Here is a 70,507-nt window from a genome sequence, read left to right as displayed (position 1 = left end):
TGCTAGCATAGTAGCACCACTTAGCAAACACAAAAAAAGGCATGAATTAGATCAATTTTTTTAAACCGAATTAGACCTAGGTTCAATTGAGGCTATGTTTATTATACATATTAAAAAAATCAAAATCCAACAAAAAAAAACTTAATTAAAAACCAACCTAATTTTAATCGAATAAGATGATGTCAACACCGTTTAGTATAAGGGAAAACTCTTGATTAATACCCTATACTTTGGGCTTAGTGCCACTTTGGTCCCCAAATTTGAAAATACGATAATTCAGTATCCAAGCTTTTAAAGCATGACAATTTAATATATATCGTTAACTAGTTGTTAATCAGTCATTAAGTGGCATTTGAAAAAGACATAATTACCCTTCAAGTGTTAGTTTTTTAAAAGGCACAATTGCCCTTCAAGCTTAACTAAAAGTTAAATTACACTTGAGCCCAACGTTGGTAAGTTCGAACCAAACTGGGAGGGTCCGTACAGGGTGAGATGAATATTCGACAAAGGGACGTACAAGCTCGAGACGTTGGAAGGGAGACAGGTACCCCACGCCTAGAATGTCAACAATTTGAAAATATACTACTTGTGAGCTCGGGAACAAAACATCCGCCAAAATTTCCTAAGTCCAGAAGTCTAGCGAACTAGTTAGGCCGCAAGTCAGCTAAATGATACAATGGATAGTGGACTACGAGTCGCTCCCGAAGCCCAATGGCTTCCTAAGCATATGGGCAACACAGGCGAACTCAGTTTATGTCACGTCGGCTCACATTTACTTCGAGTTATTCCTTACTGTGTCTAGCTTGTCAGCTTGGCACCTCGGGGTAACCTGTACTTGGAAAAATTTTGCAAGTCCATGTTATTGTACACGAAGTGACAAAAAGTGTATTTCATTACTTCCCAGAAAAAAGATGTTTCTTACATTCAAAAAAAAAAAGGAGAGAAAGAAAGAGAAGCTAAGCCTACTGAACCAAGCTCAGAGGCTCGATCTACACTGTGTTTACGAGGAGGTCCAAGAAAAGAGGCAGGAAATCTTCATAAGGGCTCCTCGCCCCCACCTTCAATGCTTTCGGGGTCCCCAATTGGCTCAACCGTCACAACTTCATCAGCTGCAACAACCTCATCAGCCTCCACGGTCTCGTCAACTGTGGTGTTTGAGTCTTTCTCCACTGCTCCCTCGTTGAGCTCCTCGTCGGAGTCTGGCTCTTTGGTAGCTTCCAACACCATCCCGGTGGTGGTCTCGACAGAGGTGATGGCTCCGAGGTCAAGCTCGAGAAACTTACACTTGGTCACCCAGCAGTAGAGCTTGAAACCTTTTTGGAAGGCATCAATACTGAGCTCCTCCTTCATCTTATAATACTCCGGTGAGGCCTGATGAGCTTTGACAACAACAGCCTCAGCATCCTTAATGCCTTGAAGAAGAGCGATCTCGCGTTCAGTAGAAGTAGCCTTTTAACTCCTCGATCTCCTTCTCCAGTTGTCTGATTCGCTCCCTTTGTGCCAGCACTTCGGCCTCTAGTTCTCAAACAGAGTCAATGATCTTCAACATCTTGGTCTAGCACTCCGCGATTGTAGCCTTAGCCTGCTCGGCCTTTGCCTTGACAACCCTTGCCCTCGCAACATGTTGATCGAGTTGTTGCATAAGAGTGTGGACCATGGAGTTCGCCTGTAGAAAAGAAGAAAAGTTTGCTAAGTATGGAAGACAGAACAAACAAAAACCAATATCAAGTTCAGGAGTATACCATCATAACATAGCCCACCACCCTGGCACCCACTTGAGCATACGGCAGCTTAGCAAACTTGTCGCCTCCTTTCTTTTTATCAAGTTGGTTCTGCCGTTCATGATGCTTTGGAGCAACTTAGGGCCCTCTCCGGAGGAACTGGCTCTAGGATGGATGGTCTGAGGCTGCTTGGATGGCGGAGCTAACTCAGGTCAGTGAGGAGATTGACCCTTCTCCTGGGCCTCCTTGACCAAGTTGATGATTGGGGGGTCCTCGGTTTGAGTAGGAGCAGTCGGCTAGGTGGAAGGTGCTTGGGAAGAGTCATCTCGTACTGTCTTTCTCTTCTTCCTCTTCCTCATGCCGGCAAAGAGGTTAGCCATCGTAGCACTTGACATAATGCCTATAACAAGCAAGCAATAGATTGGTCAAAGTAATGTAAAAAAAGGAAAAAGTGTGTTCATGTACCAAGGTGGGGACCTAACCGGAGGACTCAGCCTGGCATTGACAAGCTTGTCCTCGGCCAAGTAATCTCCCAATTTCAGGTTGAGCTCGACCAACCTTTGCATCTTCTTCCTCATCATCCTACTTAGATGGTCCTCAGGGTCACTAATGGTAGTTCTCCACCGAGTTGAGAAGGGCCACCCCCCTTCAACGATCACAGTGAAGTACCTATTTTTCCAGGCTGACACTTTGGAAGGATATTCATGAAGCAACTTGTACCCAAGTCGATAAGCTATGTAATAGCTAAACTTGTTAACCCCTGGAAGGCCAGCAAGGTTTTTCTTGATTGAGCAAAGCGAGGTTAAGATGTCTATATCTAAGGAGAGGCCGCGGTCATGGAACAAGGAAATGGTGCCGACCATAGTGCGAATTAGTTCGGGTGAAGCTGATCTATGGTGATACCGAAAAAATTAAGGACTTTGACGACAAAGGGGTGGAGAGGAAACCGGAGCCTGGCGATCAACTATTCCTCAAAGATAGCGATCTCATCGTCGTCGTGCTCCCAGGAAAAAATTTCTAATGGAAGGTTTTAGCCAAGGTGATCGGGGAGCTTAAAGTGGGCGACCAACGCCTCAACCCTCTCCGACATCATGATAGTAGGACCGAAACGATTTGGACCCCAAGCATGGTGAGAGGTCGAAGCCTTTTTACCATAAGCTTTTCGCTCCTAAACTGAGGCACCCTCCTCGACTGGGCTGGACTCTTAGTTGTGGGTTGACATGGCCATCTCGACCAAATCAGACTCTATATCATGGACCGAGGTACCCACCTCGGCTCCACCAGACTCGCTGCTCATGTCGAACATGCTACCTGTACTACTATTACTAGACATACTGGAATGAAGGAAAAAACAGGCAAGGAACAAAGGCAAAGGAAGATGACTTACCTAAAGACGAAGAGCGACCTGGAAGCAAGCGCATGACCTTAGAAATGCAATTACACAAGATAAGGCGAAGCGAATGGGACCCAAGGCCCCATATTTATAGCCATTGTAGTCGATCTTAGATGGTCTAGGTCGAATTGATCTAACAACTCTTGTAAAAACCAATCGCACGCCTCCCGATGCCGAAATTGGTTGAGCATGCATTTTGACATCCGTGGGTTTATAATCTGTGTGACATCCATGCATCCCTGATATACGATCTGGTCCTTCATTGTGGTCTGACCGTTGGATCAGACCTCAACCAGGAAGAAGACTGGGCCAAACCTACCTAAGCTTGTCATGAACTCCCCGCACCGGGTCAAGACCCCTGGCACGGGGAGTGGGGGGCAATTGATGAGGCGTGATTTGGCCCGACCTGCTAAATAGCGGGCATGTGGATGCGACTTGATGATTGGATAGTGACTCAACGTTTCCGGCCACCTCAGTAGATCAGGTCACCTCGGGCGCCTCTATCACCTCGGCTAGGACCGAGGTCTAAGTAGCTCAGGATGGCCCAACTTACTGAAATGACATGTAGCAGACTTCTAGAAGCAAGTCAACTGTCTCTGAGCTCTTCGGGATCACACCGCATGACTGTAAGTCTTATCCTCATCCCGCCCAGATCGGACGGACATGATAAGCCTTATCAACTAGCACGATATCCACCTCCCGGTGCGGAACGAATCCTAACAGCGCAGACCGAGGATCTCGGAGGTGTTTCGTGAGACCCACGGAAGCTCAACTATACAAGGGTACCTACCCCCATAGCACAAGGTACGTGCAATTTAGTGTATTCTAGCTCTCTTATTCTCAAGCTTTCTGCTCGCACAATCAAATACCAACTTAAGCATCGGAGCGACTACGCCACGTGAACCACCCCAGGTACTCTGAGTTTTCTTGTCTTGCAGTTTGATTGGCCAACTAAGCGACCGACATCCGAACTACTATCCAAGTAGGAGCAACTAGATCGCGCACCATCATCAACCATCTTAACGTTGACAAAAAATTAACAATCCTAAATCCTTGCCTCTTCCATTCAAGAAAGTTGGAATCACATTTGAATGGGCATTTTGGTAACCCCAATTTTCTTAAATAGAAGAGGTAAGGATTTGGGAGGATGGGTTTAGGTTCAACTTTTGTCAATCAAAACTTGAATAGTGACGGTCCAAAGGAATAGGACCTCCTATTGCACCTGAAGCGGGATCTGCTCCTCATAAATGGGCGCCTCACAGTCACATCCACAGTGCATTGAGAACATTTCCTGTGAATAATAATTAATAAGTATGAGATGTTCCCAATGCATGATAGGATGTGAGTGTGAGGCGCCAGGTGTGAGTAGAAGATCTGGTCTCGTTGCACTCGTATAGTTAGAACTTTGAAACATTTTCTTATGAATTTTATATATTTGTATGGGAGATATCCTCAATGTATGGCTGGATGTCGTGTGTGTTATACGAGTTTCGGACTTTATGCTTCTTAGGAGCCGCCCTTTATAGGCATGAATGACCTTTGGGAACTCCATCTCCTTGCAAGCTCAAGCATGACCCCTAGGTAGATGATCTGTTCATGGGCCGGGCCGGGCCGGGCTCGGGCCGGGCTTTCACTTGTCACTAATGAAAATATACTAGGCCCGAGGCCGAGCCCGGCCCGACCAACGGGCATATAACTTAGGCTTGAGCCTGGCCCTGGTAAAAAGCCCAAAACCTGAGCCCGAGCCCGAAACTTGACATAATTGAAAAAAAAACAAATTTCCCTTTTCAAATTAGAATTAAAAATTCAAATTGTATTTTTTTTTCTATTTAAATGAACTATGGGCCTACAAGATGGTATTTTTCCCTTTCTTTTATATTTTAAAACATAATTTTACATTCTTAAATCAAAAAAATTATTCAAATGGACATAATCACATAACTAATTTTGAGTTTAATATTAGGTCGGGCCAGGCTGGGCTATTTTGACAAAACCCGAGCGAGCCTGGCTTGAATTTATTGTGGGCCGAGCTTTTTGGCCCGAATTTAAGCCCACAGGCCTATAAGCATGTTCAAGCCCGTCCGGGGGCCAGGCCGGCCTGTCAGGCCACCCGGCCCATGAACAGGTGTACCCCTAGGGTGATGTTTTCTATGCATGTAGGCGCATTTTTTTCTTCAACACACAACTCATTTGACAGTGCTGTTATATGTTATGACATGCACCTCTTTTTAACGGTTCAAGAAGGGTGTGCCACGTGGCATAATCTTAGAGGCCTGTGTGAACTAAGGCAAAGTACAGGTGGGTTTATACAGAAGGGACTTTGCTTTGTTCTTGACCTGAGGCCGAGGGTGAAGCGAGGTAAACAGGAAAGGGACAGGGTTCGAGCTTCGAGGAAAGGTGATCTTCATCAAATGGAGGCTGTAGAGTTTCGGGCAGTTCGCTTTAAATGCTGATGGTTGGATATCACGCCTTTCCTGCGACCGATCTTGGTTGTCCCGAAAATCTTCCCCACAAACAATCAAGCTAGTATGAGTTTGGCTGTGGGGAGCTTTGAGATGTCCTCTTGTGTAATATTTTCCTTGTCCAACTCTTCAAGATGTATCATTTGAGATTTGAGAGAGAGCAGCCTCGCAAAGGCTCTTGCCAATCAGCTCCACTTGACTCCTATAATCAGAAACAAAAAATGCTATGGACATTATTGCATAATTTATGCAAAAAAAAAAAAAAAAAGCATAAAGTGGGAGGAACACATTATCATTCGATTAACCGGGATACATACCTTGTCAACCCTTATCAACCATGAGACACTTTTTCCGTGGTTCAAACACACACACACCCATTGTGCCCAACGAGCCACTAAGAGCCGTATTGTGATTCAAAACCACAGCAAAATGCAAATGAATATGTATATATATATCCAAAATAAATTGTACAAGTGAATACTAATCAAATGGTATTCATACATGAATATTTTTTGTTTTAAAAAGTAAAAGCAACCGCCGCTCCGTCTTTTACCAAGACAAATATCTGTTTTCAGAAAAACGAAACTGTTCATGCTGCTGAACACCAGCAAAGTGTGTTCAGATCTCCTACGCACTCATCATTACAGCCGCACATTAACAACATTTCACCTATTTGCATGTTATTATTCATGGAGAGATGTTCCAAATGTACAGCTGTAGTGTCGTACGGATAAGTATGGATAGGATTATTGTAGGTAAGAGATTTGGATTGCATCAAAATATCACCCCATAATGATCTTCAAAGAAAAAAAATAGTAGCACCCATAAGGGGTGTTACGACTTACGACATGAATGTTTTTGTTTTCATTTGTTTTTGAAATTGCCATATGAGCAATAAACAGAAACATGTTTTTGAACTTTGGTTTTATTCTTAGGCAAAAACAAAATGGTTTTGTTTCAAAACACAATACATGCTCTTGGAACCACCACAGGTTCAAAATAATGATTTCTAAAACACATTTTGTAGTATACAAATTATATGATTTATGGAACATGAAATTAATTAACCAAACGAAAACATGTTTTTAAAATTAGAAATTCAAAAACATGTTTTTGATTTCAGTTTTGGAGACAAAAAAATACATATATAACCAAAAACATTTTTACCATGTTTTTTTAAGAACCAATTTTGATGTTACGCAATCTGACTACTCCCTGCTAGAGGATGATTTAGCTTCCAGTCGGACGACGAGTTAGGTAAATCTGCAAAATAAGATCAGAGAACCCGGGGTGGCTAGCCCGGTGAGGTCGCTCCGATGCTTAAGTTAGTAAGCTGTTGCGAGCTGAATAGCTTTGAGAATGTAGAGAGCTAGAGAGCAGAGAAATCACGCGTCCCTTGTGCCCTCGAGGTTGGAGCCTTTATATAGTTGAGTCCTCGCGGGTTTTGCGGATTGGTTCCGTGGTCCCCATTACAATGGGATCCGTTTCCACTTTAGTTGGGAGATAACGCTATCAACTGATAAAGCTTATCAATTCCTCCCGAACCGGGTAGGGAGGAGATAAGGCTTGCCGTTATGTGGCGTGATCCTATGGGGTTCGGAATCTGTTGGAGAGATTTCCGGGGTCATCAGGTAGTGGTCTTGATCGGTATCCCCGAGTTGATACTTTTTACTTCCGAACTGAACTAAATGCCGAAGTGCCTTAGGACTGAGGTGACCTAATGCCGAGGTGACCTTGTGCTGAGGTGGTTGGGTGTTTGAGCTCAACTATTGCGAACTAGGCATGTTAGGCTGAGCTGTCATCTCTTACTCAGATCGCGTCCACACGTCCCCTTTTTACTAGGTTGGGCCAAATCATCCTTCATCAATTGCCCCCCCCCCCGAGCCAGGGGTCCCGACCTGGTGCGGGGAGTTCATGACGAGTCCAGGTGGATTTGGCATGAGGTCCAGGTGGTTTGCCAGGCAAAACATTTGGTCGGACCTGTTCGGACTCCGGCAAAACCAGTAATAACCCAGGTCACGTCGGGTGTACGCGTGGACGTCACGCTGCTTATGAACTCCGCGGACGTCAAAAATGCGTTCAACTGATTTCGTCCTCAGGCGTCGTGCGATCGGTTTTCATGAGAGTTGTTGGATCGAGCATGTCTCAGCCATTGATCGCCTCGCGGTGAACTATAAATAGGGGGTCGAGGGACCCCTCTTCTTCGCAAAAAATCCTGTGATTGAGCTCTCCCGAGGTCACGTTGGAGTCCTTCAGCTCGCTACTTCCTTCTTTGTATTCCGAGGTCGTTTTCCTTTTGGTGTGTTCGTCTTTTCTTAGTTTGTTCTCCTTTCCTGTTTCAACATGTCTAGTACTAGTATAGATAGGCTTCTTGCCGATTCTAGTGAGCTCGGTGCAATCCTCGGCTCCCGCTGACGAGGTTAGTTCCTCGCTAGGTAGTTCTCCCCTTCGCCCCTTAGAGGAAAACTTTTTACCTGAAGTTGGGCCATCTCGGCCTAAGGAGCCCAAAACTCAGGAGGAACCGACCTCCAGAGAGGAGGTCCCATCTTCTTCTCGGGGTCGGGATCCAGATGACTTCGGGACATCTACCATGACCTCGGATAGGCTGTTGTCTTTGGTAGCTTGTTATCATCTTCCCGATAACCTCGCTTTTAGTATTCCTTTAGGTTAGTACCCTTGGGTTCATGGTCACCATGACCTTGTGGTTTTCGAAGAGCAGCTCATAGCTGGGCTGGGCTTCCCTCTCCGTCCATTTATTGTAGAAATAATCAAGTTTTTTGACATCACCATCGACCAACTTCACCCGAACTCCATCTGAACTATAGTAGGTACTATCTCCCTGTTCCACGAGTACAACCGACCTCTGTCCTTAGACGTCTTTAGTTCGATATGCTCAGTCAAAAAGAACTTCGCTTGTTTGCGTGGGGAAGTTCGACAAAGTTACTACATCTCTCCTCGGCCCAGATTCAAAATTCTGTTCGGCAGCCTGAACAAAGTACCAGCCTGGAAGAGAAGATATTTTTTTGTTTGGAACCCTGAGGGATGGCCCTTCCCGACTCACTGGAGGGTGGCTATTAAAAACCCCGAGGTGAGCTTAGATGCAGAGACTAGGGCGCGGTCGTTAACTCCTAGAGGGACCTCAGCCTGGAGATGAGAGATTTCTTGGCCGAGGAGAAGCTTGTGTGAGTTGGACTAAGCCCTCCTGATAGGCCTCCACCTTAGTACTTATTTACTTTGGATTTTCTTGAGCTCGCAACTAATCTTTTCTTTTCCTCTTGCAGTAGCCATGCCGGAGGTCGATGCAGAGAACCTTCTGAAGAGCTTCCAGAGAGGGAAGAAGAGGAAGGCCTCAAAGAAGACTCATCGGGAGGTCGGTCTTTCTGCCCCTGTTCCATCCGAGGTTGTTGAACCGGAGCCGATCTCTGCCGAGCTTCCGGAGGAGGAGGTCCGTCCCCAGCCTCTCATTGTGGATTTGGATGAAGACCAGGACGAAGGCGCTCCGCCTCGCGAACGGGAGATAACTTCTGCGCCTGAGCCCCAGCTCCCGAAGGAAAGTATAATGGCCCCTTAGCTTAGGCTCCTTAAGAGTAAGGACGCCATTTTTCCTGTTGAGGTTGCGGAGTGGGCCGACATGCCTACAAGTCAGCTCGGAGGTCGGGCTGTCAACTATTGCATGGTGGTGAGTATTCTTACTTTACACTTCGTTTCCTTGTCTATTTTTTAAGTGTACTTACCTCTGTTTCATTTGCTAGGTGAACTCCACCATTCATTCATTGGTTTACCAGTCCGAGGTCCGCCTGAAGCAAGCTCGGGAAGCCGAGGAGAAGGCACAAAAACTTTACCACGAGCTGGACATAGCTCGGGGCGAGGTTATTCGGGCTAAGAATGGAGCTTGAAGTCAACAGGAGCTGATCTTGACACTGACTGAGGAGAAGGGGAAGCTTCAACGCGAGAACGAGAACCATGAAGCAATGATCCGAGAGCGCACCGAAATCTTCAAGACCGCCATTCAAGAGGCACGAGCTGAAGAGAGGGAGAGCGCCACTGAAAACTTCAAGGAGTCTCCAGAGTTCCACAACCTCCAAGTCGAATATGGATCAAGCTCTTACCAGTCTGGCTTCAAGTTATGCAAGTATCTGATGTAGCAAAAGTTTCCCGAACTGGACCTCGGAGTCGTTTCTATGTCTGACCTTACTCCCGAGGTGGCGAACGAAGAACCCAGCTCCTCTGAGGAGGAAAGTGACGATGAAGTCCCTGAGGCGTGCCCATCAGGTTGAGAGGACGTGGAGGAGGAGCATATGGAGACCGACCTGCCTGGCAGTCCGAATGCATGATCCTTGCCTCTTTACTTGGACCCTTTTGATGTACACCTCGGGCCTCCGAGCTCGGGTTATAATGAAAGTTTTTGCTTCTTTCTTTTGTACTCAACATTTTATATCAGTGAAATGAAAACGCTTTGACTATTTTGACTATTTTTGTGCAAAAATTTTCCAAGTGTAAATAACTCCTGAACTGGCGAACTAAACCAAGTAGGGGTAGAAATGTGTAGGTTACCCCGAACTGTCGAGCTACCAAGCTAGACTACAAGTAGGGATAACTGAAATAAAATTTTCCCAAGTGTAGGTTACCCTGGACTGCCGAGCTAACGAGCTAGACTAGGAGTAGGGGTAACTTCACATAATGTACGCTGAGGTGAGCGGACATTGTAGGGTATATACCCGACTTGTTTGCGCACGGCTACTCACTTAGATGTCGGTTGTCCCTTAGAGCTAGTGGGATCAACCTGTTATTATATGCTGAGGTTGGCTAGACGCCGTAGGGTTTATACCCGAATTGTCTATGCTTTAGGCATGAGGGCTGATTTGCCTATGCCGAAGAGGCGACTAGGACTTATCTGCTTATGCCGAAGAGGCGACTAGGACTTATCTGTCCATGCCGCAGAGGTGATTGGGACTTGTCTTCCCATGCTGAAGAGGAGATTGTGACTTGTCTGTAGTGCCGAGGTCATATGTCAGGTCGGCATCATGGCCCTTGGGCCTCTGGGAGTGACTCGCAGTCATCTCTCTAGTTGCCGACGTTCCACGCTCGAGGTACTTGCTTCCCTTCCAAGGTCTCGAGCTCGTATGTACCTTCCCCGAATACCCGTCTTACTCGATACGAACCTTCCCAGTTTGGTCCGAGCTTACCAACACCGGCTCAAGTACCATAACCTTCTGAAGAACCAAGTCGTCGACACGGAAGTGTCGCTTCTTGACCCGGGCGTTATAGTACCGAGCTACTCTCTGCTGGTAAGCTGCAGTTTCGGATGTATGCCAGGTCTCGCACTTCTTCTAGCAGATCTAGGTTGGTATGGAGCTCATCGTTGTTTGTCTCCTCGTCATAGGCCTCCAAGCACAGCGTAGGCACCTCGATTTCTGTAGGGATCACCGCTTCCATGCCGTAAATGAGATTGAAGGGAGTCTCACTTGTGGTGGTCTTGATGGTGGTCCGGTAGGCCCATAGCACACTGGACAGTTCATCTACCCACAGTCCTTTTGCTCGAGCTAAGCGAGCTTTCAGTCCACGGAGTATGGCTCTGTTGGTGACTTCCGCTTGCCCGTTTGCCTGGGGGTGTGCCACCGAGGTGAAGTTTTGTTGTATTCCCATCTCGGCACACCAATTCTAAAACTTGATGTCCTCGAATTGCTTCCCATTGTCGGAGATGAGTACTCGAGGTAGCCCGAAGCGACATACTATGTTCCTCCAGAAGAAGTTTTGTATGTTGCGGGTCGTGATTGTCATTAGGGGTTCCGCTTCCACCCACTTCGTGAAATAGTCCACTACTACGACTAGAAACTTCCTCTATCCTGTTGTAGGCGGGAATGGGTCAAGTATGTCGATTCCCCATTGTGCGAAGGGCCATGGGCTGGTGAGGTATTTGAGGTCAACAGCAGGTCAGTGGTGGATGTTGGCGTGCCTCTGAAACTTGTCGCACTTCTTGATGAGCTCGAGTGCGTCTGCCTTCAGCGTGGGCTAGTAATAACCTTGTCATAGTGCCTTCTGGGCTGGAGCCCTACCCCCCAAATGTCTGCTGCACAAGCATTCATCGGTGTCACGGAGAACGAGTTCGGCCTTTGAGGGTCGCAAGCAACGCAAGTAGGGGAGCGTGAAAGATCTCCTGTACAGTTGTCCGTCTATGATGACATACTTAGCCGACTGGCACTCTACCCTTCGGGCAGCATTGCATTCTGCAGGGAGGGCCCCGTGAAGCAGATAACTCACGAGCGGGTCAATCCAGCTCGGCTCTGCTTGTGCTACAGGAGCACCTCTCCTGCCCTCCCCCCCGAGAATGCTAGGCCAAGGTAAGTCCTTTATGTACACAGTCCGCATGGTGTTGTTGCTTGTGCTAGCTAACCAGGACAAGGCATCGGTCTCAGCATTCTCAGATCTCGGGATCTGCCTGATGAAATAGGAGATGAAGCCGTGCAGTATCTCCCTGACTTTGGCTAAATAGGCTGCCATGGTGGGGTTGCGGGCTTCATATTCACCGTTGACTTGGTTGACCACGAGCTGGGAATCGCTGCATATGACAAGATGCTTGGCCTTCACTTCCTTTGCTAGAGTGAGCTCGACGACTAATGCTTTGTACTCTGCTTCGTTGTTCGATGTTGCGAACCCGAACCAGAGCGCATATTCTAGCTTCACCCCACATGGACCATACAGAATTATTCCTGCACTGCTTCCTTGTTGGTTGGACGAGCCGTCAACGTGGAGGATCCATGGCTCCTTCCCAGGTCGAACCTGCTCCAACTGGGATTGGTGCCACACTAGTCGAAGCTTCCACCGTGTGCTCGAGCTCGCCAGATCGGGAGTTGCGGTACTGAACGTACATTTTTCCACAAAATCGGCTAAGGCTTGGGCTTTAATTGCAGTCCGAGGTTCGTACCAGATGTCGTACTCACTAAGTTCGATAGCCCACTTTGTTAATCTGCTAGACACCTCGGGCTTGAGCAAGATCTGCCTCAGAAGCTTGTTGGTGAGGACGATGACAGTGTGGGTTTGGAAGTACGGACGAATCTTCCAAGCTGCTATGACTAGCACGTACGCCAGTTTCTCGATCTCCGGATACCTCATTTCAGCATCCTGCAAAACCTTGCTAACATAGTAGATGGGTCGTTGGACCCGATCTACTTCTTTTATCAGTACCAAGCTGACCACCTCATCACTCGCAGAGAGGTATAGCTTTAAAATATCCCCTTCCTCGGGTCGGGTCAGAACCGGGGTACTAGCTAAGTATCTTTTTAGCTCGTCGAAGGCGAGCTGACACTCCACGGTCCACTCGAAGTCTTTACTTTTCTTTATAGCCTTAAAGAAAGGTAGGTAGCGATATGCCGACTTAGACATAAAATGGCTCAGAGTGGCTATGCGGCCATTCAGCCTCTGAACCTCTTTTAGTTTGTGAGGTGGTCTCATATCTAAGATGGCCTTTATCTTTTCCGAGTTGGCTTCGATGCCATGTCGGTTGACTATGTAGCCCAAGAATTTACCCGAGGTGACCCCAAAGACACACTTGTTGGGATTTAATTTCATGTTGTACTTTCGTAAAATTTCGAAAACACTTTGCAAATCATTTAATAAAATTTTTGAAAATTGGGTCTTAACGACTATATCATCTACATAACATTCAACTTTATTGCCGATTAATGGCTCAAAAATCCTGTTTACAAGTCTTTGAAAGGTTGCCCTGGCATTTTTTAGCCCGAAGGACATAACCTTATAGCAGTACAATCCGAGCTCGGTTATAAAGGCCGTCTTTTCTTCATCGACGGCCTAATCTGGTTGTAACTAGAGTATGCATCCAGAAAGCTCAGCAACTCATGCCCTGAGGTCGTGTCCACTAGGCGGTCGATCTTGGGCAGTGGGAAGTAGCCCTTTGGGCAGGCTCTATTTAGATTGGTATAATCGACGCACATGCACCATTTACCATTGGCCTTTTTCACCAGAACTAGGTTAGCTACCCAGCTCGGATAATGGACTTCTCTGATGAAGTCTACCGCTAAGAGCTTCCCGACCTCTTGATCGACTATCCTCCAGCGTTCTGGGGCGAGCTTGCGCTTTTTCTATCTAACTGGTCTGACTGAGGGTTCAGTGTTTAACTTATGAGTTAAGATTTTAGAGTCTATTCTAGGCATTTCTGCCACGAACCAAGCAAATACATCTAAAATCTGAAGTAAAAAACTTACCAGCTAAGAGCGAAGTGGTTCCTCAATCGAAGCTCGATCTAGAGGGTCTTAGCTGGATCATCAGTCGAGACCGGGATGTGAATTGTCTCCTTTGTCGATGTAGCTCGCTCCTCGGCATACTCCGTAGGTCGCTCAAGTTCGATGTCAGCCGCTAGTTTGGCTTTCCCCTTGAGGGCGGCTACATAGCATTTGCGAGATTCGAGCTAATCTCCTTGCGCAACCCCTACTCCATAGTCCGTAGGGAACTTCATTGCCAGGTAGTAGGTGGATACTACCGCACGTAGGGCGTGCGTAATGGGCCGACCTACTATGGCGTTGTAGGGAGATGGGGTTGTGACTACCAGAAACGTGTGCTCGAACTTCGCTATGTTCGGCCACGTGCCAACCTCCACATGTACTGAAACTCGCCCTAGGGGTCTGACTTCCTCACCGCTGAAGCCTACCAGGGGGTATCCATTGGCTTAAGGTCGCTTTCCTAGAGCTGGAGCTTATCGAAGACGTCATTGAATAGTATGCCGACCGAGTTACTTGAGTCCACTAGGACGCGCTTGACTTTGAAGTTGTTGAGCCTTAGCTTTATCACCAGGGCATCGTTGTACAGATACTGGATCCCGTGTGCATCATCCTCTGTGAAATAGATTGGCTCTTCGATTCTAGGTTGCTTTGGTGGGTTCTGCTCTTCGATTTCTAATTCACAGACTGAAGTTCATCCTACTGCCGAAGTGCAGCATGCAATGATGGGCCTGCCAATAATCATATTGATGACTCTGGGATCGGCCTTTCCTCGGGCAACTGTCGTGGCGGCTACTCGCTCTATCTACTGTTGGACTCGGGGGCATTCTTTCTCTAGTCCCCCTACCGGTCTGGTTGGCGGTCTGCCTGGCTTCTTCCTTCTCGCTGTATGAAGTTCTTCAAATACCCGCGGCGGATGAGCTCCTCTATCTCATCGCGGAGGTTTCTACAGTTCTCTGTACTGTGTTGAGGGGTGTGTAGCTCATCCTTTCAATAGGTGGGGTTCTGGAGCGCAAACCTGGCTTGTGAGATCGCGAAGGAGATCGGCTCCCAGACTTGTTTCCTCCCCTGCTCGAGGACTTGCTCTTTCTTCTCTTATGACTGTCGTTACCGGTATTGTCACCGTCTCTTTTTCTCTTCTCAACTGGGTTGTCGGTTTCGGGTTCATCTCTTCCTCGGTTCCAATGAACTAGTCGGCGAGCTTGAGGAATTTCGTGATATCTTTCGGCTTGTTGGCTACCACATGCCATTTGAATTCCCTATGAGTTATGCCCTTCTTTGCTGCCATGAGTCTCACCGCTGGGTCTAGGTTGGGGATCTGTAGGCAGGTGTCATTGAAGTGCTTGATGTAGCTCCTGATGGACTCCCCTTCTCTTTGAACTACATTAAGGAGACTCTCTTGGGACCTCGGACACTTCTTGTAGGTGATGAAGTGCGAGGTGAATAACTCCACGAAATGCGCCCAACTCTTGATCGATCCTGGTGCAAGGTTTCGATACCATGTGCGAGCTACTCCTTTGAATGTGGTGGAGAAAGCCACGCACATGCAGGACTCATCAGCCCCAACTAGATGCATCTGGGACTGGAAGGAGTCCACGTGGTCGTTAGGATCAAAAGATCCATCATACTTAACGAGGGGAGGCATCTTGAAGTCCTTGGGCATTGGGGTCGCCAAGAGCTCGGGAGACAGAGGGGACGACACGGAGAGTAGAGGGGCGGTCTTTGTGGCTATCGAGCTCGCATCTTCTTTACCTTTAATTTGTTCCTACTGGTTTGGCCTCGCGATCTGGCTGTTTTGAGCTGAAGTTCGGCGTGTCTTGCGACGCCTTCGTTACTGCTTCTTCATCGGCTCTGCATTGGTACTGTTAACCTCTGTATGGTCTAGTACAACTCTACTGCGAGGTAGCTCTTGGTTCCTTGGGTTTTGAGGCTGATTGTCGTGGATAGAAGGGCCTTGCCTTGAGTTCACGGCCAAAACCCCGAACCGATTACCTGCGAGCGATCCGCCTTCTTGATGTGAACGCAGAGGAAGAATAACTCTATTGGGTTGAGTGTCCCGGGACCTGTTTCCGATGTTGCCTTGTGAAGCAAGCGGGGTGATCTATCCGTCTCTCCTGCCACGAGGTGAGACTTGGCTCCCAAGAGGAAGTTGGACTTGGGAAGTCTCCTCGCCTCGGTGGGGAGATGGAGTGATGTTCTGCACACGAGGTCGGTTCTACTGAGTTGCTGGGTGCCGGGGTGGAACCGACTGTTGGCTTTGCAATAGTGGAGGGAACTGCTGCTGGTAGTACTGGTAGAAGACATGCTGCTGGTATTGTTGGAACTGCTGGACCTGCTGCATTTGGACCTGAATGGCTCGCGCACATTGTACCAGGTCATCGAACTGGGATTGCCCGACTCCAGGGGGAACCATAGGCGGTCCAATGAGGGTTGCACCCACCACTGGAGGGAGCGGGGCATTTACCTGTGTAGCACTTTGTGGCACGATCAGTGTTAAGACCCCAGCCGCAGTGAGCGGTATGGTGAACTGACCAATGCACATTGATGGGAATTGAGGTTGCCCCCCAAAGACGTTCATTTCAGTGCTCTGTTCGGCGTGACTAGAAAATGCCATTGATTTCAGATGAGCTGCTGATTGTGAAGAAGGCTTTTTGATCGTGTTCCCACAGACGACGCCAATTGATGTTACGCGATCTGACTGCTCCCTAATGGAGGATGATTTGGCTTCCAATTGGACGGCGAGCTAGGTAAATCTACAAAATAAGATTAGAGGATCCAGGGTGGCTAGCCCGGTGAGGTTGCTCTGATGCTTAAGTTAGTAAGCTGTTGCGAGCTGAATAGCTTTGAGAATGTAGAGAGCTAGAGATCAGAGAAATCACACGTCCCTTGTGCCCTCGAGGTTGGAGCCTTTATATAGTTGAGTCCTCGCAGGTTTTGTGGATCGGTTCCGTGGTCTCTGTTACAATGGGATCCGTTTCTGCTTTAGTTGGGAGATAACGCTATCAATTGATAAAGCTTATCAATTCCTCCCGAACCGGGCAGGGAGGATATAAGACTTGCCGTTATGCAGCGTTATCCCGCGGGGTTCGGAATCTGTTGGAGAGATTTCCGGGGTCGTTACGTAGTGGTCTGGATCGGTATTCCCGAACTGATACTTTTTAGTTCCGAATTGGACTAAATGCCGAAGTGCCTTGGGACCGAGGTGGCCTTGTCCTGAGGTGACCTAATGCCGAAGTGACCCTGTGCTGAGGTGGTTGGGTGTCTGAGCTCAGCTGTTGCAAACTAGGCATGTCAAGCTAAACTGTCATCTCTTAGTCAGATCGCGTCCACGTGTCCCCTTTTTACTAGGTCGGGCCAAATCACCCTTCATCAAATTTGTTTCCAAACCAGCTGCTTTGTTTTGTTTATGGAATTGGCGAGAAGAAAAACAATTTACATTAGAAAACATCCCCTAAAGTGCAGCCAATTCTACTCTTTATTTCCTTAACCCAAAGTCTACACAATAATAGGGTTTTGGCATGTTTTGAAAGATTACATTTATTAATAAGAGATCAAAGAAAGAAACAATAAGAGGGAGGGAGATACACCCTCAAAACCCAGAAAAGAAAGAAACAAAGCACATCAATGCTTTTGGATAAACGGGCAAAAAAAATCACTTTTTTATGCCCTTCATATAGAAAAATACACAAAATGGCATACTGGAGAATTTTCGTATGGAGCATTTCTACAATTGGAGTAGATTATTATTATTATTTTTTTATAAGTTCTACAATTGGGGTATAATGTACCATATTGACAAAAATAGAAGGCAAAACACTTCTCTAACTGGTCCAAATCTAATTACAACTAATATAATATAATGCTTTAAAAATTTAATTTGCATATATCTATATCAAACATGTATATTGAAGAATCAAGCCTGCATTGTGTTGCCAATCATGCTTAAATGGAAATAAAATATGAATACCGTCCAGGAGTTTTTTCTTATTGCTTCATTTTTTAGAGCACGGTGCTTGTCATGTTTCTTTTGAGTAAGTTGATACCTAGATCTGACCAGATGAGGCAAACTACCTGGTATCCAAACCCAGTCAAGAGACTCAAGACAAGACATCCAGACCAAGCTAGTTATCTAGCCTAGTACCAAGGTATTCACATCCTCGTGCAAGTGTGCAACATTCAGGGGAATTAAGTTATTCCCTCGCTTTGAGCTGAACTAGACTTAGGAGTGAGTGCCACAACCACTCAAAAAAAGGTGGATGCTTGGGGTTCTCTCTAGGTTAGTCATATTCACTGTAAAGAAAAAAGATTCTTGGATAAAATACAGAAAACTACCCTGCACTTTGAGGGTAGAGACAGTAAGGTCTCCAAACTTTCATTTGAAACAGAGAGCTACCATGAATTCATATGCCAACACTCTCCACCAGCCATTAGCATTCTGTCCATTTTGAACTTTTATGAGACCATTTTGCCCTTTATTTTATTGTTGGTCAGAGCCAACAATAGCAGGCACTCTACTTCTTTCAACTATCCTTCGTCTCTCTATTAAACAAATGAAAAGAAAAAAGAAGATAGGAAAAGTTCAAAACTTGGGTTTTGGAGGTGCAATAAAGGAGAGTGCAAAATGGTCTCAGAAAAGTTCAAAAATGATGGAATGCGAAAGGCAAGCTGTGTTGGAATCTGATAGTACAAGGTGGCTCTCTGTCATAAAGGAAAGTTCGAGGGCATTAGTGTCACTGTCCCCAAAGTACAGGATTAGTTCTCTATATTTTACCCAAGATTTTTTACAGGCAAGTAAAACAAAAAGAATATTTTTTGATAGTCACTACATCTCTTTATGTTTTTTTTTTTTTTTTTTTCAGTAAAACAAGAATACTAATCAGAGAAGTGTCACCCTGATTATGAGACAATGCATTCAACACCTCCAAATTTCTAAAGTTAGCAATGGTTTCTGTTCAGATTGGGGGATGGAAAAGAAAATGAGAAAGGGACTTCTGACTATACATCTCTCCCAAAGGAAATAACACCTGTACCAACTCTCCTAGGGTGGAGGTGGTAGATGGGAAGTGCATATTGATATGAAATGTGCCCTCCTCACATGTCTTCCTAATTCAGAGGAACCTAATTTATCTCAAAGGAAAATGATATCTTATTGACAAATTCAAAAGCTAAATGCTCAGGCCTTTTTGACATATTTCCATTAAAGAATTGAAGCATGTATACTTTATGCTTATAGTCCGATACAAGATTCTGCATTCAGCTCATGAACGAACCAAAATAACAGCAAAATAGGACTAGTCACAAGGAACTTACAAGATATTGGAGGTCTTGTAACACTGCCTTATTTAGGATGCCAATACAGGAACTGGCTGAGAGGTCTTCATTCTGTTAAGCAGCTCAACTGAAATTGCCCTTTCACAGTTCTATACTCCACAGGAGAGAAATAATCAAGATGAGAGAAAATTCAATGCACCCTGCAAGGCAGGAAAAAGCATATGCCTAGGTAGTGGACCATTAAGTAAGATCAACCATTTAACCAGAGAAAAAGAACTTAAATCTTGATTGCACATTTAGATGACTCATCCGGTTTGCTTTTCACTTTTCAATAACATCTGAGCCCACAATATCCTAATAAAAAATGAAGTCATCTCTAGTTACAAAGGAAACATCGGATTCCCTTAATTTATCGAGACCCTAAAACAAACTTGAACATATTTTTTCCTAGGAAAAAAATGACTCAGTTTAGAAGGTAATCTTGTGCTTCTACATGCAATGGAAACAAAGACACCATTTCATTCCAGTTGGTTCCAAGATGCTCCGTAAGTAATTTCAGCAGCTCACACTTTGAGGGAGATGAGCAAGTGAGACTCTGATCAATCAGCACCAAACCCTGTTTTTGCACTGCCTTTCAGGATAGATTATATGGATGCTCAGTCAGTCTGTTGCTTTTGGCAATGGGTCCTCAGAATTAAGATGTTCCTCAATCTAGGCAGTTAATATTCTTTCTCGTAAGACTTGATTAACCAGTGGCAAAATACAGTCTAGAGCTGTGCATAAAGGATCTCATTCCATGTATCAGGAATGCCTGGTAAACACCAATGCAAGCAATCCTGGACACCCGGTGTGGCTTTAATGCTGTACCGGGATATGTGTCCCTCATCTCTCAACTGGGACAGAGCAGTTATATCTAAGAGCTTCACACCTGTGCCCTTCACAGCTCCTTCAGCAACAGGATCATTTGAATTATCTTGCAGAACCTCCTTTCCTCCAGTCAACGGAGTGGTATTATCACAGCTTCCCCCTGAATTCCACTCCCCATTAAAGAAATGCCTCGGTGAGATAGCCCTGAAGAAGGCTCTAAGTTGTGGATGTTTCGGAAGCTGCAAGTCTAGCCACTTGACAACACTATAGATAGTGAAATTCTTGGCACTTGCAATATCAGCAAGCTTCCTATTGGTATTGGGCACGCCTCCAACATGCATTACCCACCGGTTTGCTTTAAGTTTTCCTCTGTTCCAATGATGTCCTGTATTGAGGACCAGGACATCAAACCTGTGAAGGTAGTGGCGCAAGAATGCTGCTGGACGATCAAGGTGCATGGCATAATCTGTGGCTGGGTCTGTGATATTAAAAGGCTCCAAGTCACAAAGGCTTGCAGACCAGTAATAAAGAATAGTAGTATTGGTATTCAGGAACCTATACGCCCAACCATCAGGCCGCACAGCACCAGGAGCTTTGACAAGACCATATTCACTTCCAACATCTAAGACATCTGGTGACACTTCGCCACCTGTCACCATACACATTAGTGATTGAAACTGCTGCCTGCCCAATGAATCCCCAACAAAAGCTACAGTCTTGTTCTGCATCCTGGAATACAACATCAACATCAATGAAATTGCATATAAAACTCAACCCAAAGAAAATGAATAGGGGTTGGTTGGGCCAACTGGACCCAACCCAAAAAAGGGTTCGGTTGGATTAACAGTTGGTTAGGGTTGAGAAATTTCAACCAGATATAAAGCAGGGTTGGGTTAAGGTTAATGCCTTGGGCAACCTGACCCAACCCTAACCCAATAATATTACACTAATGAGAAGGAAGAAGAGAGACAATGGTTACAAAGGGTGGGTTATTGGAAGGTATTATTAATGATGTCTTTATATCATTTTCATATAGAATAGGTATGTTTAGATGAATATGATAGTGTGTATTTGTGCATTAAGGCCATTACCCAGTACTGGTCCCAGCTATCTAGGGTATTGGGAGGGATGGACTAGATATGGACCCAACCTTTGGCATGTTTTTAGCACAAAGTGGCCGCTCTCAGACTCGAACCTGTATTCTCACACTTGTCAGCCCTAAATTTTACCATTATACCATCTCTTGGTAAATTTGACACGTGTTTATAATTTGATAGGTGAAGTTCCCACCTGAATGCAACCCAACCTAACCAACCTAATCATGATCAGTTAGGTTAGGGTTGAGGTTTAACACATTTGATTAGTCAGGGTTGACCTCAACAGAAACCAACCTGGCCAGAGTTGCATCCCTAAAAACGAAATGTAGATCATAGCTGCTAATTTAAACCACAGACCAATGCAATCTGGTAACAAAAACAAAGAAGCAAATAATGTTAGATTGTTCCCTCCACTAGTGTATCTACAGATGGGGGGCCATTACTTGGTGTAATGGTAAAATCTAGGGCTGGCAAGAATCAAAACACAGGTTCAAGTCTGAAAGTTTCCACTTTGTGCAAAAAATGCCAAAAGTTTAGTACCATATCCAGTCTACCCCTCCCAAGACCCCCGATAGGTGGGACCAACATTGGTTAATGGCCATTTTTTAGTTTATCTACAGAGGGAAATTTTTTCAAAAGGAAAAAGACAAAATGAATACATGCACAAAAGGGAAATACTTAAACATGACATTGACAACATAAATGGGCAGGCACCCCTAAGGAGGAAAGGGGAGAAAAGCACATCCTCTAGAGATTTAGTGAATCTGACGATCAAGGTTACAGACTACCTGTATCTCTCACCCACCTAATTCGAGCCGAGGTTTGCCCTCCACAAACATCACCTCAGAACCAAGAGACATATTAAGGGGCCATAACATTCCAAATACTTCCCTTTTCCATAGCACTTATTATATTTCTGATCACAACATTAGGATGATAAAACAGAAATGCATTGGTGAGGGAATGAAGAAAACTTCCATTAGGTTAATTCATGGCATAGGCAATCTTCTAGTAGTTTTAACTTATATCCTTCACCCTAGGCAGGAAGTCACATGATGGGATCTCTGCAGTAAGGTAAATAGGAAAAAGGTTCTATACCTTCTCAAAAATTTAGACCCTTCAAAGTCTGGCATCTCACAATTTTCTGGCTGCCATCGAAAGGTTTCATAGGAAAAATCTGTGCGCTGGGTCAACCTACATGCCCACATCCCTGAAAGCCACTGCTTACAACCAAATCCAGAATATAGTGGTCTTCTATCATCTGCAACCCATTTTCCTTTTGCATAATTACAGACTGTGGCAGTGGACAAAAATGAATATTAATTATTAAAATGCACAACACTGCAAGTTGCATATGGGAAAGTAAACCAAAGTATTTCAGAGAGAGAGAGAGAGAGAGAGAGAGATCCAGAATATCCATGTTGCAAATGAAATTGATTAGCAGTATACTAATAATCAACTCAAATAATTTAGCAGTGTTTAGATTTTGTTTTTGGTGAATATTCATTGAAGTAATTAGTGTCTGTGTACACATAAAAACATACACAAAAGGAGGGACAAACAGAAAGTCCTTAAAATGAACAAAGTTCTTTATTTAGAAAGAGCCTAAGTCTTCCAAAGCTACAATAAAAAAATCCATTAACAAACTGTAAGCATCCAAAGACACAAGGGTAAAAAATCTTTTCAATATATTGAAAATCCTTCAACTTCTCATTTTCATAACAGGCCAGCAGTTCTAAAGAAATCATGTTCCACAAGATCACTGCCCGGCTGGTTCCTTAAGGGAAAAGAATGACAAGAAGGGAGCACAGACTGAATGGAGATTGGTCAAACCCAGTCTAGTCCCAAGGAAAAAGAAAATAAGCAACAGGATATGAAAGAAAAAGGTTGTTCAATGATCTTTCCAACTCTTTGCATAATAAACACTTAATCAGGCAGTCTCTATTATTTAGGCGATCAATAGCAATAACTTTCCAAGAAAATTCAGGTATGAGGAATCTGATGAATAGCAATAACTTTCCTATCCAGCCTCATGAAGGCCTCAACTTTATGAGGAATCTGATGTCTATGAATGCAATCAGGTTTTATATTGTTGATGCAGTCTTCAGAGAGGACAATGTGATCACTAGAGGACTAGAACATTTCTAGTAAATTCAGGTATTCTTTATTTTTCTTTTTTGATAATTGAGAATTGATTTTATTAAACAAGAAGGATAAAAGCTTTACAAGCATCCCTTGGAGAGGCACAAGATGCAGCCTCCCCTAAGCATTACAGGTGATAAAAAATAAAGATTACAAAGTTGCCCAAAATAACTGATCCCTAGAGGACCCCTGTTTAGCAAGAAAATCAGCCAAAGCATTTGCCTCCCTACCCACCCATTGGAATCTACACACTATGTGTTGTTAAGCATTTCTTTTTATGAGATCCCTATAACTCCAAACAACTGAGTCTGGATTTGACAAGTTCTCCACTCCTAATTGTTTGGCAATCTGAATCCCTTGTACTGCGGCCAGCAACTCAGCTCCTGTGGAATCCCCTATCCCCACCAGGCCTGAAAATAAGGAGATGATGTTGCCATTCTCACTCCTTAGGACTCCTATGCCAGACAATCCTAGGTTACCATGTCTACTTCCGTCAAAATTCAATTTAATAACCCCTTCCGAAGGAGTTACCCAGCTTGTTGCAGCTCTGTTTTTCCTAATCGAAGTGCGTGCAATTGCAGCTCAATTCCTCCAGATGTCATCAAAGGAGAAAAAGTTGAAAGAAACCAAGGATTTCAGCCAATGACTAGCCCTAGTTAAAATACAATCCTTCACTTCTATAAAGGATCTCTCCTTATCTTGGAAAATTCTCGCATTTCTTTCTTCCCAAATTGTCCATATGGTGGCTTCTCTAAAACATCTCCACATACTGCTTCCTCTTTTTGTTGGGCAAGCAATGGTAGATGGAGAAAACAGTAATTTTAATTTTGAAGGATGATTCCACATTCCGACCTACAACCAAACAAACCAAACATCCAATCCCAGAGAGCTGCAGCAAAGGAACAAGAAACCAGTAAGTGGTAACAGTCCTCACTATGACATTTGCACAAAACACACCAGTTTTGGAAGACACACAAGAAAAGCTTTTTCTTTTGTAAGTTCACCAAAGTATTGATCTAACCAAGGTACACTCCCCAACAAAAAACAACAATTTTGGGAGGAACAGGCTTGGTCCATACTTCTTTCACAGGGAAAAGCTCAAAGGATGTACTAGAACAAAGGGTTTTGAAAAAGGAAGCACAAGTGAAGGAACCTTTTGGGTTACGGTCCCGCACCCTTCTATCAGCAGCAGAGGGGTCCAAACAAACATTGTCTAAAATGGAAAGAAATTTAGTAACACAAACAAGCTCATCCTCCCTTAAGCCCCTACAAAAACCGAAGTCCCAATTCAAAGATAGAGGTAAGACTGGAAGGGGCAGAAAGACAGGGATAACCTCCTTTTTTATAAATGGAAATAGAATAAAGGGAGGGAAAGAGGCCTTTTAGAGGTTGATTACCCACCCAAATGTCTTCCCAAAAAAGAACTGAATTCCCTGAAAAAAAAATCAGGTATTCCAATCAATCACAAAAATAATAACCAAGAAAAAAATTCAGGTTTTCTATTGCAAGGTGCCAACTGGCTTGTTGGTAAGGGCTCCTACTGGTTGTAGTGGAGACTTGGGAACAAATCTTTCCTGCACCTAGGTTGGAGGAATTTATGGGTTTGGGGGATGAGCTACCCTCTGTTGTGTAGCCCCTTGGAGAAAAAAATGGTTTGAAAGCAGCAATTTTAACAAAAAAAAAAAAAAAAGGTTTTCTATTGTAATCAGCATGAGCATGCCCATGCATTAGAATCACAAATCAGCAAGCACCTCCTATACTAAAATCAATCCATGTTTTAGTCAACCAGATCATACTAATACCTGAACAATAAAATCTCCAATGAATCTGTTAATTATGAGTTTTCTGAACATAAGGCAGCAAAGATTGCCAACACAATCAGGGAAATCTCGCCAGATAATCTTTTTTTATTAACTTTATCCAATAAAAGAGGTTATCCAATCATTCATATGCATATGCATCATATGTGTGGTAGAAGGATAATACCACTATAACCAGCAAGCTTCAAGGTTGTAATCAATAAAGATCTAGTAGAGACAACGCAAAGCAGTTTACCTTTCTCCTCTACAAGAGTTGGTTCATCTGCATCACCTTTTCCCTTCACAAAGGAGTTATTGGTTTCAGAATCCATCATTGCTATTCTGTTGGCATCTTGTTCTACTTTTTTTGGTCCTTTTTCTTCTTTCGGGCCTGGTTTAGGTGCTGCCCCCCATTTCCCCAATGCAGTTGGTGAAATTTCTGCAGCACCATATGAAAACCCAAAAGATAAACATGGAATCAAATGTACCATGACAATTTAGTGTTAACATAACAAAAAACCCATTGACTGGGGAATCCAAGCTTCAAAGAAGAATCTTGAATTAATAAGAAAAAAGAAACAATTGTCTCTGATATGTTGCAAACCATAGCAATGAAATGATAAATAGGGCAGATATTATGGATCTTCAATCTGTACCCTAAGCTCTTGGTGTTGAACATAATAGAAAAAACAAAAACACTGGACCATCCAGAGAAGCATTTTGAATCATAGAAACATAAGCTAGTTTGGTATATCCAAAAACAGAGTGCTCGGATGATTGTAATAATCTCAGAGCATAGTTGTCAAGGCGGGCGCCTAGGCGACAGCTAGGCAACAAGGCGCCTTTGGAGGTTCGCCTCACCCAGTCGCCAAGCAGTTTTGTGCACCGGGTTATAAAATACTATTATATTTTTAATTTTTTCACATTAGAATTATAAAATAGACAGTATTAAACTAGAATATTCATTTTATGTGTTTATATACTAATTTATTTTTATTATTTTATTATTTTGTTAGGGTTTAATCAACGCAAACATTGCTAACTGCTGTATTGAACCCATGGTTCAAAGTATCGATACACATGTGTATTGGCAGAGGTGTATCGGTACTTATAACGATACTCCCCCTATTTTTTTTATTTCTTTGGTTTTCAATTTCACTTTTAAATATATAAAATGGGTCCCCGAAAACACCCGTAAGCGTGTATCGGGACCCCAAAGATACAATACAATGCACCTGATACGGGGCGTATCATATCGAAATTTTGATTCTTGATTGAACCCTCAAAATTTTCAAAACCTGAACCAATAAGCAAGGGAAGAACTTAGAATTTTGTATAATCGACACATTTTCTTCTTCCACATCTTCTTCTTTTCTTTTCTTCTTTCCTATAACAGAAGTAGGGGTTCAGCCCCTATATTTTTTGAATTTTCTTTCCTTTTTACTTTTTCTTCTCATGAAGTGTTGATTTTCTAGACTTAAACATGAAATTGATACTTCTCTTATGAAAATTATGAATAATTATTAAGGAAATCTGGTTATGGAACCTAGGGAACTACCCTACATATATGATTTTACTTAAAAAAAAAATTCATTCGCCTAGACGTCGCCTAGGTGCCCGCATAGGCGACAAGGCGCCCCCCTATCGCCTAGCCTCGCCTTGGCACCTTGAAAACTATGTCTCAGAGAAACAGGCTGGACAAATATGGATCTCCAATAAACAAGGATTTTGGAGTACATTCAAACAAAAACATGCCGATAGGGAGCAAAAATCCATATTGACAAGTACCAAAGGCTGACCAATGAGGTGGAGACATGTGGTCATCACCAAATTGCTCATGGTAGCAAGGTAACAAACTAAATGAGCACTCAAGAGCAAAAATTATAAATACTCACAAAAAAAAACTACCTTCCTTCTCCATAAGGGGTGGTGTTGAATTGTTATCAGTTATACTCTTTTTGGAAGAGCTCGTGTTTGCAGACCTCATAGGTGCTACCGCATTTGATGATTCTTCCTTCACATAAATACCTGGATTTGAAGACATTTCCTTCACCACAGGTGCACCGAAGAGAATCTCTGTACCGCCAGCAGAAAATAGTCAAAATACCATAGATTGAACCAAAGATAAAATGCATGTACTTCTTTCTTTCTCTTTTCTTTTTTCTTTTGATTAATATTCTTTCTATTTTCTGAAGTAATTCTGATTTAAACATTTTATCTCAGCAAACATAGTTCTTAATATTTACTTGGAATTGTCTAGCTCTCTTAACTCTGTGGTTAGATTCTCCATTATACAAAAGTATTAACTTAATACCAACTGAAAACAAAACAAAAAATCTAGACTGCAAATGTGAAACAAGGGGAGACAAACCTGAAGAAGGCATCGAGAACCGGCTTTGAGGTGGGAGCAATGAGGTAAGAAGCGGGGTTTTCTCCCATGCCCAAATAAAAACGAATGTGCAAACCAAAGCAATGAGACTGAGAGAAAGCTGTTTAGTCCTCAACCCATGAAAACCTCCTTTCATCTTTACATGCACCAAAATCTCAAGTTACAAGTATGTGAATGCCATCAAATACATGGTTTTCTTCATCCCCTTCTACAATTGCCTGTAAACATATGGTAACATTTCATATAAAAAGGCACATCCTAAAAAGAAGAAATAAATCAGTCTCAATTCTGGGTGTACTGAACCACTCAGAAGTCATTTATTTAGGCACTTAAATAGGAAAAGGACATATAAAGTAATCAATTGAAAGAGGGGTATAAGTACTGAAAAGGATTTTATTGAGTTAATGATTTATATTCAAATACCTGTATCAAATAAAAAAAATATGAAATTATTAACAACAAGATTAAAATAGAATTGTGAAGATAGATGACAGAGTGCAGTCCAAATTTACCTAAAACAATGTTAATGAAGCAAAACAGAATAAACATGACCAGATATAAACCACATCATCAAATGCACATCTATATTTCAAGACTCATGTTTACCAAGATGGGAAAGCTTCACTGCCAGATTGGTTGAAACAATTCTCATAGTGCATCGAGAGTTTGATCGAGGGAATCTTTTTCTCAAGCTCATTCTTTTACTAATGACACTTCCAAGTAAGAAATCACTTCTCGGGTCCAACTCATGCTGCAACTTGGATAAGATCTCACTTCAAAGTAACAATCTGAACTTGCAGTTCACTGTGTATAAGATCTCATTGTCACTGGAAAGGGATTCGGATTCTATTATAAAGCCAAGCACACAACTTCAGCTTGTCCCCCCCTCTGCTGTTTGCATGGATAATAGCATCAGTACCCACCATTCAACGTGATCCCTACAAAATTTCCTATCCAAGAAAATGATCTGATTCAGTGACTGCAGACATTTCTTATGCCATAATACCATAGACTTTGGAATGCCAAGAAGGAAATAAGAAAAAAAAAACTTTCCTGCTATAACAACAAAACAAAGAAAATCCACATATACATCAATTAATCATCTCAAATGATTTCTAATGCCAATGAGAAAGGAGGGCCAATCTCGGGGAACATAGCTCAGATCAACCCATTTACCGATCAGGGGTTAAAGGCTTTAAAACATCCCATCAGAACTTCCAAGGAACCTCTATTATCATGTCCGAACGGGCAGACGATCTTTCAGAATGAAGTTTACGTGTTCCCAATCAAATACAAATCATTCTATCCAAGGCCCAATAGCAATAACACCTTTCCAATCAATATAAATCATTTTATGCAAGACCCAGAAGGAAATTAGGAAAAAAAACTATGGAATAGCAAGAGCACCTCTTAAACTAGAAAAAGTAAAGATGAATGAACTGAAAACAAAAATAAGTGAAGGCGCATCTCTGTAATCTTGCACTCTTGCTTCCCAATGGAAAGAAACGATCTAGAAATAGATCTGTGGCAACTTGGGGAAAGATAAACGACCGAATCTCTTCGAGAAGGGAGAAAACAAAAGCAACACCGAACAGGCGAACACTACAGCGAAATAAACGAAATTTGGAGAGAGAGAGAGAGAGAGAGAGAGAGAGTACGGAAGAAGGAAAATGCACTCTGGATCCTGTCCGTTTGGACTCGGAGGGATTTTCATTCGAGTTCACTCATTTTAAGACACGTTGAAATTAGCTCACGTTACCCAAACTTGATATTAATGAAAACAAATCAATTTTGTTTTATTTATTTTTTGAGATAAGTAGACTGTACTCTCAGAAATCTGAAATTAAAGGAGTTCGACTATGTTTGAATATCTCTTATTATCTCAAGATGTGGAATAAGATGCTCTTTCATCCGAGTATTTCTTTAATGAAAATCAGAGGTATAACGAATATCTAAAAACTATTTGTTTTTTATAACAGGGATTCGACTATGATTTGAATATCTCAAGATTTGGGATAAGATGCTCTTTCTTCTGAGTTTTTTTTTTTTGTTCAATTTAAAAAATTGTTTCAGCTGTTCTCTTTATACCTTTTTTTTTTCATTTTGTGTATTAAAACTGTCATTGATTGTCACGATTCATGTTTTTGATGTCCGCTCAAGCACAGCGAAGAACAGGTTTAAATACGCATGGCGGTGGATGTGTTTTAATCAATATTCATATGGGGAGCACTGAAAAATAAACCAGAGAATCAAATGTCTGAATTGTTTCTGAATCTACACTTTCTTGGTCTCAGTTAGATTATTTTTACTACTTTTCTTTCTATTCAAATCAAATGGATTTATGTTAAGGCCGCATTTGTCGTTTCTTATTTTAAGGATTTATCTTCTTTTATAGTTAAAATATCCTTATAAACATCAAGATTTTAACTGTGAAAAAAATAAATCCTTATAATAAGGAATTTCGAATGCAATCTTAGACGAAAAAGTTTTCAGTTTTCATAGAGAAGGAATAAAAAGTTATCTTATATATGAGTTTTTAATAAAAGAAAATAAAATATTAAAATGAAAAAATATATAAATAAATAAATATACATTATCTATTATCATGTATACACTCAAAACAAAATAAATCGCTTCAAGTCCAATGGCACGGGATCCGAACCGTAAAAATGGGGTTAACGTTTATTCAATAACTAAGTACTAATCAATTCCACCATTTTCAAGACCATGATTGACGATAATACTTCTGTCACTCCTTTGAGGACCAAACACGGTCACACTCACACTAAATGGTGGTCGGTGGAGATGAGAATTCAAAAAGCAATTCGCACATTCATGACGTGTTCGTATATGGAGAGTCCCACGTGAGTTCAGTGCTACAACTTTGGTCGCAGAATATGTGAACTCGTTGCCGTGTGGTTGCATACACATACCGACAAACATAACAACCGCGATTAGCCGATTAGTCGATATTCAAAGGGCTGTGGGCCCGTGTATTTATCACGGAGTATTATTATTATTTTTTTAATACACTATGGTGTTAGTTTGTCTTTTGACATAACCCATCTAAAAGTTTACAATTTGCTCTAACAAGGAGGAACACTCATGAACGAGGGAGCCAAATTCGGAAAGATCCAAAGTTGGAGCATGAAGGGCTTTTTATACTACTAGGGCATCAGTTTTAAATACCACATTCTGAATATTCATGTTGGTCACCCATTTAATTGTTGTTATAATGGCCCATTATTTCCCATTCTTTCGAAATGAATAGACCAGGAACTGTGGACGAGTAACTTTTCACGAAAGTACCAAGCTCATCACGTATAACTATCCCAAACCCTGTGAGGTTACTACTCGTGAAAGAGGCAGCATCAACATTACACTTGAAGGAACCAGGAGGGGGAGCATGCCAATTGCCGTTACCTTGGTGGTTAAGATTAATAACCATGCCCAATTGCTTATGTATTTGAGCTTGCTTCCGATCATGGAGAAGCTACAAACTCCTAGTAACAGCATAATCAGGCAGCTTAAAATTATTTCTCCATAGCTTCGAGTTATGTTGAGACCAGATGCTCCACAAAACCATGCAAGCACGTCCAGACTTGTCATAATCAGTTTCTGCTAAAAACTCAAGAGACAATCGGCAAAAGAGGCGTTATTCGATACATTTACGCTGATGCCAGCCTTAGACCAATAAGCTTGAGCATACGGACATGATAACAAGACATGGCTCAGACTTTCAACGTTAGTATTACAGAGATGACAGGAAGTATCTAACTGGATGCCACGCCTGGCAAGCTAGTCTTTACAGGGCAAACGCCCCCTAGATACCCGCTAAACAAAGCTCTTCACTTTAGTTGGAATAGGAAGCTTCCACAACTTATCCCATCCACCCGAAATAACAGCTTGAGAGATAGTGGTATTAAGATCCCTTGCAACCCTATATCCTGACTTTACTGAATATACCCCATTTAGTTGGAAATGCTAGATTAGTTGGTCCTCTTGACTAGCATAAGACAAGGGAATATTCAAAATTGCACTAACATCCCTTGGGCTGAAAAGCTCATGAATCATTTTAACATCCCATTCCTTATGGCCTGGAATCCATAGGTTCAAAACCACAATATCTTCAAGCCCCTTAACACTAGGCGAATCAACCTTAAAATTGCCCATCGCCTTAAGCCACTGATCATCCCACACACGGATATGCTGCCCATCCCCAATTCTCCACCTACAACCCTTCTCCAAAACAATGCGAGAATGCCAGATGCTTTTCCAAGTATAACTTGGATCATGCCCACATTAGGCTGCTAGAAAATCCGCCCCAGGGAAGTATTTAGCCTTGAAAACACAAAAAAAAAGAGCATATGGGTTGGAAAGAATATTCCAACCTTGCTTCGCAAGCATTGCTAAGTTAAAAGCTCGCATATCTCTAAACCCCATACCACCCTCTTCCTTTCTTACACAAAGCTTCTCCCATCTAAGCAATTTAATGCCCCCACCATTAGAGTTGGAATTACCCCACCAAAATGAGTTCATCATTCTCTCCAATTCTTTGCTAAGAGAGACAGGAATCGTAAAGGTACTCATGCAGTAGGAGGGGACAACTTGAGCCACAGATTTAATTAAAATCTCCTTACCCGCACGAGATAAAAGATTACTCTTCCAACCTTGCAATCTCTGCCATAGATGATTCCTGATAAATCTAAAGACTTCATTCTTCTTCCTACCTATCAGAGAAGGCAAGCCTAAGTACCTCCTTGCATTAATAGGATTAACAACCCCCAACACGCTAATCACTCTTGCCTTCACATCCTGAGGCACATTTGAGCTGAAAAACACACCTGACTTTTGAAAAATTAATTGCTTGCCCCGATGCTTCTTCATTGACTTTTAGGATATTCTTCATGGCATTGCATCCCCTTTCCTCTGTCTTGAAGAAGAAAAAACTATCATCTGCAAACAAAAGGTGAGAAACACTAGGTGCACCTCGACAAATACGACAACCAGAAATCAAACCTTCTCTTTCAGCTTTATACATCAAAGCAGATAAGCCTTCGGCACATAAAATAAATAAATAAGGGGAAAGCGGGTCACCTTGGCGAAGACCTCTACCAGGAATAAAAGGCCCAACCTCCATGCCATTGAAAGCCATAGAATAGGAAACTGTAGTGACACAAAGCATGATCAACCTAATCCATTTGTCAGAAAAACCCAATTTCTGCATCATAAGCTTGAGAAATTGCCAGTCCACCTGATCATAAGCCTTTCTAATGTCTATTTTAAGAGCAACCTCGCCCACCTTACCCTTCCGCTTCCTCCTCATAAAATGAATAAGCTCAAAAGCTACCAAGACATTATCAGTGATAGCTCTCCCAATCACGAAAGCAGATTGAGCATTCGAAATAATGTTAGGAAGAATAACCTTAAGACGATTAGCAAGCACTTTTGAGACGATCTTGTACAGCACATTACAAAGAGAAATAGGTCTCAAATCTTTCATAGTTTTTGGGGACTCACATTTCGGAATAAGCATTATAGTAGTGTCATTTAGTGAAGCTGGAAACTTTTCTTTGGAAAGCCAAGACACAACAACTTAAAAAATATCTTTGCCAATTAAGGGCCAAAATTTCTAATAAAAAGTTGGATTTAGGCCATCCGGACCTGGGGACTTGTCTGGATGCATTTGGAAAGCAACTTCCTTAAACTACTCAAAAGAAAATGGAGATAGCAACTTCTCATTATTTGAATATGAAACTTTACAATAAACAAAATCGAAACCATCAATAGCATGACTAGAAGACAAGGAAAACAACTTACGAAAATAATCCTGAACCACTTGAACAAAGACTACTCGGATCATCATGCCAATTACCCTCATCATCCATCAATCTCAAAATTCTATTGGTCCTTTTCCTCGTGGACGCTGCCGCGTGAAAATATTTAGTATTGGCATCACCATCGCGAAGACAAAAACTCTTGCTACGTTGGTGCCAATAATCTTCCTCCTGCCCTAAAAGCTTTAAAAGTTCAATTTTCTTTTCTTTAACAGTCTCAATATCTGAAGGAATATTGTTGTCCCTGAGCCTCTCAATAACTACTTTACATTGAGCAATATCCCAGGTGAATTTATGATTCAGACCCAAACCCCATTTAGCAAGAACTTTGCCACACTGATCCAAACGAGAAGAAATATCACCCATCCTCGACAAACTCCACGCATCCTCCACCGTTTTATTCAAACCTGGCTCCCGTAACCACCCATTTTTAAAGCTAAAGCGCAGATGGCGATGAACATGAGAAACACTCATTGTTTCTAATAGGATTGAATTATGGTCCGAAACAGGAGCAACCAAATTTCAAAGCTTTGCGTCCGGAAATAACCCCAACCACTCTCCTGAAGCAAAAGCCCTATCAATTCTTTCCTGGACCCATGCCTCAGTCCCTTTACCTCTCTCCCATGTGAAGCAAGAGCCAATAATAGAAATCTTGTGAAGGTGACAATCTGAAATAGTCTCACGAAACCCAACCAGAAGCCAGTTAGGATGATCCAATCTGCCCCGCTTATCCTCAGGAAAAAGCATGTCATCAAAGTCTCCAATGCAGCACCATGGCAACCTAGAAGAAGCACAGATAGCACAAAGAAGATTCCATGAGTCCCTCCTACGACTTCTATTCAGATAACCGTAAAAGCCTGTTAATCTCCAAGGACCCTTCTCATCATCACATACATGCACATTAATATGATTATTCGAATAATCTAACATAGAGCACATATTAGGAGCTTTCCAAAGAAAAGCAATACCACCACCTCTCCCTTCCCTATCCACCGCAAAAGCACCAACAAAGTCAATCTGAATTCGAATTTCTTCAATTTTATTGACATGAACAAGAGTTTCAATTAAAAAGATAACATCTGGCTTACGAGAATGGATAAGTTCTCTAAGAGCATGAACTACACGAGGATTGCCAAGTCCTCGGCAGTTCCAGCTTAAACATATCATGGTTCTCGGCAGGCTTGAGAACCAGGTCCTGCCATTAAAAAATAACCAGCTAGAATATCATCTTCATTGTTTAACTGAACACCATTGTTCCCAACTTCACCATTTTTGTCTTCATTGTCCACGACCATATGGTCCATTTTTTGTTTTGAATTTGAAGTCTCCACTGCTCTTCATTTTTTCCTATCATCTTGCAAAGTTAGCCCATTATCTTCATGGTCCAGGCCCATATCACTTTCTTTATCTGATTGCACGTGTTCCTTACCAGCTTCATGATCTTTCTGACTAATTATAGAAGCATGTAGACACGTTACCAAAGTCTTTGGCATATTGCTTCTTTTACTGGAACTTCCAAATTCGACAGTGTAAGCCTTTCCGTAACCGTTATTCATATTATCCATGCACGATCCAATATTTTTTGCCCTAACCTCATGCAACTTCCCATCCTCACCCTGTATTCCTGTATCATTATCCTGTAACCACCGTTCCCCACCATGCACGGCGGTTTGTCTGTCTGGCGCTCGCAACCACTGCCCCCATTCCTTCTTGACTTCTTCGCCGTTTGCAGAGAATAACTTGTCACAAAATCGATCTGTATGCCCCAATAAGCCACAAATGAAACAAAAGTGGCTCAGCCTTTCATACTTAAATTTCACCAATGACCATTCTCCACCCATCCTTCTGATCTTCTTCCATCGCTTCAGGGGATTCCTCACGTCCAGCCAAACCTTTATTCTCATAAAGTTCCTCCACAGCCCCAAGTTGTTGTTGTCATCATATTCTACAAACTCCCCAATGAAATTACCGAATTGTTTTCCCACGTTTACAGACATAAAGCCTATTGGTAGGTCGTAAACTTGCACCCAATAGTCAACATGAAACAAAAGGTATTTGATTAGGGATCTCTCCTAGTTTCAGATGGTGCAGCAATAGGACATGATTATCATAAGCCCACAGACCACCCTCCAAGACACGTTTTAAATCCATATTATGAAAGAATTGGAATAAAAAATGTTGATTAGATATATCTTTAATACATACCCCCTTCCCTGGACGTCAAATACTTGCCATTCTGTGCTTCATGACATTGAAGTTGATACTTCTGTCAGTGAGGAAACAACCAACTAGGCACATGTCGTATCTCACCAGACTTTCACTCTCGGTCCCTTGTTCCGGGATCAGTTCTTCCTCCTCTTCATCCATCAATGATAACGCCGCCATATGTTGATCCATCACAGACAAGAGAAAACAGTAGGGCAAAGAGTATTCCACACGTGAAAGCAGTCGAAAAAAGATGAATACCAACACTCAAAAACACGAAAAAGACAAGCAGACAAGGGCACAAACTCTCATAAACGGAGAGAGGACAAAACTCTGGTGTCTGCAGTTATAGCCGGAAGAATGTGTTTGGGCATCCGATTCCAAAAAGATTGGAGTATTATCATTGGTTACACAAAATAGTTATTGTTTTCAATTCATCCGATTTTTAAAAAACAAGATAATAAATTAATGGCAATAGTCGTTCAGCGGATTGTAAAACCAATGATACACCATTAATAAAAAATAGGGGTAATTTGAGTTTTATCCCCTTCATGTGTAAATAAATTTGAGAAACCAATAAAACAACTTTGAAGGTGTCGGAACTCCAAAAAAATGCCTAAAATATATATAATCTACAACCATTTATTTGTTTGATTTCGTCCATGTTTATAAATGGGTGTTTATTGTTTTAAGGGTAAATCTTTTAAACTATCCTTACGGTACTTCTATTGTTTAGTTATTGTCTTGCCTATCCTTAATTTTTTGACAATTGATACGTCTATAAACACTATCAGAAAAAAATGATATATTGAATTTGTCCTTTATTTTTCATCAAAATTTCAAAATAAAACCCAACTGCCTGTGTAGATTGATTCATTGCCTTTTATGTGAGAGAATGCCGTTTTTCAGCAAAATTTCAAAATAAAACCCAACTGCCTATGCCTGTGTAGACCGGTTCATTGCTTTTTATCGGAGAGGATGCCGTTTTTCAGCACTGCTCTAAGTAACTTGGACTACACCTCCAATGAACGGGGGATGAGATACCTTTCATTGCCTGTGTAAAGAGGTACCTTTCTTAGTTCTGTCTTCTTATTATAAAGATCGGATGGGGTGTAGGGTCTTCAGATTGGACTCGGGGTCATTTTACATGGGAGAGCTTCCATTCAAGGGAGAGAAGGAAGTTGAAGAAAAAAAGATGTTGACGGGATTTTTTTGCTAAACAGTAAGCTTCAAGATTGGACTCGGGGTCATGCTTTGGATTTTTTTGCTGAAGGGATTGTTCTGGGGCTCGGCGATACAACCGGCGAAGCTTCTGTGGAAGATGCTGGACTAAGCCTTCCCGCCCGGAAGCTGCATTTGGCTGTCAGACACACTACCAGAACCAAAATTCAACAAAATGGGGAAAAGAAATCGCTCTGATTCTTCGCACAGACCAAGTGATGCCAAGTACTTGGCAATATCATCTAGACATTTGTTCAAGAAGAAAGATCGAAACTTGTGGACAATAGTAGGGAAAAACGAGGCACCAATGTATATCGCAAGGGCCTGGTTCGATGCCCAACCCGATTTTCAAAGGACCTGGAAGTTTCAACTAAAATTTCCCAATCGGACCTAGTTTTCTTTGCAGCCTTCAAACAAGTCCCTTCTTGTTTCCGCCACGACAAGGTTGAAGACAGTAAACAAGGGAAATCTATTGCAGCGGTGGAGATAAGAACAGGGGAAGGGGTTACAATCAAGAGAAAAAGACGACTAAATTGATGGTGGAGAAAAATAGAGAAAGAGAGAGAAAATGAGAGATACAGAGAGAGGGACTGAGTTGGATGGAGGTGTAGAGAGTCAGTCAAACAACCAATGATAAAAAGCTTTTCTCCTTGTTTTCGATCGCTTCCCAAATGGGTTTGTGCAGGAAAGCAGAAAATGCGACTCCACGAGGAGCCAAAACGAAACCAAATTGGAGTTGATATACGGAGCTTGAGCAGAAGCGACTTCGCTACATTTTTTTTCGTATGTGGAGCTTTTTCAGTGGGGTTTTGGAAGAGGAAGTGAGCGGCGGTGATCTTCTTCTTGCTCTACCCCCTTCCTCTCTTCGTTCTCCCTTTCCACCTCTGTATATCAATTGAAACCCTATGTTTGTTTGATTTCAGACTGGGATGCAATGAAGTACCATCATGGCCGCACGGTTTCCGTCAATACAGTTTCTTGCAGTGTGGAAGAATAGCAATGGTGACTGGCATCTAGAGGGAGAGTTTTGCTATTGCTGCCGCCGCTGGTTCGACTGGAAAAGAAAATGGACAGTGGTGAATAGCGCTGCGGCGGTGCTTTCTAGGAGATTAGTTCAAATCGAAGACGATGAAAAATCTGATATTTCCAAGGTCTAAGAACGACGCAGACAGGGGAAGAGAGGAAGAAGAAGAATAAGGAGAGAAAGAGAGAGTAGATAGGGGAAGAGGGGAAGAGAGGAAGAAGAAGAAGAATAAGGAGAGAGTAGAGGCGGAGGGGTTGCAGTTCGAATATTTCTTGTGACTGTTCGTCTGCTACAAAATCTTTCTGGTTAATGGTATTTAATCAAAGTAGGGAATCAGCTAACAGAGAAGCGATTTGAGTGATGAGCGGATAATTAGAGACATCAAAGTGATCCTGGTGTTCCGTCATCTATGAGGTGGCCGTCGTGTTCTGTGGTCATGCAATTGCCACGGGTGGCGATGTTCCAACAGTGGCGTGAACAACAAGGGTATTTTAGGAATTTTAAAATAATTAATACTTATGTGACGTCACATGTGAATAAAGTGTGATGGAAAATTAACTAGAAAATTGTAGAAAACTTAAGGGTAGGGCAAGATAATTAAATAGCAGGGGTATCGTATGTCAATTCGCTAAACAATTGGAGTAGTTTATGAGATTTACCCTTATTTTAATGTGTATTTAAAAAATGATGTATTTAAAAAAATGATATTTTAAATGCTTTGTTATTTGGTTTGACATTTTATAAGCATCTGAGGTTATACCACATGAAGTTACTTTTCACCTCATATTAACACCTAATAAAGGATGTTGATAAGTATTTCATTTCAAGAAAACATATTTCAACCCTTTACCAACTTTATCTAACATTACATATCTCATCATGAGACTAAGACTCACCATATGAAAGTGAGACTCGCCATGTAGGGGTGTAAATAGTATTCAAAAATCCGATTTCAAATTTGATATTCGATATAATTCGGATAATTTGAATATTTAATCGGTCGAATTCAAATATCCTATTAATATCGAATAGTTAATCAAATTCGAATTCGGATATGACCTGATTCGATTCGATAAATATCTGAATTCGACCGATTATTTAATTCTTATATGTTATATAAAATAATTTATATAATTTTTATATATAATAATTAAGTTATATAAATAATTTATATATTTATATACCTTATATCAATAAAATATTTATTTTATATATTTATTAATTATCCAAAATAATTAATTAATCAAATTTGAATCAAATATTCGAATATTTAATTGGATTCAAATTCGGATATTAATTTTCAATATCAATCAGATATCAAATTTTCTAATCAGATTTGAATTCAGATATTACCTAATCCAATTCGAATTCAATCTGTTTACACTTTACACCCCTATCGCCATGTATGAGATATGTGGTGTAAGATCATGTTTGTAAAGGGTTGAAACGTGCTTCGTTGGCAGGTGATTTGAACTAGTTAGGGGAAACAAGAATTTGATGTTTCCCCAAATGAATCATGCACATAAATCCAAACGTTTAAGATTTTTAAGGTTTATTTAATATGTATTTGATTCCATGGGTATTTATAGATGGGGTGTTTATTGCTTTAAACGCTTATTTTGATAACTTTAAACATTTTTTGTTTTTATTGTTTGGTTAGGCATAACTTTAAACGGTGCTTACTTTCCATCTCATATTAACACCCCATAAAATATGCCATATAAGCATTTTATTTCAAGAAACACTAAGACATTGAAGAAAATAAGGATTTGATGTTTTTCCAAATGACTCATGCACATACATACTTCACTATTTATTTGATAAATGTTGAAACCAAACAATGGTATATACACAATAAATGACAATGCGTACCTAACACTAATCTGACATCATTTTTAATTTTCAATAAACGCCCACAAAACAAACATATAAGTATTGAAACTAAACAATAATGTCAAAAGTAATAAACAGCCATGCTTATATGTGGCGCTAATATGCCCACGAAACCAAAATGCTGTTTGCCTCCATGAAACATTGAATGTCTTTGAAGAAAGAAACATGAACACTTTACAACCACCAGACTGAAATCCATAAAAATCTCCGCGTAGGAAGGAGAGGGAAAAGTGAACGCGGATGAACTGTTTGCCTCCCGCTCTCCGTGTCACCATCACCGACTTAGTTGCTACTTGGAAAATGGAAATGGTAGCAAATAGTAGGGAAAATTCCGCTTTAGTACGTGGGTAGTGTCAAGTTACTATCTAAACTTCTAAATGTGTCACTCCATTACTTAAATTTTTAAAAAGTGTCAACTTGGTCTCTGCTCTTAATCGTTAATTATCTGTTAAAAATATTAAAATTATTATTCAAAAGAAGATATTGTTCATTGTCTTCTACCTTAAGACTGAAATGATTAATAGGCATGTAAGCGAATCGAATTCAAATCGAATTAAGCTAGATTTAAATACGAAACCGATTATGAACCCTAATATTCGAATTCGATTCGATATCTGACGGATATCAAATCTTTGAGTTCGAACTTGGTTTCGATTATCAAACCGAATATTTGATTCTATTCGAATTTGACTGATGGTAGTGGTGGCTGGTGAGCGATGTTGGCAGTGTGGCGACGGAGAAGGAGAGATAGAGAAGATGATGGTTGTCGTCGATGATGGTGGTTCCCGTCAAGACTACTATCATTGACAATGGCAATGTGACGAAGGAGAGATAGAGAAGATAATGGCTGTTGTCGGTGATGGTGGTTGCCATCGAGACTACTGTCACTCGACCGCCGTCATAGACGTTGTTGTTGCCTCTTGCTTGTTGGTGATGGTGGTTGCTCGAGCGGTTGTGGTAATGAATCGAGATTTGAAACTTGAAAGAGAAGAGATAGTGATGGTGGTTGCTCGAGCGGTGTCGAGTTGCTGGCGTGGCCGATGTGGTTGCTCAGGCGACGGCGGCGGCAAAGGGAGGATTAGGGTTAGGGTTTGCAAAGAGATGGAAGAGAGAAGAAAACCTGGGCTGAGAAGAAAATGTCAAGTGATTTAGGGTTTAGGGTGGACTGACTGGGGGTTTGAGGAACAAATTTTCTCATTTACCCCTAAGAGATTTTATTTATTATATTAATGTATATATATATTGGTTCGGATATTTATCGGATTGGATCAATACATATTCGAATTTGACCGAATATCTGATTCGAACTATCCGAATTCGATTCGATTGTGTCGAATCTCGGATTTGAATTTGGATTTTCGAATACCATTTACAGGCTTGCTAATTAAGGTATTTGATATTTTAGACTAATGAAGTCATTGCCTTCTACCTTTAGATCTGAAGTGCATTCTTGTCTAATTGTTTTTTTTGCTTTCAGTTATTGTTTTCCTCTATCATATTTCATGTTTTTTCTCTCTTTTTCTTTGAACATAACCAGTTCAGTTCCAAAGTAGAAGATAATGAACAATGTCTTCTTTTGAAGGGTAGTTTTGATATTTTCAATAGATAACTGATGGTTGGTTAAAGCAGGGACCGATTTGTACTTTTTGAAAGTTTAGGTAATACAGTGACATGTTTAAAAATTTGGATACTAACTTGACACTACCCCAAATTTCATTTCCCCAAATAGTAATCAACATTTATGAAGTAGGGGTGTCCACGGTTCGGTTAACCGAACCATGGCCCCTTTTTGTAAACCGAACCAGTACCACCGATTAACCGGTCTGTCAATTCGGTTCTTCAGTTTTTCTGTTTTTTATATTTTTATTATATATTAAATAAATATAATATATGTATAATATTATATTATATATAATATATTTATAAATAGATCATTATAAATATAATATAAATATATATTTATATAAAATACATAGAAAATATGTGACATATAATAAAAATATTTATAAAATATACATATAAATATATATATACCGATTGGTTCGGTTAACTGCCGGTTTTTTTATAGGTTAACCGAAAATGGCATTAAGTACAAAAAAAAGGTAAGATTGCAGAAAACCATATGAACATTCAACCTCTATCATAAAAATAATAACCAGTTGATATTCATCAAATTGAGGGAGTTTTAATTGATCAAAGCTTTTTCAATATTATCATACCTCTCTCCTAGTAACCTTAGGATAAAAGACTTATACATACATTGAGTTTTTTTTTTTCAATTGTACCTTACGTTTTTTAAAAAGACTTAAAAATACCTTGTAATTTTTTATCCTTAAACATACCCTAAGTATTTATTTGGTAAATTTAGGGTGATCTCTCTCTCCATTCATCAAACCATATCATTATTCTTTCATACAGTCCAGTAAACATCATAGCTTGGTGGAAGCTTCTCCTCCCATTCCCATGTTCGGTGCCATGGATCCAAGGCTTGTCTTTCTTTACTCCCTTTCTCTCTTCGGAGATTCACCCAACAAAACCCGTTTCTGTGAGCAAAACGACCAATGCAAACTCACCGACCACCTCAGAGAGGAACTCCTCGATCAACAGAACAACCAATCGATTTGGTGCTTATAGTTTGATTGAATGCATAGACGGTCCAGCCATATAATCAATTTTCCAAGCAAGTATGATTGGGAGTTTATCTTCTTCATGTAATGCTTCTAGTTTAAGGACATCAGAGTATCAGACCAAATGGCAATCGTATCCAGGCAAGTCAGTCTCTGCATTTACAGCTTAGGCTCCATTTGGAAGGAGTATAAATACAAATATGTAGAGTGCAAAATCTTGTATTTTGTATGCATTTGTACAGTACATATTTGTATTTGTATTCCTCACAAACTGAGCCTTAGGTGCATTAAATTAAAGACCAGGCAAGTTGTTCTTCCACCTCATTTCTCTTTCTTCCCTTTCATGCTTAGAAGGGAAAAATAAGATTTTAAAAATTTTAAATGGGTTGTTTCATTGATGGAGGTATGTTTAAAGCCGGTGGGATCAGCCTCAAGGTAAATTTAAGTCTATTTGAAAAACTTAAAATATGTTTAAACCAGTTTATGAAAACTCAAGTATGTTTAAGTCTTTTACCCATAAATTTATGTGAAATTTTGGTATTTTGTGTCCAATAACGTGAGCCAATCTGGTGAAAACAGATATTTTGGGGATGTTCTTATTTTGGATTTTGAGAGAAGAAAAAGTTGGTCAATGGGATTTTGATTCACATTGACCAAGAATTCCTTGTTCTTTTTTAGATTTATGTGATAATCAAGAAAAGTTTATTGGATATATTTTTCTGGGTATTGATAGGTAAATAACTTATCGATCCGAGGGAAAATTGCCACTTGAATGGGATAAAAATGTCCCTTTGAATAATAGATTTTTATGACTAAAATGATGATTGTCTTATTCATATGAAAAATAAAAAAACATAAATAAATATACTTGCCTGGGCAAATATTTCCTGAGAAACACTTCCCCGAATAAATAACTTACCGAAAAACGAAAGAGTCTGTCTTTTGGCGTCACAGGAAAAGTATTATCCAAATCTGGTGGTGGTCAATATTGCTGGGTGATGTTAACAAAGAACACCCCTCTGTCGTAGAACATCTCTCTACTGGTAGAGTGAGAAGGTTATGTGCCAGACATTTTTGACACATTAAGATAAAGATGTCAAACAGATCAGGATTTTTTTTTTTTTTTGATAGATGGATCATCTTTGTTACTTAGATGTTGCATGAGAAAATGTCACATTAGAAAAACATATGATATGATTCGTAACAGTACCCTTTAAAACCTATTGAATATTTTCAGCCTAGCCACCCATCGGATGACGCATCGAGTGAAACCAAGCTACTGCATTAAGATATCATGTACATCACTTCTCTGAGTAACAGGCTTACAACTGGGTGTGTTTTTTTTGGAGGGGGAGGGGGGTTTGTAAGAAGAAAATAAATAAACAGTAGAAGAAAAAAAAGGATAGAATTGAGAACTGCCCGTGGATACTCGCCCCAAGACTTCCAAAATGTGATGTGATAGTCACCCTGCCACCATAAACCTTAACAATAATAGTTCCTCCTCTTTTCCTTGCATTCCCCTCCTTTTTCTTAAAATTTTCAGTTCTCTTTTCAGGCTTTTGCTTCTCTATTTCTCTTCTTCCTTTTCCCATGTACACATACAAGAATGAAGTCGACAATGATGGATTGGTCATTCTGATTGTATCAAAAACTCCTACAACATAACTGTGTCATGTCCCTGAACTATATCACAACTCGCAACAGCCCTGGCTGAGGCTCTGTGTAGTCAAGGCCCTCCTCTTCAAGAAGGTATCGTTCCACAGCAACAGGAAGCCTTGCTGGAGTGCGGGAACCCTTGGTGTGATGGCCCGTTCCAACGCAAATATAGACCTGCAGGCGCTGTTCATTGGACCTGGCCGCAGCCCTCAAGATGCTAAGCTCTTGCTTCAGCACACGAATGGATTCACTTACATGGAGTCCATGAAGGTCTATCATCTGCTCTTGTCCCCTTCTATAGCCCTGGAACTCTGGAGAAACCGGGTTCCTGCAAGACAGTGAACCAGCATAACCAGCAAATGCACTTAATTAAGAAAACCCACCCAACCACTTTCTTCACAGCTTCAACCACCCAATTAAAGATGCAGTTGATATCCCATAAGATGTTCAAATAACTATCCAGACAATATTATATAAAACCAACTTAAACCAGTAAGGATAAATGATCTTTCATCGCCTGTAGCATCATTATTCATTAACTTATAATAGGACATTGTACAACTTTTACTGCACTTTGTCATGTAACATGACACTCAACTATTTTGCCATTTTCCATTATATCAGCCGATTCAAACAGATTTTTGGAGAACCTGGATCTCCTGCAAGCAAAAATCCGTGGACACGGCATCAAACTGCACATAGGGAATATCTCCGTGCATGCATGTTAAATTCATAGGAAGATGTTCCCAATGTGTGGCTGGATGCCCAAATGCTTGCAGAGTGCAGAGTTTTTGCTTGAAGCAGATCCCGTCTTATTTCTTCTGATAAGTGTTCCCATTGCATTTTTGGAAATAAACTGCAACCATCTCTGGTTGGCCTTGTTCACAGGACTTCTCTCTCCATGTGTGCAGTACAACTGCAATAAAATCTTCACTTGGCTGGTTGGACAGGACTAACCTTTGTCTGTAGATAGCTTCTTGGGCTTTTTCATGAGCTGCCTTCATATGCGCATTGTACAGCTGTCCTTTTGCACTTAATTCTTTTGCAAGAGCCTTGTTGCCAATAAGATATGCTTGTCGGGCCTGTTCAAAGGAGTGTATTTTAGTAGGAGAACATAGTGCACTAATACTAATAAGCATGGAAAAAAGTTACTATGGTATATATGGAAAAATAGATGATCCAAAGTGTTTAAGAATAGAGATGAAAGTCCAGCAAGAAAAGCTCTTGCACATTACATGGAAACAACAAACAACAATAAAAAAAAATGGATAAAAAGGAAAGTTGGGTTAAGTGAACCCCCCTGCAGGAGAAAATAGTCGCCCCCCTGCGGGTTAAGTGGGGTCTGTGCTTTTGGATGAATTGCAAGAGATTTCAGGGGGCCTTCCTATTCACTCAGGCAGGTAACCTAGGTATTTCCTCCACCATAGCTGAACGCTGGGTAGCCTTGGAAGCTTGCAAGTTGGCAGCTGAGAATGGATACACAAAGAGCTAGATAGAGGGAGAATAAAGTTATGACTGAATTTCTGAGAAAGCACATGAAACCTCCATGGACAAGTCAACAGATAATTAAAGACTGTAGTAGAATAAAGGAGGGACAAGTGATGGAAATCAAGCACTCACACCCCCTAGAGTGCCGATTAGTTGGCAAACATGGGCCACAAAGCCCTATCAATTTGTCAAGAGGCTTCTTGTGGGATTTTATTTACATTTGTAATATGGACTATTGGGGCAGGGCTCTGCTCAGATAGTTTTTGCTTCTTCCTATTGTATAAAAAAAAAGTACTAATAAGCATGATATCACTGATGAACCTAACATTGCCAACAGTGTAGTCAGTACATGCTTCTTTAGCATCTCTCTGTAGGAGGTACTGCTTACCACATTAATGTAATATGCAATGGTCATTTTTTATCAATAACAAAAGCTTTCGTAAATTGATATAAATATTAGTTACAAGGAAGGAGAGATAAACTATCTTAACTCCCCAGGCAGGGGTAAGAGCCCCCAGAAAAGCAGTAAAACAGAATTATAAAAGAGCCCAAAACATAGGTTCCCAAGCCACCCCTTGCTTGGCTAATCCATCAGCAAAAGAGTTAGCAGACCTCTTCAGTCTTCACCCAACTGTACTTTACTTCCATATCCAACCACTTGAAAATTTTCTTTTCATTGCTATAGTTCCACAACCCAGCCTTATCTTCTTTCAGCCACCCTACTACCACCTTCGAGTAACCTTCAACCACAAGCCTCCTTATATTCAATTCCTTTGCCCTTTAAACCTAAAAACATGGCTCAAAACATTCCCATTCTCATCCCTGAATACTCCCCCAATACCAGATAGTCCTGGGTTCCCTCTACTACTGCCATCAAAGTTCAGCTTTATATATCCAGTAGGGGGAGGGGGTTCAAGAAGGACTTAGCCCAGTTCTAGCCTGGGCAGAACTGGCAACCTCTTCCCACTTTCTCAGAAGTCATCTAGAGTAAAATCAGTAATTAAAATTTGCACATTCAAAGGGGGGTTGCACCTACACCCAAAATGGGAGAATACCCACTCCCAAATTGTGTTGGCAAAATGGCAAGTAACTAAAAGGTGATAACCAGTCTCCCCATCAGCTTTGCAGAGAATGCATCTATGTGGGGATAAGCATGTCTTGGGTCTCTTTCTTTGAAGCAAATCACCAGAGTTGATTCTTTCTAGGAAAATTTCCCAACAATATGCAATGGTCGTATCATCACCTATGTTGACCAAACATGGGATAAACGAACATTGACAATGTGAGAATATGACTCCTTTCCTAAAATCTTGGACACATACAGATAAGGTATCCCATGTAATATGCTTAATATGACAATTCTATTTCTACTTTTTGAAGCTAAATTGTCATTTTTCAAGACTGATGTCATGACAAATTTAATCAAATTTCTATTATGTACAGATTGCTATTGTATAAATTGTAAAATTACACTGTTTTATATGTTTTAAAAGTGGAAACAATATAGAGCACGTCTAGAGAGTGCCCAAGCAGTTTCAAGTGCTGTATCTATCATGTCAGACGCTGGTATGCTAGATGTATAGGTAATATGGATAATCACCAACATGCTGAAACAATCCCAAGCCTGCATTACTGATTGATAGTGATACTAGACTACCACAGAAGCATTGCAGTGCATTACTCAATGTGTTCTAAATTTTGGCTCATCAACTCAAAAGTCAGAGCACTGTAGTTAGATTTATGAATAGATTACAAAGCCCAATTTCTAGTAAAGAGTTATTACAGTTGGGGAACTATATCAATTAAAAGGAGGAAAGAGGAATCAACTCAGAAAATACAAAGAATTTGACACCTTGCCTGGTTCCTTTTTCTAATACATATCAGGGGTAATGATAATGGAAATGAAAAATTGTAAATTTTGGTAATAGAAGAAAGGGTTGAATTATTTATCAAGCTTTCATTAAGGCTCCATTTGTTTGCAATGCAAATCTAAACCAGATACAAAATTTACATCTGTTTGTTTGTAACTATGATTTGCACTCCCACCTTGATTCTCTTCTCAAATAAAGTAGGGACTGCATCAATTTGCTTCTTACCTTACTCCCAAACAAATAACCTTCCTCCCACCTCAATTCTCTTTCATATAAAGTGAGGGCCACATCATTTTACTTCCTATTATACTTGCAAACAAACAAAACAAAATCAACTCTAAAGAAAAAGTAAACCAGGATTTACACTCAGCCCATTTGTACTCCTATTCATTTATACAATTATACCAGTGCAAATAAAATTCACACTGCAAACAAAAACAGCCTACGCAATTGGAATCCTTTGGACAGGAAGTTGGGAGAAATAACTGGTATTTTATGGCTTTCTAAATGTAGTAAGAATATGCAAAATGCTGAACAAATGTATGATACATTCAGATTGTGCTTGATAAACATAGTCACTTCTGGGAATGAAATCAAGGATTTCTTGGAGATAGTCGAGGCAATCCAGGCAACCAATGTCCTTCTGGAATTGGAGGGGTTCTTAGAGAGAAGGATGGTATTGTTTTGACCTTATTCTCGGGTCCTGTGGGAATAGGAGATTCAACAAGGGTTGAATTACTCACTGCCATGCCAGGAACCCAGATTGCAAATGAGCTAAGAGTGGAGAATTTGGTGATTAGAGGCAAATCCAAGGTGATGGTGGGATGGATGAAGGATCCTGAGTCTATCTCTTGGTGTTATGGGAAGGAAATCAAGAAGTTTAAGTGATTAACAAGAAACATGCATGTCAGATTACAATGGGTGGGGAGATCAGCTAATACCGTGTCTGATTACTTAGCCAAGCAAGGAGCAGATAAGGAAGCTGTGCTGGGCTCAATTTTGATTTTGTTTTTTCAGTTGTAATTTATTCTGTCTGTTTATTTTCTTATTTAGGAGAGGACACAGCTCGCGCCTCTCCACGGGCTGTTCATAATGCACAACTCTATTGAAATTAATAAATTCCTACTTTAACTACGAGAAAAAAAAAAACCCTAGTCACTTCCATGGAGGTTATATTCCATAGTGGCTTGTCTACCGCCCACCTTGTGAAATAACACTTGGCAACAAGGACAGAGGCATATCATTTAGAGGATCTAAGTACCACTTCAATTATGTCCATCATCCAACAACAGAATGGCCAGGGTTTAATAATGGGTGTACTGGTGTAGTTGTGTTCAAACTACCATGGGTAGAACGAGTGAATGACAGATACCAGAGGGGGTCACAATGGATATTTTCTTTGTTATTTAAATCCACTCAACTTCAAAATGAATGAATATCTTGTTTTTTTCCTTGCTTGTAATGAATGAACATCTTGTAAAAATTACCAAGGAAGAAAATGCAATGCTTTGTAGGGTGGACATTACTAGAGAGAGACGTGATGAGCAAGAACATTCTCTATTTATCAAATGCCTACAGTTGAATCTCATTATGCTTTTAAAGTTTAAGAGAGTAGAACTCAATTGCTTCATATAATATGACACCTTGTGATCAATATGCATATGATAATGTCTTCTTGCAACTCCATAAATGCATGAATACCATATTGTCTTTTGGCAATTTTGAAAGATGTATCATACACCATGTCTCTACTCAGCTACTTTCAAATCCATTAAACTTGTTTGGAACATAGAACATTAGACTACATGATCTCCTTACCTTCAGGACAACTTAGGCCATGATTCCCTTGCACAGATTGACACATAAAAGCAATGCATAATTTGCCATAAAATTGAAACCTAGCAAACCAAACTGATAATTTTCTACACTTACAGAACAATCCTTATATGGAGCTTCCCCACAAGGATTTATCGCAAAGACCAAATCTCCCTTCCAAACCAATTACCAGCACCATAAAAACAGGCATCTTCCAAAGCCATATCAAATACATTTTTTGATCATTAACAATCAGACATGCATTTATTACAGAGACCTACGAATTACTAACTTAATAACAGAGAAAATACAGCTGAAATATAAGATAGCATAGAGCTTAACAAAAGAAAAAACAAAGCATGCTCTCAAGTCTGCAGATCGAACCCCTAGCAAGTGAATTGGCTACAAAACTAGCTCTTTTGGGAACCCACCTGAACAAGCTATTCAATAGAGAAAGAAGCTAATACCTTTGCTGCTTAGCCCTCTCTTTATTATCAGTTCTGTCCAATCAGAAGAGTAGAAACTAGGTAAAATGTTACTATTTTGATCTCTAAATGTTTAAACCCACCCCAGAAGAACAACTGTTGGATATAGCACAGCCATCAAAATTAAATTTACTAACTCCCCTTTCCTGGTACCTCACAACCTTAAACCAACATCAGAAACCACAACAAGCTCGTATCCTCAAGACTTATAAAAGCATGTTCATTTAGGCTTTATAAAAGAACATTTAATTAGCAAAGTGATAATTCTTATTGTGCTACTCAACTCAATTCACTCCTTTTGCTCAGATGTTTGATTGAACACCACAGATGGTGTGAAGCTATGTCAAAGAAAGATGAAACGTGTTATTTTCATACCTCTATTTATTCATAGTTTCATTATATCATTTCAAGAGCATATTATATTTACTGCTTACAAGTAAGACACGGTGAAACTATTTTTTACCTTAATTTGTTGGAGAGCAGTTTATTAATCACAGTTTCTTTTCTCAAATACCCCAACTTTAGAAATGGGAGTCTAATCAGGTCAATTAGGCTTCTACTCTAGATAATTTACTTATTTCTTCCATGTAAAGGAGTAATTTGACCTATCTGAAGATTCTAAACCTTCCATTAGATAAGGAAATCTTTGGGGGTGGCAGTATGTTCATCCCCCGGGACAAGTTGACTCTGTAAGTCACCTTGTATTCAAGATTTATCAATCAATAATGGCTATTCAAAGCTTCAACTTTTCAAATTCAAAATAAATTTCTATAACAGTCTTTTATGGGCATTGCACACGATTTTCAGGCCGAAACATGCACTCTTAACAGAGGGTGAAGAGATCATATGGGCCTCATAGCTCTTTGGGTCCCCAAATTAATTATAGTGTAGTACTTGTCCATATATTACACGTGACATCTGATTGCTTAAATTTTCTTCCAATGCCAAAAGAAATATCTGCATGCAAGTTTTTGACATATGCATCAACTTGAACAATTTAATTAAAAACGATCATCATTTTGAGGTGAATGTGTACAGCAATGAACTCCAATACCTGTTCAAAGCATGCATTACGAAGGCGTGCATGATCACGTGCTTCCCCCCTCAGGTCAGAATACATATTTGCTGTCATCTTAGAATTGTTAAAGCAAATATAAAAGCAAAAGTACCATTTATGTGTGTGCATGTGTATAAGCACAAGCAGAGTAGTTCATCATACATATATCAGTGTTATCAGAATGTTGAGTTGTTGACTAACCATAGATGTCAACTGACAAGTCAATTAAGAGCTAGACCTACTAAGCATTGGCTACACCAAAATGTCACTAAGGGTCTATTCATTTTGTTGATATTCGTAATGCATTCACCTGAGACAAACTAAGCATTGGCTAGGTAGACCAATCAACCTAGTCAACCATGAAATTAGTTTAGAACTTTATTTGTTTGTTATATCTCTAAGTATTTACTAGGCTGGTGCCTAGGCAATGCATAGATGATAAGAATTTCACTAGGGCTGTGTTTAGATAAAGTGCAAATGCAGAACTGCAGTGAATTTGCACTCCAGTGCAGTTTTGCAGGTGTTTGTTAGGAAAACATTTTTGCACTGAAAATGTAAGTAATTCTGTTTTTTCAACCGTTTTTGCATTCAAAGTGAGAGCAGTTTGCTATCAAAAAAATGGAAGCAGACGTTTCACTCAAGGTTGGTCAATGTAAAATAGGTTGGTTCCAGCCTTGAGATACATGTTTGCACCCGTCACAACCAACAAGACACTGTAAATTTATCAGTGCAAAATTGGACCACGTTTGCATCCTTCTATTTGAACAAATTTGCATACACATAAATGCATTCACCATTTTCACTCTTACAAAATGCAACCTTAAAAAACTACATTTTCCTAGTTTCCTAATTTTAATATTTTATATACCATTCATCATGCATATTTATAAAAAAACTAGCAGTTCACTTTATTAAGAACATCAAATTTCCTCTCAAAACATGGCAAATCATCATATCTAGGACAATAGTATTTCAAAGACACTAATTTCAATAGTTTCAAAAACAATACTAATATAATAAGAATTTACTAGAGCAACTTCATAGCAAATTAACAACTAAAGAAGGCTATAATTTTTGTTTGAGTCTTTGGGTTGGTATTGTGGTTGGAAATAAATTTTTCTCTCAAGTGATTTCTGGTTACCTTCCTTGTATTATTCTTTGTCCTTATAAATTTTATTTTATTACCAAAAAGATAATTTTATATAATTCTATGATAAAATCTAAGGTATGGAATAACTAAAAGACAAAGATTTACCAAAAAGAGTGAAAGACAAAGAACAAGGTGGAGCTGCTGTTTTATTTAATATAAGAGAGAGGGAGGAAGAGAGAGAGCGAGAGAGAGCGAGAGAGAGAGAGAGAGAGAGAGCGAGAGAGAGAGAGAGAGAGAGAGAGAGAGAGAGAGAGAGAGAGATCTTTAATACTATTCTATCTTTCTTTTTCTCTTAACAAAACCCTTGGATCTTTTAAATATCAATAGTAAAACTTTAAAACAATGTGTAATGATATATAGTATATAATAGAATGTATTAAGTCAAATATTAGTAAAATGTAGCAATATGAATGATGTTATAATAAAGCAGCCACCTTATCATTTTTGTCACCTAGGTGACACCTCAACAACTAAGATGGTTTACTGATAGTATTTAAAATAGGAAGAGAGCATTAAATATAAGACGAAAATGGAGTTCATCTCTTCCAATAGTGCTGTCTTGGTACAGAGCGACAAACAAAGGGCATATCAAACAGCAACGTTGCACTTTTTCTTTGAAACAAAGGCTGTAAAACCCAACTTATCTGGTCTTTTATTTATGCTTGCAAAAACAAAGATTGTAAGTAAAACGTAAAATATCATTCTTTTATTGCACAATTGCAGACTAAAAACTTATTTTATAGGGTGGCATTAGAACATATCTTCTTTTGGTTTACTAGTTAGCACCTAAGCATTGGTTAATCATCACATCAACTAGAGAAGACTAAAGCAACTAGTCATCATCAAACTGCATTGATAACACTGATATATTTTATGTATATGTGTACAAAAAGTGATGTTTAATAAGATAAATGATCCATAAACATTACCAACTGCTTCTCCAGTCTCAAGCCAAACAGGAGCAGCCCGTGCCGAACCATGATTTTGTAACCTATCACCATAAGTGGACTTTCCGTGCCCACCACTGTAAGAGCTAGATAAGATAAGGGAACTTTTACTTGAACCAACATTGGTGTGCATTGAACCATTTTTCTCATATTTCCATTCACCAGAATCCTGAGATGCCAATTTTCTGACAGCTGAAGCAAAATCCGTAGCACCTCTAGATGATGTGGAATAGCTGGACTTGAATAAAAGAATATTATCCTTGTCAGATGATTGGTATGGATTTGTAGTTTCTTCTATAGCGTCTGCTGAATACTTTGATGGACCATTTTGACAAGTTGAGACAGCAAGTGCAGGGAAGTCCAGCGCACTGAGGTTTGGAGCTGATGAGGTTTTTGAGCTAAGGTTCTGATTCAAGCCACTATCAACTTGAAGCTGCAATTATAAGTATACTGTATTTAACAATGGATCCTTCACTGAGTACACCTAGGTAATTAATAAAGTACAACTTACAATATATATTTAACAAGCATACCCCCCCCCCAAGAAAAACAAAATATGCTTGCTTTCTTCAAAATAAGAGCAAAAGCAAGTATATTATGGCCATGAAGTTACAGAATCTCAAAGGCTCTGTTTGGTTTGTGGGATGATTTGGGTGGGATGGGAAATGATGGGATGGGATGGGATGAGAAAGTGTGAAGTTTTCATTTTCCATCATTTGGTTTATGAGAAAATAAGAGAGAAAACATGACATAAACCAGAGTTGAAAATAAAACCGTTTAGCTCCAAAAAATCAATTGTCCCTCTAAATAGTTTCAAACTCATTGAATCCAAAATTTTTCACATAACAACGGACCATTGCTATCCATGAAATGGCATTTGTGAGAAGGCACTTTAACCCACTTTGTCCTATAGTATCATGATTCATAAATTCTTTTTCTTCCTGTAGTGATTTCAAGTGCCCATAGGCTCCAAATTAGATGATAGGGATCACGACTGGTGACATGGGCTTGGATGAGACTGTTCCAAGCGAAGGTATTTGACAGGGAATTTGGATGAGCATATGGTGGGTGATTGCAATTTTTCAGGTTTAGAGGAGATTTAAAGCTGGGCTTCAACACTACTGCCTTGCCAAAGTTGGGATTCGTTTATTGGTTTCTGGGCTTTGAACATTGTATCTGTTACAGTTGAAGGGCATCTATTTGTTCTATAGTTGGATAAATTCTGAAAATAACTAATAATCAGAATGAGTTGGGTGCATTTGGAAATAATTTATGAAAATCACAATTTTAATCGAAGGAGGTGGTGTTTGGAAACATTTGGTGGAAATCATTGTATTAGGAGAACAGTAATATCCATGTAGTAGACAGGGGAGATAACATAGAGTAAGAGATGGAGAGTTGAAGAGAAGAAAAGAGCTCTGTTTTTTCAAGAAAAAATAGGTTATATCTTGATCGAAGTAAAATGGTAGAAGGAAATCAAACTCTGAAGAGAGAGAGAGAGAGAGAGAGAGCATTGGCATTGGTTGTCGGAAACCATGGCAGCCAGGCCCACTGTGATTGCAGCATAGGAAGTGGAGACAACCATCTATCTGAAAATGTCACCAGAAGCTTGGATGCTGCTATTGGGCATAGGAGGTGGAGAAGACAGACAACAAACTCTTTTAACAAGCAAGCCCGATACTCTTTCCCTTTATTTTCTCACCGGGGTCGCACTGTTTTTGTGCGACCCCAAATCCCAGTTTTTGATAAAGTACGTCCCCCTATTTTCCTATCCCATTTTCGTGTGTCTCACAAAACAAACATGGGAAAGTGGAATATTTTAGGAATATTCCATCTTTCCCACCTCTTTCTAGCAAATCAAACAGAGCCAAAAGGAAAACTGTTGGACAGCATGCACAAGCTCTTATGGCAAAAAGCTACATAATATGGTTAAGACAGTTTCAAGGGTTCAGGTAAGAAAGTTGGTAGAATCAATTTTAAACAAAAAGAAAAACAATCCTAACAGATGATTCTAAAATCTTTTAGCAAGAAATAATCATATTTTCCATAAAAAACAATAACACAAGCAAGTAGACCTACAATGAAGAAAAAAAACGAGACTTTACCCCTAGAATTGACAACAAAGTTCCCTTCATCTCACAAAATATTCATTCTGCAACACCTAAATCAAGAGTACTGAGGGGGTAGGCCAACTCTTGGATGGTGTGCAAGAGTATGGAACAATATGCACATGTAAACATCATTGCTCCAAGGAGTATAGCATACTAAGAGGTAAGTACTAGTACCAACTACCAAGTAGATAATGCCTTGTGCAGTTTTTCTTGAATTCTACATCTAACAGGCATGCTGGACTTATGAAATCACACACCAGAAGGCAAATAGTGACGTAGTCCCACCATATATGTAGGTTGCAGAAGACAAAGATGACGCACTTAGCCTTGCCTGCTAGAACAACAGATATGCAACTATCCCAAACCATCCTGAGCAACAGGCATCTGAAGAAAAGATTATTGTTACATTGAGTTGCCCCAATTTTCTACAGGGCAGTGAATGCTAACCTGCCAAAACAAGGCATAAGGGAGATTCTTCTGCAACAATACCGGAAAACCTAATTTTGAAGGATGGAAAAGATTTATAATTGAATAGATGCTCACCAACACTTTTTTGAAGTGGCCCAAAACATAATAGTAAGAGAGCAAGTTAGTAGCTGACCCCATATAGTTGGGACAAGGCTTGAATGGCGATGATCATGAATTCATGGTGAAGGCAAGTTATTGAATACCCTCAAAGATACTTACAATTTTCTATAACCTATTTCTTCTTGGTTTCTTATTATTATTAATTTCAACACAAGATTGATGAAAATATAACTCATTCCTGGGAATAGCAAAGTACATCAGCTGCCTATGGGCACAGACAACATTTTCCACTCAACTTGCTAAGAATAAACAACCACATGCAGTGGGATAAATGGTTACCTCATAAAATACAGAATCCTGAGGATAAGTTTCAGTATAACAATAGGATTGAAACATCTTGGGGCTTATTACTTTCCACTACTATAGCTCCAAGAAATAAAAAACAAAAGGTTTTTTACACTGTCTCTATTACAAAGAAAATTCTATGAGAAGCATGTGTCCTTTCCTTGAATAAAGATAAGTTATAATGGAAGAATAGAGCATACCTCAAGTTGAGTGAGCATCTCAATAGTTAGGTTCAAATCACACCCATTTGCATAGTAGACTTCTGCAAGGCTTTCAGCAGCAAAACCAGGGAACTGCAAAGCCAAAAACTCCACAGGATTCAGGTCAGAATCACTCAAAACCATGTGATCACTTAACGCATGATTTAGAAATCCAACACTGGAGTGCCCACTGTAAGGAAACTCTCCATTTCCATTTCTGATGTGCTGATCACCATTAATGAATTGCTTTTCCCAAGGATAAGCGGGCAAATTTGTGAAAGCAGTTGATTGATCTTCCCCATATGATGGGACTAAATATCTCATATTCTCAACCGTGTTTTTACCATCAATGCCACAAGAAGACAATTCCTGTATCTTTTTCAACATCTGGCTACTGCCTGTGGATGCAGAAAAACTTGAGGTGTCATCCTCATCAGTTATGGACAAGCCAGTAAGAGAGAAGCTCCCTGGCCCTTGCAAATCATCTTCTTCTGTGAACTTGAAGTCTGGAGTGATATCATCAGGAAGCTGGTGCCGCCAGTACTGGTGGACCTCATCATCGGAGTTATTTGAAGCACTGGATTCCGACCGATCTAACACTGCTTTTCCAGATGTTGCTGAGCCATCAAGCCTAGCTGATGCATCTGTAAAACTGGTGGTTCCAGATGGACTCCTAAGAGCATAAGGAATGAATTCTGTAGCATTTGGATTTAAAGTTGTAGTTTTACTTGGTGTATTTAGTCTCGCATTGTTGGTTGTGATACTTTTACTGGACAAGCTCATCATCATTCAAAATAAAACAAAATCACATTGTACATGTAAAAGCCTAGAGAATAAAATGGAGCTTCCAGCAAATATTACCCAAACCCTGCAAGAGAAATTAAAATACATCACGATAGATGAATAATTAAAATAAAACAAATTACCGCTTGCTCAGTATGGTGTATAGTTGCTGGCTGTACATGATTCACACTTGACACATACATGTAACTTTGAAGCTTAAACTGGTGATTTTTTTTTTTTTGATAAACAGTTTATAGTGGTGATATAATACAAATATACAATACCTTACCTCTTTCTTGAAAAAGAATAATTTAACATTGGATAGCCACAATCCGAAATTGTATATTTATGTAGACAAAATTGGCATACCATAAAACAAGAAAATCCTAATTCTAAGACCTTTATGCCTCTGAATTTGCACATTTTAATATCAGCCATTTAATAACTGTTAAGGACTAAAGAAAAGTAATAGCAATATAGGTTCTTGAGAAAATCCCATATGGAGCCACCGACTGATGGTCATCAACCATTGTTCAGCATTAATGTTAAATAAGAAACAAAGATTTCTGATATGAAAAAAGAAACTAAAGTTTTTAAAGAAAATTAAGGGGAAATAGACGCATAAAACAGCATAACACTGAATTTAGAAATTAGAACATCAAAGCAGGAGGCTGGAAGTCAACAATAACATAATATGGGATCGACGAGATGCAATTCCATCAATTTCCCAACAGAAGAAGGGGGAAATAGGAATCCACAACATTAATGGATAAACTAATACAAAACCCTAACTATAGCATAAAAACCGGATAAGGTGCCATTTGAATTCACTGGCACACATTAAACGAACATTAAGAATCAACAACGAAAGAACTAAAAAGAGGTCCAAATCTTTAAAGATTTGAATCTCCAAACAGTGAACCGCGAAAAATCCCAAAACAAACACCAGAAGAAAAAATAATATGAAAGTACACAAATAAACGAGCAGGCAAAGGGAAAAGTCAAACAGAGATTCCGAAGATCTGAAGAGCCAGAAAACAGAACGAGGTCCTTCCTTCCCCACGTACCTTTTCGAAGCTCGAGCAGAGGCGAAACCCAGTCGAATCTATTCATCGATTAAAGCAAGAAGAAACCGATAAGCGACGAATATTTACAGACACAGAGAAAGAAAGAGAAAGGAAACGATCACGAAAGAAAAAAAAAAAAAAAAAAGGGCCTCTTCTATATTGATTGGTTGGAGGTTGGTATTTCTAGCACTGAGCAGCTTCGTCCGGTTTGCTTTCAAGCCCTCTTCGCGACCACCATGACCACACAACCAAGTTTCATATCAAACCATTTGATTATACGAACGAGTCGAGACGAGACTCTCCCCCCCACTCTCTCTCGTTCTTTTCTTTCTATCCCTCCCCCTCGACTATTGACCGTCGAATCAAAAAACCACGAAATATTTTATTTATTTTTAACAACAAATACCCCTTCATTTGCTGAAATTTTCGAAATTACTTTCGGGCAGGGCTGCGGCTGCGGCTGCGTGGTCGTAGTTCAGGCAGTCGCAGTCCGGCATTCAATGTCTTGCCACGTTGCATGTGTTTGCCAACAAGACACATCACTAAGCCATTTATATCACTCCGTAGTTTGATTGACTCTTGGCACCGTAGACAAACATAAGTATGCGTGTCAAATATTTTGTGCTCATTTTAAGGGTCAAAAGAGTTGCTCTACAGGTAGGGTTCAGATCGGACGGATGAAATTGATTTAATCACGGCGGGTTTAGTTAGAACCGAATGAGAAGATAGAAGAGTCCATGTCCATCCATAGATTAGACTCCATACTCTCCATATACACAATACAAGCCGTCGGGCCCACCGGAATATAAGAGCAGACGAGTCAAATGAGGAGGCTCCACACCTCCACTCACTCACATGATGGGGAGCTTTTAGTTATTGGATTGGTGTGAGGTGGGACCGATCACCAATGCCTGCGCTCATGTGAATTGTGAAGATGGAGGTGGATGTGTTGGATCCTAGATTTATATTATACTTCAATCTATTAATTAGGTGGACTCCACAATGAAACAAAGTTGCCCGTAGATTCATTGTAAGAGCGAGAGTTATGCGTTCGATACTCAGACCCAATTCCATGTTCATACACAGAATAGATGAGTACTACTGATGTATTGGGCCTACGGATTTTGGTCGGACATACAAGAAAATCAGTATAATATCCGAAATCCCCCCGCACTCCGCAATTGAAGTGACGAAATAACTAAAATCTTGGGAAACTTAGGTCCCGGAATAGGAGTCTGAAATTGGCCATTTTGATTCAATTGTTTGGTTGGATAGTATCGGAAATCTGTTTTCATTCTTGGTGGAATGGCATCCTCTCAGGGAATAGCCATTTTCCTCTCTCCCATTGAGAAAGAAAATCTATTTCAGATTATTTTAATTTCCAATTTTATTCTTGTTTAAACCAAACAGATTATGTTTTGATTCCGATTCTAATCCCCACTATGAATCAAATAAACCTTTAGAGTTTAATTCACCTTATGGAATTTTATTAGGCATTTGGGTTTTATTTATCGACAATTCCACTTATGTTTTTTTTAATTTTAATTAATTCCCTTACCTGTTATTGTTCCAACTGTACTAAACTTTATCTGTGGACTAAACAATAAAAATCTCTTTGTTTTTCATCTTTCCATGTCCTTTGGGATTTATAATCTTCTCTTATGCCTTACCAAAATTTATGTACATTAGATTTGGTAGGTGTTTTTGTTTTCAAAAATAAAATCAATGATGAAAAGATGTATGTATAATTTAAACAAAAACAAAAAACGGCTGCTACATCATAAATTTTGTAAAGGTACAAGAGAAGATTATAAAGCCTTGGTCTTGCACGTCAAAGGCTGACAAGCATACAAAAGAACGAATTGAAACAAACATATACAACGCGACGTGGAGAAGAATTAAAAGATAAGCTGATGGATTTGGTGCAGCATGGACCCGGCGTCTTCAATGGGCGCAGATGTGGGATAATTTGGCTCGATCTATTCATGTACGGACACATAGAAGCCACCTGTTAATTAGACATTGATTCGGCACTTTCTGTCACCTCAGCAAATCAGGTATTTCGGGCACCTCGTTCAGGACCGAGGTCCGAGCAACTCATGATGGCCCAGTCTGCTGAAGTGACATGTAGCCAACTTCTAAAAGTGAGCCAGTTGTCTCCGAACTCTCTGGGACCATGCCGCACGACTGTAGGTTTTATCCTTATCCCACCTAAATCAGACGGACTTGATAAAGTCTTGTTGGCTCGCACGAAGTCCACCTCCTGGTGCGGAACGGACTCGTAACAACACGGGCCGAAAGATCTTTGAGGTGTTTCATGAGACCTACGGCAGCTCACCTATTTAAGGACGTCAACCCCAATGACACAAGGTATGTACGATTTACTGCTTACTAGCATTCTAGCCTTCAAGCATCTAGCCTGCTCAACAAGAGTACTAACTTAAGCATCAAAGTGCCCACGCCGAGTAAGCCACCCTAGGTCCTTTGAGCCTTTCTCTCCTTGCAGTTCGACCGGCCAACTAAGCAACCACCGTCCGAACTGCCCTCCAGTTAGGAGCATCCAAATCACACACAATCAATTAGCATTGTCTATGGAAAACACTACACAAAAGTTAAGTTCTCACTTGTGCTCTAAAGCCTCAAGTAATGGCATTCTCAAGCAACAATAACAACGTCTGGATCGAAGGAACCCCTGCAGGGGGCAAAATCATAATGATAAGCTCGAACAAGTTCTAGCAATCTCGCCCGAATAGAATCTTCCAACCCTGACTATGAGGCCGCCCCCACAGGTCGAGCCCTCCATGGTTCCTGCGAGAGTTGACGACCAACAGACTATGAGGTTGCTCTCGTAGGTCGAGCCCTCCATTGCTCCCATGGGAGTTGACGGCCAATAGACTATGGAACCACCCTGCCGACCTCAACTCATTTTAAATTTGCACTTTAAAGCCAAATTCTCAACTCATTTTAAATTTGCACTCAACGTTAATCAGCCCAGACGAGCCTCGGCAACTCTATTCGTGAGGTTGCCTCTGTAGGTCGAGCCCTTCATGGATCCCGTGGGAGTTAGTGACCAATGGACTCTGTGGTTGCCCTTGCTGGTCGAGCCTTTCAAGGCTCTCGTGCGAGCTGACAACCTATAGTTAGTAGATCTGTCCCCGCAGGTTGAACTCCCTATAGCTTATTGTAGGAGAAGATGGTTAGCATTTCTGAGGGCTGACGCAGTGTAGCCGTGGCACTAATCTATCGTTCAAGCGCCAATAGTGACGCACATATCAACATTGCTATCACAAGGGGGCAAAAACTAGACAACTAGCCTAGGCGAGCTTCAGCAGTCTGGTCCAGATTGTCTCCCAGCCCAACTACAAAGCCTCATTATTGATCAAGCCCTTCATGGCTCCTGTGGAACCGGCCTCACAGGTTGAGCCTTTCGTGGTTCCTATGAGAGTAGGCAACCCGCAAACAGTAAAGCCACCCCCCTCAAGGTGAGCCCCCCATGGCTCTAGTAGGAGTGGGTAGCCAACAGTTCCAGGAGCAAGTGTAGTGCATGTGCAGCATTGACCCACAAATGTAGACTCGAGAGAGTCAATCCCACATGATGTCATAGATGCAGGTGCGTTTAAAGCTACTACAAAATGACCAAGACCATATGCTTTAGAGACCTGGTCAAATTAAATTATAAGGGGAAGCTAAACCACTTTTAGTTAAGGCCCCTTACACTGACCTTGAGATACATCGGTAGCTCGACAGCTCGGTGCCATTTTGATGGCCGAAATTATGGCCATCTGCTTTGGAGACTAGTCAAATTGAATTAAGGGGAAGCCAAACCGTTTTTAGCTAAGGCCCCCTACACCGACCTTGGGATACTTAGGCAGTTTGACACCGTTTTGGCAGCCAAAATTACGACCACCCACTTTTTGGCACCGCTTTAGCGACCTGGTCAAACTGAATTTTAAGGGGAAACCACCCCACTTTTTAGCTAAGGCCCCCTCAAGCCGACCTAGAAACACGTAGGCAATAGGTAAACCGATCTAAGTAGGTCAACCCTCCATCTATCTACCTCAGTAGTGTTTTGACTGCCACTACTACACTTAAATCGATCTCAAAGGACGTCGACATCTCACCGCTGACTTGAAAAAAAAAAAGGAAAGAGAAACGGAGGAAATGAAGACTAGTTCGCTTTCAGCACGTGGCAGACATGCAAACTTGTTCGATTTCTTCACAATCGTCCTCCACCTTAGTTCCAGGCTTCGCATCGACCTTGTTGGTTACTCCTTTGAGAACCGGCTTAAGGGACATTGTGTTGTAGTCTACGTAAGTGGAGTGGCCTACTGAGGCAATCACATAATTGGAAGCCCCTCTTGAGGATGACATGACAAATTTCACTCTTAAGGTATTTGGCCGAATTGCAAAACTCCTTGACGGGTGCATCCCTAGTAACGAGGTGCCTGTTCTGTCTCTCATCGAGCGGATGAGTTTGTTCTTGTGCCCTAATAATCAAGACCGCGAAGTCCTGCGTAAGGCTGCATTCAACCCTTAGACTCTTCTGACCTGGGGAGCAAACTGGACCGATGCCTACGAGCTCATTGAACCAATCATTCCGAACCAAAAACCTATAGCGAGCTACTCCATTCGCCGAACCGACCTCGTATCGAGAGTGGGGGCAATTGATGAGGGCAGATTCGACCCTTCACTAAGATCATGACATGTGGCATCTCAAAACAGCTGGACGACACCCTGACACCACGAGGGCGATGACTTGCCTTAGCCAAAAATGATGGAAACCCAACTACCGACCTACTCGAGACCTAGTTGCGACCTACCTCCACCAACCAGATGGAGTCCCAGTTGGCGACCTCATACACAACTCAAGCACCTCAGCAAAATGGCTAAGAGCACCTTGTCCTGGGCTAACCCATGGTACCTTATCATTACTAGTCCAAGGGACCTTGACGCAAGGAGCGACCTCCCTTGAGGACTTGTCGATTCAACTGAGGTCTAAGCGGTGATCCACGAGACGTGCTTGCTGACCTCCTCCATGTGTGCATCCCGTCACTCCCGGGCCTTCCGGAAGTTAGGTCCCACACTGAATGTTTCAGAGGAAACTGAATAAGGCACAAAGCCCGGTCTACGTGCGCCATTACCTCCGAGGACTTCGGACTGGCCGACCACATCTTTCCGAAGATCTCGGACATGATGCCTAAAGCCTACGCCAAACAACGCCTAAATAAAAGGTCTTATTTTCAAGTTCAGAAGTAATTCGGGCACTCTGACATTGTCTCTTTACAGATCGATCCAACAAACTAACCGACTCAACATCCAAAGCACCTTCCAACAGGGAATTGCCAAATTGTGCATCGTTAGGCACCAAAAATGGTGCATCACTAGATCCTTATTCTTACCATATATAAGGAAGATTCAAAGTATCAAGGCATCGCATGCTATCATGCGTATCAAAGGTCACTTAAAACACAAATAGCAAGAGTTAGGGCACCTAACATACCTGAAATAAATAAAAAAAAAAAAACAACAACAAATAAAAGAGTATCCACTGTTTGAAACGCATGATACACAATTATATCGATATTTTAAACCTGTATGGAATGGTGTATAAATTTTCTGAAAATAACAAAAGGATATTCTTTTGTCATATATAAGTGTACGTGTATGCTTGCTATTTGCATTCACATTTTCTACCATTAATCCAATACTTAAAATATCAATTCACACAACTTCACAATTACAGCCATATGTTCAATTTTAAATCTTATATCAATCTATGGCTCTATGCAGGGGTGGAGCCAAGTATATTGTTGGGTTCTTGGTCCCTCAAACTTTTTGTTAGGTTAATATTTATATATAATTATTAAGTATAGGTAAGGTAAAAAATATAATAATGTAGGTCCTTAAATACCCCCTCCCCCCAAAAAATGAAGGCTGAGCCGAACGGAAAATGTTAAAGGATCATTCTTTAACCCTCCTCCAACTACAAAATTAAAAACTTTATTTATTTTTCTTTGAAAAATCTATAATAGAACCAAACCTTCCCACCTCATTTCCTTAAACAGTCTACCTCTTCTATTCCCACCTCATTTTTTTGTTTAACTTGCCCCCCCGAGAGGAAATTCCTGGCTCCACCACCGGCTCTATATGTTCAAACTAATTTGTCAAGTGTAAAAACCTAAGGTTATGTTTGGTTTGAAGGAAAAATGTTTATAAAGGTTTATCTGTCTTTCCCTACTTTTTCCTTCAAACCAAAGAGAGCCTATACATTACAAAGAATTGGAGAGAGATTATATTATTGTTCGATTGTCTTCCAAACACTTGAAAATAGGAACCTCTCTGCAAAGCATAGATGTTCTTGGAGTTTACTTGACAAGTTGCACCAATAAGGTTGATAAGCTAAGCATCCATATACTTAATCCACCGATGAATAGATCGATGACACAATAAGAGGGCGATTATTTAGCAAAAGAATAAAAAATTTATGATCCACGAAGGAAACCACTAGGTGATAGTTATCTTCCACTTCCTGTTGACAAAACAAAGTTGGATTGCAATTTACAAGGAGACCAAAATCTATGAATATGGACATTGGATGTGCGTAGTGTATATCCTTCTAAAACCCATGCCTACAACAATTACAAGAACTTGCATATGAAGATAAGCTAATCGATGGCAAAATTTTATGTAATTCAGATCAGGTAGGCAAACATTATGAGCATGCTGAGTAAGCACTTGAAAGTTTTTTTTTTTTTTTTTCTCATTTACACCTGTTGCTTAAAATATCCCCAACTTACCCTTGAAAACTGAAAAGGTTTAAAACCGACTTTTGATACAGGTGTAAAATATTTATTTGTGCTTACAATGTTGTGTCTATAGTTCTGGACTCAAATTTATGGTGTATTCTATTGTACCATGAAGCAAACAACATGATTGGTTGAGTATGATGGTGAGTATACCTTGTTACATGTAAAAATATACTCTTGTGAACACATGGGCCAATGAAAAATATGTAAACTTTAACTTGATTACATGAGAAATTTAGATTTGAAATGCAACCAATATTTGTAAATTTGCCATAGTTGAATGTGAGTCAGGATAAGATAGGCACATTATTATAAGCACATTTAATGAATACTTGATTTTTTTTTGATACCTGTGCCTTAAAATACCCTCAGCCCACCCTTGAAAAAGATTAAAACCCATTTTTGACAGTTGTCAAAATATTTATCAAGTGCTCATTTAACGTGTTTACTTATTTTGTGCTTACTATATATCCGGTCCCATTGAATGCTTGGTTGGGCCTTTAAGAGAATAATAAACACCGAAAGGTCTGTTTCGTTCACAGTTGAAATTGGAATCAGAATCAGAATGATTTATTCCTATATTCTTTATGATTCAGACGGGAATTACAATGTGAATTGAAATCAGTTGGAAAGAAATTTAATTCCCAAAGGAGAGGAGGGAATGACCATTTCCTCAAATAGAGAAATATTACTCCATCATAAATGGGAATGGGAAACCAGTTCCACCCAAACTAACAGTTGGATCCGGAATATTTCCAGATCCCTATTCCCGCGAATCAAACGGGCCCTGACTTCAAACTTCAAAAAGAACTCAAGTCATTAAATATGGGTTTGATTCCAAAGCAATGTAAAAATGTACAATGATTGATGGAACTGCCTTGCGGCCCTTGCCTGCTTTCCTTTCATCAATTCAACATCTCCCAAAGTCTTTAAGCCTGAAATACTAATTATTTGGGAAATTACAGGGAAGTACCTTATAATTTGGGGTTAATGACACTTAAGGCACCAACCTTTATTTACAGGGAAGTGTCTTGAAACACTTTAAAATCCCATAACTAAGCATGCATTTTTTATGAGACCATTTTACCCATTCCTTTATGATTCTTTAAAAACCCTAATTAAATTAAAAGGAAGGCTAGGTTATGTAAGTAGTATTCGTATTATGTATTCTGCCTAGCCTAGCGCCTTTTCCGCTCAATTGTTTCTAGAGAGTGGATTTCGCTCATTGGATTTTCACTCGGTTAAGATCTTAAGATCTTGGACCATCGGCAGTTTGGTGTTCAAGGTCCGAGGTTGAGCCACAATTAAGTCAACCCAACAACTATGTTGAACTGAAAAGAGAGAGGACATTCACAAAGATGATTAGGAGCCACAGAAAGATTCGCCTTTCTCGACTCTCATGCCAATGCCAACATGTATCTAGTTTGTTCCAAACTGATCCAAAAGCAAGAGGTGGTCCACAAATCACAAAGTGTTGATTTCTCCCTTGAAATGGCTTGGACTTTGGATCCTAATAAATACTTTAGCAAGAGAAGATTATATCTTTTTCTTCTATTGCCAGGTCCAATATGCATATAGTCATAAGCTCCATTAATGAGATATTTTTCATGGATTGCCGATCAAAAGGGAAAAAGAAAAGAAGGCATGGAAAATCCTGTTCCCACCCTCCCAGATGCTTCCCTGCTGATGCATGTGTACTAATTCTTTACAGATCGTCTCCCTGAGAGAGTGAGAGGAGATTGTTTGGTTCATTTAGGTTGCTAGCTAGGTTCCTTATCGGTCCACGAGGGTGCGGTAGGAACATGAGACGTTGATGAACAACCCAAAAAGCTCATAGGCCCATCATCTTTACCTGTTCTGTTTGTCTAGTGTTTAGTGTTTACTTCTCTATCTGATACAAGAAGAATCTAGCCAGGTTTGAAGTTTTCGTGTTATTGGAGCTAAGTGGAAGTTTAGATAAGATGGCAGTGTAGCACTGGAATTTGTTGCCGTCTTTGTATTTCTTGTAGCAAAATAGCAATGCAATGTAAAAAACCTCGTGAGCAAAGGAGGGAAAAATCAAAACCTATCTATGCGTCCTCTTAGATTTGGATTCAAACCTAAGACCAAATGGTTTTAGGCTTTTAGCATAACATTTCATCAGTTTCGCTTCGTGTGGGGTCGAAGCCAAATAAAATGCACTGCTCCCCAATTGATTGGGAACATCATCGGGACGTTGTGGGAATGTGCTGTGGGACGTTGGGGTGGGGGTGGGGGGGTGATTTGAACTCCTGCTCAAGGTCTTGACTTGATTACTGTAGAGAACAGAGAACAGTGTCCATGAATGCTGCCGATAAAGGGGGATCGATCGGGAGAGAGAGGAAGGAAGAGGACCTTCTCTTGGGTTTTGTTCTTCCTTTAATTTACTTTCTTCCACTAAACTAAATCACGGGCATATTGGGCAACCCAAAGGATTCAACTATTCAAGTAAATAATGTGTCATTGAGGAATGACGTAGGATGTCTTAGAGTACGTTCAGATATCAAATGTTAACCCAAGTTGAATAATATAGAAACCATAAATTAGGATATCCTGAGAATAAAAAAACTCCAGGTGAGTGTCCTGCAAGCTTTATAATAGATCAACGCTGATGGGGAATCAGAATGAAACTAGAGCAAGTTCAGCCACAGGCAAAATAGGCTGTGTGTTATTTTGAGCATAATCCAGTAGAGAAAATAGGCTGTGTTCAGCATTAAAAGAATAGGCTAGTCTATTCCGCTTTAATCTACTCGTGTTTAATAGGATAAAAGAATGGTATCAGTTTACACTTTACAAGACAGTTCAGTTCAGTGCTTAAGGTTGGGCCTAAGCTCCACTTCTTACTGGAATTATATCGAATTATACGTATTTGCATCTTTAAGGGGCAGTGTTCTTGTTAGTACGAATTTAATAACTTAGTTCTAACGTGAAACAGTAAGAAAATAAATCAATAAAGATAATATTCTCAAAATTTTTAACATGTTAAGCCCGGGTGCACATTATAGACCATGGCATAATTGTAATGATCTAAGAACAAGTGCATGGACATGCCTAGCAACATAGATGGCAAGGATTACAACATGCTTTTGTACAATTTGAACAATGGCATACCTTTTTACAGCCAGTGCAACAAGATGTACATCCATTGCAAGGGTGGCAATCTGTGCAAGCAAGATCTGGAAGAATGCAACAATGTTGACAAGATTTTTTCTTCAGGCAGCAGCAGCACTGCCATTTCACTGATGCACGGCAGTTGCAGCAACTTGTTTTTTCTAGATGAAGAGAGCAACCACCAAAGCAACAAAGCCATGAACAGCTGAAGCAGCACTTTCCACTGCATAAGAAAGGAACTTTTATTATATGGGGAAGCAACACACACTATCTCTTGTTAATAAGTTCTGCTTCTGCTCTGAGAATATACATTTTTGTGAATTACACCACAAGGACTCTAATACCCCGCCACTTTATCAATGGTGATGGCACTAATAACAATCTTCTAGTCAAGATTCAAAATTTCGATACAATATGCCCCTACAGGGGTCGTATCGGGGTCTGTCCTGGTTCAGGGGGTCAACCAGCCTTAAACCAATCCCTCTGAACCTGTTTCAAAGAAAAAAAGGGGAGAGAGAGCTTTGACGGCCTGTATCGATATTTTAAACCTTGCTTCTAGTCGATACAACACCCTAAGAAAATGAAGAGACTAGCTGAGCTTAGTATCCAGTTGAGCCCCTCATCTTTGATGATCGGTTAAAAAGATAAACAAGAAAGAGCAGAAGGAAAGCCAAATGGTCAACATAAAGCTTCAGTGCATGTATTGATAGAATCGCCCAATCAAATGGAGCTGTTGAGGACCAACGCTCAGCCCCTAAAAATAATTATAACAAGAAGAAACCTGAGATGTTGGAAGCATGGCATTATGACCCACAGTTTTGGAGATGTACTAAACTCTGAATGTCAGGGTTTCAGTAGGATCGATTCCTTGAATCAGAATAGTAAGATTAGTATTTTTGCTCCACAGTTGACATGTGGACAACAAAGTCATTTATGGGTTAAGGATGTGGATGTAGATTCATGAATGTATGTTTCAGACTTGCATCCGCCTGCAAGGCCCTTGAAAGTCTGGAATAAAAAAAAAAGGAAAGAAAGGAAATGCCTTGGTAACTAAACCTAATGTTTCTCTTGTTCATTTACCATAAATAAGGGTATTTTACTAGCAATGGAACATGCTTTAGAGAAAGATTAGTCTATACAGATCCCACAGGCCAGACATTAAAAAAAAAAAAAAAGCTTGATGCCTTGATTGCAATATTGGCATGGTGGTTCTAATGGACAACACCATAATCTTAGTAGTGTTTAGCACATGGTGTTTATTAAGAGGTCACATGGAACAAGAAGCAAGCATATGCTTATTAACAAAAGGTGCCATGGTATTCATGATTCTGTAATCAATATAACACAAGATCCATGACAGTAGCAATCTTTATTTTACCAATGGCAACAGAAAGCCTATATATATCTTTATTAGGAACTTCAGCTATACTTGTAAAAAATATTCTTTCCTCATACATGATAGCTTTGTTTTCCATCAGTTATCTGTTCAGAGAAATGATTTTATTTCCTGACAATGTTTAACTAGAATATAAATGAAAGATAAGATGAGAACCATAAGCATACCACAGCCAATTCCAGAAGCCATGAGATCTACGAGTCTTCAAACCTCTGGTTGAAAAAGAAAACCATAAAGATGGGTTCACTTAATAAATATTAAAGACATGAGTTGATTTTGAAGAATTTTACCTGGGTATGAAAGGATCTGGGTTCGGCATTACAAAATCATGGACCCTGCTAAATGAATGGCATTCAGTGAATTGCAAATAAATTACTAGTAGGGCCTGCATATTCCTAATTAGGCTAATTTAAGCAAAAGAACATTTGAAGAATTTGGTAAACGGGCACAATATAAGGCAATTACAAAAGGAAAAAGGAAAAATACAACAAGCATACTCTTTGCAGCCTCTAGAAGCAGGTTGAAGGTCTTCAACTGATTTTAACTCCTCCTGCTTGCAATGAAATTGTCTATAAGATGCTTCCCTTTCCATGAAGTCTCAAATATATAAACAGCTATCGTTCAGGTTGTTCCTTTCATGCATGACACGACCACTTTATATATACATTTTAAAATTAAGAGGACAGAATGGTAAATGCCTTCTATTTTCAAAAATTGAATTAGCAAATGAAGGTATAAATTTTTACACTTAGAGATAAACCGTGGATGACATCTAAATCATGTCTCAAACAAATTCCAGAAATGAATGAAAACAGATGCTGGTGACTGGGAATTATATAGCAATGTGATGAAAGCAGAAAGGGGCATTTCTATGATTGTAGACATTCATGGTGATAATTTGCATTTATATATTAAAGTATTCTCAAAGAACCATTCAACCTAAAAGCTTAAGCTGTTAGGTGAGGTCCTTGAATAGGTTGATATTCTCTACCAAGTATAACTCAATTAGGTCAACTGTCATTGATTGGTTTTCAATGAAATTGCACAATTGAATGGAAGAAATTATACTCATTGTCACAGGGGAAACTTCTGGATCAAGAATTAATTAATTCAGATGAGTACAGGTCTGATAGAGGATATTTTTTTTTTCCAAAACAATCTTATTGGCCATGCAAACAAAATTGGACAGCTTGAATAAATAAGGTTCCATGTATAAATGCATATACTCTTCAGGTTTAGTACTCCCCTGTATTGAGTTTCAATCACAAGCAGCACAGAGGAGATTACCGCACAACTTATTCTTGTGCGTCCTTCGGTTAAGTCTATGCCGAGACATCTCCAAGAGAAATGGTTCCTCTGAAATCAGCTAGTGATGGATAATGTTGCATGCATTTTATCTCTTATAAGAGTGCAGAATGGGGAGCAGGGTTCTATTTAAATGAAACAGAAACCTTCGTTTGATGAATGCTACTCTTATTTTCACAAAGAAGA

General features: G+C 40.4%; 4 protein-coding genes across 8 annotated transcripts in view; all 4 read right to left on the bottom strand.

The window, feature by feature from the left end:
- Window positions 1-19,338: 19,338 nt before the first annotated feature.
- Window positions 19,339-29,030, bottom strand: LOC148846762 (protein trichome birefringence-like 14). Of its 4 annotated transcripts, none has more exons than XM_088950607.1 (7): window positions 28,783-29,030; window positions 27,982-28,325; window positions 27,358-27,593; window positions 26,895-27,062; window positions 25,243-25,425; window positions 22,144-22,339; window positions 19,339-20,677 (listed from the first exon to the last, which is right to left on the bottom strand). In XM_088950607.1, the coding sequence occupies exons 3-7, from the start codon at window positions 27,509-27,511 to the stop codon at window positions 19,849-19,851; spliced, it is 1,530 nt and encodes a 509-aa protein (XP_088806733.1). In that variant the 5' UTR covers window positions 27,512-27,593; window positions 27,982-28,325; window positions 28,783-29,030; the 3' UTR covers window positions 19,339-19,848. The 4 variants fall into 4 exon arrangements, with proteins under 4 accessions (XP_088806733.1, XP_088806734.1, XP_088806737.1 ...); XM_088950608.1 differs by having other exon boundaries at window positions 28,552-28,997; XM_088950611.1 differs by having other exon boundaries at window positions 27,982-28,313; window positions 28,783-28,993.
- A 4,704-nt stretch (window positions 29,031-33,734) lies between these two features.
- LOC148846761 (uncharacterized) lies at window positions 33,735-34,379 on the bottom strand. The gene has a single exon (XM_088949422.1). It carries the CDS (start codon window positions 34,377-34,379, stop codon window positions 33,735-33,737), a length of 645 nt encoding a protein of 214 aa, XP_088805548.1.
- Window positions 34,380-43,448: 9,069 nt separating this feature from the next.
- CID7 (CTC-interacting domain 7) lies at window positions 43,449-58,069 on the bottom strand. The gene is made up of 6 exons (XM_088949008.1): window positions 57,686-58,069; window positions 55,836-56,703; window positions 52,634-53,084; window positions 50,552-50,622; window positions 44,796-44,920; window positions 43,449-44,166 (listed from the first exon to the last, which is right to left on the bottom strand). The coding sequence occupies exons 2-6, from the start codon at window positions 56,622-56,624 to the stop codon at window positions 43,866-43,868; spliced, it is 1,737 nt and encodes a 578-aa protein (XP_088805134.1). The 5' UTR covers window positions 56,625-56,703; window positions 57,686-58,069; the 3' UTR covers window positions 43,449-43,865.
- Window positions 58,070-63,983: 5,914 nt separating this feature from the next.
- Window positions 63,984-70,507, bottom strand: part of LOC148846759 (guanine nucleotide-binding protein subunit gamma 3-like) — a 7,646-nt gene continuing 1,122 nt past the window's right edge. Inside the window, exons 2-6 of one of the 2 annotated variants that reach the window (XM_088948194.1) lie at window positions 69,514-69,566; window positions 69,307-69,351; window positions 69,184-69,228; window positions 67,621-67,843; window positions 63,984-64,214 (exon numbers count right to left, since the gene is read on the bottom strand). In XM_088948194.1, coding sequence (XP_088804320.1) covers window positions 64,101-64,214; window positions 67,621-67,843; window positions 69,184-69,228; window positions 69,307-69,351; window positions 69,514-69,566 — 480 coding nt within the window. In that variant the 3' untranslated portion in view covers window positions 63,984-64,100. Of the gene's footprint in view, window positions 64,215-67,431; window positions 67,844-69,183; window positions 69,229-69,306; window positions 69,352-69,513; window positions 69,567-70,507 lie in introns of those variants that run through there. The other variant, XM_088948195.1, reaches the window with a different exon arrangement.

Source organism: Nelumbo lutea, chromosome 6 (genome assembly GCF_056320005.1).
Source record: "Nelumbo lutea isolate HS-2025 chromosome 6, American lotus-T2T, whole genome shotgun sequence".
In the NCBI taxonomy this organism is placed as follows: domain Eukaryota; kingdom Viridiplantae; phylum Streptophyta; class Magnoliopsida; order Proteales; family Nelumbonaceae; genus Nelumbo; species Nelumbo lutea.
This window is presented reverse-complemented; position numbering and strand designations above follow the sequence as displayed.

Coding starts and splice junctions, on each gene's coding strand:
- LOC148846761 (XM_088949422.1), bottom strand. CDS start 34,379: ATGATATGTTTAAGCTGGAACTGCCGAGGACTTGGCAATCCTCGTGTA.
- LOC148846762 (XM_088950607.1), bottom strand. CDS start 27,511: ATGAAAGGAGGTTTTCATGGGTTGAGGACTAAACAGCTTTCTCTCAGT. Junction 27,063..27,357: donor GTTCTCGATGCCTTCTTCAG/GTTTGTCTCCCC, acceptor CTGGCGGTACAG/AGATTCTCTTCGGTGCACCT. Junction 22,340..25,242: donor AACTCTTGTAGAGGAGAAAG/GTAAACTGCTTT, acceptor CCACTGCCACAG/TCTGTAATTATGCAAAAGGA.
- CID7 (XM_088949008.1), bottom strand. CDS start 56,624: ATGATGATGAGCTTGTCCAGTAAAAGTATCACAACCAACAATGCGAGA. Junction 53,085..55,835: donor AGATGCTCACTCAACTTGAG/GTATGCTCTATT, acceptor TTATAATTGCAG/CTTCAAGTTGATAGTGGCTT. Junction 44,921..50,551: donor GTAATGCATGCTTTGAACAG/GTATTGGAGTTC, acceptor TCCTTTGAACAG/GCCCGACAAGCATATCTTAT.